This window comes from Hippopotamus amphibius, chromosome 8, assembly GCF_030028045.1.
Source record: "Hippopotamus amphibius kiboko isolate mHipAmp2 chromosome 8, mHipAmp2.hap2, whole genome shotgun sequence".
Classification (NCBI taxonomy): domain Eukaryota; kingdom Metazoa; phylum Chordata; class Mammalia; order Artiodactyla; family Hippopotamidae; genus Hippopotamus; species Hippopotamus amphibius.
The window spans coordinates 46,784,338-46,856,426 of NC_080193.1; the positions used below are offsets into that span (position 1 = coordinate 46,784,338).

The following is a 72,089-nucleotide window of genomic DNA, read 5'->3' on the forward strand; positions in this document are numbered from 1 at the left end:
TTTTTCATACATAGATTTTGCTTACCGAACCAAGTTGGAAAATCCGGTTCTCCTGTTATATTTCCATGGTGGGTAGGCCCTTTCATGACTTGGAGAGAGTTTAGATGGTGATGTTGATAATAATAATATTTGAGCACTGCCTACGGGCCAAACTCTCTTCTAGGTACTTTGTCTTAGGTTATTTAATCCTCACATCAACTCGTAATATCCCCATTTATCAAATTAAAAGACAAATGGAGATAAAATAACTTGTCCAAGTTCAAACTGCTAGTGAATGGCAGAGCCAGGACCCCAACCCTAGTCGCTGTGCTCTGTTGTCTCTTTTAGAGACCAGCTCTTCCGGGGGCTTCATTTTATGGGTGAAGGAATAGACCTAAAGTTGTTGAGTCAGCCAGTAAGCTTCTAGAAGAGTTAAAACTAGACCCCTAATATTTGGACCTACAGCCAGAACCTTCCCACTATACTGCACTACCCCTCACTATGCATAGAAGCAGTGTTTTGTAATAGAAAGAAGTTGTAATTTGCTTGATGATATGAGCTAATCATTATAGCAACCCCTGCCTGCCTCACCTCACAGGGCCATAGGGTAACACCATGGTACATGGAAAGATGTTTTAATCCACGGACTACCTAGAAAGTTTCTGGTTCCTGAACAAATCAATCAGCTATGGAATAAATTCACATTTAATATGATTAGGATACACAAAGTTACAAAAAACTAAACTTCTATAAGAGAGAAATTCTTCTAGGTGGGAATGTATTTTCAATAGGCATCTCCTGTACTCTCCAGCTCCCATGCACATGAGCTTCATTCTTTGTTTACTTAGTGCGGGTGTCAGGCTTAAAAACAGGCACATTCCCAGGACAAGTAGGAACTAGAGATAGCTAATGGAAAAGAATACTAATCAATCCTCAGGGGAGAGTGTGATCATTAAAAACAGCACATAAAGGGGTGAATTTCTTGTATCTAAGTCCAGCCCTCAAAGTCTTTCTCTCTTGCCAAAAGTGATCTAACATCTCCCAACATAGCTTGGCTTCAGATGCCAAGATTTTTTTTTTTTTTCTCCATTCCATACTTATTCCAAAAATGATGAAAAGGAGTTTATGACATTTAGGGAGAAACTGATCCACTGTATCAGCTTTACTAAGAAAGAACATAATGGTTTTGACAAGATAAGAGAATTTCATTCTGAAATTGTAATGATATCCTGTCCCAGCAGAATTATTTGGCTTACCAAAAATCAGAGTTGTCAACCTAGCCAGGGCAGGGCCCTAAGCCAAATGACTAGAGGTGATATCGTGTACAACTCCAAAAACGGAGGCTTTCCAAAGCTCAGGTTAGGGAACCTGCTTCTGTGGCTGGGACTGGTGGTGTTCCAGTTGGATTCATTCGTAATCAGGCAGCAATACAGGGTCAGCTGCAAACCCTGGGAGCTGTCCTCTAGCTGTACAGAATCTCTATGAAGCATGAGAACAGAAACAAAGAACTCTCTCAAATCACAATATCATGAAAAGATTTGTCCAAAGCTAGTCCCACAACATGCCTCCTCTAGGCCCTGCAGCAGAAGCTGAATAAAATGTGTTCCCAACATCTTAAAGAGCAAATTAAAAAATGGAACTACTGTATAACCCAGCAATCCCACTATTGGACATATATCCAGAGAACACGATAATCCCAAAAGAAACATGTACCATAATGTTCATTGCAGCACTATTTACAATAGCCAGGACATGGAAGCAACCTAAATGCACATCAACAGAAGAATGGATAAAGAAGATGTGGCACATATATACAATGGAATATTACTAAGCCATAAAAAGGAATGAAATTGAACTATATGTAATGAGGTGGATAGACCTAGAGACTGTCATATAGGGCGAAGTAAGCCAGAAGGAGAAAAACAAATACCGTATGCTAACTCATATATATGGAATCTAAAAATAATGGTACTGATGAACCCAGTGACAGGACAAGAATAAAGATACAGATGTAGAGAATGGACTTGAGGACATGGGGTTGGGGGGGTGGTGAAGGGGAAGCTGGGACGAAGTGAGAGAGTAGCATTGACATATATACACTACCAAATGTATAATAGATAGCTAGTGGGAAGTTGCTGCATAACACAGGGAGATCAACTCGATGATGGGTGATGCCTTAGAGGGCCAGGATAGGGAGAGTGGGAGGGAGTCACAGGAGGGAGGGTATATGGGGATATATGTGTAAATACAGCTGATTCACTTTGATGTACCTCAAAAACTGGCACAAGAGTGTAAAGCAATTATATTCCAATACAGAGCTTTAAAAAAAAAAAAAAAGAGCAAATTAATCTCCCAAAGCTTCTAACCTAGCATTTGGTAAATGTCAAATGAAGGTGAGAGAAGTTAAAGATTTGGGATGGGTTTCTTGGAGAGTTTCTAGACTCCATTTTCCAATTTTCCTAGTTTTCATTTCAAACAAGAGACTGTGGCCTAGCTCAGACTTAAGGTAATTGCTTCAATAATATCTCTAGCCCCATTGACCTAAATGTTCTTATTTACAAAAGATTTTATTTAAAAGGAAGTATGGCCAAATCATGCTTAACCACATGGTTTATCAGGAGCCCCTTCCATGACACCAAGTGAGATAGTTGAGCAGGGAACTTTCACATGTGGTTCAAATTTAAGTCATAAATGAAAATGTATCTGGCAAAAGTGGGAAAAGAGTTGGAAAAGTGAGTTTTTCGTGAAACTGAGTGTAGGTATTTTCAGAGAACCAGATAACCTAATAAACTCAGGTTTCATGGCCACTTCCAAGATCATTTAGTGCCAGCCATGCATCTAATTGCTCCAAATGATCTTTTCATGATCTGTTTGGTGGGCAGGCTTCTCTTCCCATTGAGGGACACATGTTATCTGTAGGGTGTGTATAACTTACATATGACCCAGAATATTAGTCAGTAAGGGGAATACTAGCACATTAGTTTAGTCATGGTTGGTCAGGTACAAAGAACAGAAAACCACCCAATTTAAATCCTTTTATAAAGAGTTTATTAGAAGGCAAGTATAGGTTTCATGGGAAGTAGAAAGACATGAGATAGTTTTTCTCTCCTTCTTCTTCATCTTCATCACCTACTGTCTGTTTCTCTCTGCAACACAACTTTGTCTTGCTTTTGCAGCTTCCAGTTCATTATGACTTTTGGGCTCTGATATATGACACTTGTCTTTTTAGTTGCCCTTATTTTTGTCATCATATTGAGACAGGCTGGGACCTGGGATCCTTTGCTACAGTGCTGCAGTGCTTGCAGCTGGACAAATGTCTCCTCAAGCAACAACAACAAGAAGAAATTTTAAAAAACCAAAAAAAAAACTATATAGACTAAAAATAACTGTGTGCATATTGGGGCGAATTCTAGACAAGATACAAAAAGACCAAAAACGCAACTGCCACTACTGAATAGCCAGGAGCAAAAACAGGGTGTTGAGAGCAGAAGCAGGGTACTGTGCATGCCCCCTGTACTCCACCAAAGGGGTGGGTAGACCACCTAAGCCACCCCTACCCTGACACCATGTAAGGAACCAGCTTGCACCCCCCTCAGGGAGTGAGCAAGGGAACCTATTACTTGTTTTTGCCCCCCACTGCTGCAGCAGAGGCCGCAGTAAAGCCTTGCCTGAATTTCTTTTCTGGCCTCTTATCAATATCTATTGACTGGGGAAGGCCAAGAACCCTGATTGGTGACAATATTGCATTTTGTCTGTGCAGAACCAATCCACGGAGATTGGTGTGGCAAGAGACATCTAACCTGACCAGAGTCAATAAGGTTCTATGAGACTTTAGCAGAGGCTCCAGAAAGATGCGACATGCATGGGGGAGGACTTGAGGCTGGATCTGCCAACACCATCCAGCCTCATAATGCCCCATCCTAAGGCTAATATGGTAGATACAGAGAAGGATGGAAAGAAGCTGAGCCCTGATGGCAGTTTTTTTTTTTTTTTTCTTTCTTTCTTTTTTAAGAACTTTTATTGAGATATAATTGACATACAATAAACTGCATATATTTAAAGTGTACAATTTGATTTTTTTTCTTATTAGTAATGTATATATGGCAATCCCAATCTCCCAATTCATCCCACTCTAACCCACACCCACCCCGCCCCCACCTTCCCCACTTGGTGTCCATGTTTGTTCTCTATGTTTGTGTCTCTATTTCCTGATAGCAGTTTTTGAAATCTGAATGAAGCTACACATGAAGCCAGGCCTGCCTGCTAGTTTCATGAGCCAATAACTTTCTTTCTTGCTTACGTCATTTCAAACCAGGTATTCTGCCATGCATATCCCCAAAGGTCCCAACTGCTATAGCTGTCAGCCCCGGATTCCACTGAGCCAACCCCATTCTTGACCTGACTTTATGGCTCTGGTTTCCTGATTGGCCCCGCTAGGAAAGGCGAGCTTATGAAGGAGTGGAGTTCACTGAAGCATGTGGGACAACCCTTTTCAGAGCTCAAGGTGGGGTAGAGGGAGAGGAAATCATTAACCCCTTGCATTTATATTTATTGAGTAAAGGCCTTGATCTCATAATTAGCCTAATCTTATTTTTTCTGTCCTGTCTTCATTAAAGTCATGAATGTCAAAATATAAGGAATAATCTACAGAAATCACTTCCAACTTTTTAAATAATGCTTGTGATTTTCTTTTTTTTCACATGCAAGCCTAATGGAAATTTAGAAAATGTCCTTTTCCTTGTTATTCTCCTGTGGACATGCCAACAATATTTTCAATTTTTTTCAGTGTGCCAACTTTAATTTTAAAATCAAAGACACTAGAGTGACATAGAAGTTCAAATTTAAGCCATAAATGAAAATGTGTCTGGTAAAAAAAAAAAATGCTTTACATCCTATTTCTTCATTATGAGAATATTTAACCCAATTCTTTGATTTAAAAATCTCTAAGTCATGATGCAAATAATCTTTCTCCCCACCTCTTCTTTCAAGATATCCAATTTATTTCACCACAAATGAATAAATCTCAGGCTCAGAATCCATTTCTTAGCTAAAAATGATACCACTGAAGTTGTCCATTGCTCCAACTGAAATTTAAAATTGTTTAGGAAGGGTAAAGGCATGACTTTCTCATATATGTTTTAGTCCCACATCTAACATTTCATAGAAATAAATCAGGTTCCACTAACATATTCCCAAGTTGACACCACAGGCAGTAAAGATCTGCATCTTACAGCCTAGGAAGAAGGAGGGCTTGGGATCACCCCCAGCTTAGCATCTACTTGGGTGATGCTGGCAGGTTATGTGTGATCTCTGTAAGCCTTTGTTTCTTCATCTTATATTATAGATAATCACATTTATGTCATAGCTTTAATGGGGTAATTAAATGAGGTGGTATATGTAAAGCATATAATAGATACTCCATGTTGTTATATACCAGCTATTACTTAAGGTAACTAATAATTGTCCTTCAAATAGAAACATTCATAATGCATGAATGTTCCTTTTCTACCAGTTGTCAACAGTGCCATAAATCTTGCAAAGTTATAAAATTAAATCTACATTTTTCATGAATTGAAATGTTAATGCCCTCTTAAAGCTGGTGAAATATCTCATTCTGCCACTAATTAGCTCTGTGACCAGGGACAAGCACTTAACCAATGTGAGTTTTGCCTTTGCATTTGTGCAATGACAAGATTGGGCTGCCCAAGATGAAGTGTAGGGTCTCTTCCAGCTCTGCCATTCTTCTCTGTGAATCTTAGAATTCAGTTAAGTTGCTATGTGATATATACAAATCATCACGGGATAATCACATCTTGATTTTTAAATGAATTCCTATTCCTCTCAGAAGAAGAAAAACTGCTGCCATCGAAAACTAGTCTCCCAAACAAACATCAGGATAAAAGGAAAGAGAGTAAGTGAGAGATGAACGTTAAAATAATTCACACGCTCAGATTCTGTCATTTTGGAAATCTCTGAAAATATTCCTTAAAATTTGAAGATGAATTTTGTGACGCAGTTGTAGTGAAAGAAAAGCGTGTAGCAGGACGTGGTAGACACGTATCCACTGGATTTACAATCTACTGCTCCACATGCAAAGCTCCAAACCCAACATGCCTTGGTTACTGGAAATCCTAATGACTACTGTACTTCTTTTTTGTGAAGCTGCGAAACAGACTTGTCTACTTAACCATTCCTTTAGTATTTATTTTGAAACCAACTGTGCATTTCTTGGCCCCTTCACATACAAACGATGCCAACTCCTACACCACTCCACAGAATTCTTGCACAGTTCTTGCTTGCTCTGCCCAACTTTTTTCTTACTCTACCCTCTATGACCTCATAAATGGTGAACATTTCAGAAATTACGATCCCATTCCAAGGAAATCTCTACACATTTGTCTATATGACATTGGAGGAAAAATTCAAAAGATGCCTCCGCACAGCAGTGGGAAAAAGTGACATAAATTAAATTTTGGATGGACAGAAGAAAGTGCTGTGTATGAAGATCCCAGATTCTCTCTGACAGATGGCACACAGTGCTTGCTGATAGCTGGTCAGTGCTCGGGGCTCGCTCCATTGCCAATACAGAAACAATAAAACTGCTTACTGATTTTAAAGAGATCCGTAATTAAGTATGACATTCTAACAGGTAAAGGTTTACCAAGGCAGAACAGCCAGGATTTAAGGGGTCTTAAAACGGGATACTATTTAATTGATGTAAATGTCATCCCCAGGATGGCAAAAGTTCAACTCCAAATTGTAAGTATGTGTAGGTGTTCACGGCTGTGAGTACACTCACGTGTGCACAATGAGATCTAAAGCTTTAAGTGATGTGTGTCCATTTGAAATTTCCTTGAGCTGAGAAAAGCAAAGGTTGCAACCCTTACCTTCAGTTGCCTTGGGCAAGCAAGAAAAATATCTGTCAAGACCCAGGTCTCACTGTTAAGGCTGGAGTTGAGAAATGCCCTCCAAATGCCTTCAAGTCAACATTAGCTATGACAGAAGCAAGACTATTATTTAACAGTAGCAGCAAATGTCAAAAACAAACTGTGCCTGGCGTTTTGACAAGACACTACTGAAAGAGAACCACTTCTTCAGCACTTGTGTAACCGTGGGGGAGAACTCGACAATTAATATCCTGAGGTCTGGTAATAGGATTTCCAGTCTGCTTGGTGGTTTCCTTCTGATACACATGAAAGGTGTAGGCAAGTGGCGGACATGGGCAAAAATAATCGGAAAAGATGAGGCCGGGAGAAATGGGCTGATAGGTTAGGAATCAGGTGCCGTGTGGCTAATTAAAATGTAACTCCTTCTACGGGGAAGTGCACTCTCACAGTGGTGACACTATAAAGTATGAGGACAGAGCCATCATCCCTAGGCAAAAATAAGATGCTGACAAAACCTATCTTGTTTCCCACATCCTTGCCTCCCTCTGGTGTCCTCATGCCATCCTGCAGCATCTCACCTGAGCTTCCCTCCCTGGATGACACCCCAGCCTAACCTGGCCAAACCTCCAGCCAAACAATTACTCAGTATAACAATGACCAGCCAGGGTTCTGACCTGCTTCCTGAGGAACCTGCTCACTGTTGACTGAGCTGGTGAGGGAAGCTGTGAACAGTGGTCATCGGTGTCTGGATTCCTGCATTCTGCTTCCTTCCATTTTGATAGAAACGTTAGGGAAGTTATCCTGATGCAGCGGGGATGCCAGTGTGCTGGCACAGTACAGTACCCGTACTTTGAAGCGAATAGACAGGAGGGAAAGAAGAACCAATATTTAATTGGACGCCTGTTTATACATTACTGCATTTAATGTTAACGGCCCTCCAAGGAAGGTGGAAGTGTCTCCATTTTATAGATGAAAAACTGAAGTTTCAAGAGCTTGGGGGACTTGCCCAGGGTCCCAGTCTGTAAATAACTCCTCAGATGTTCACGCCTGGGTTCGTTCGATTCCTAAGGCTTTTTCCTGACTCTGTTCAACCTCAGGGATCACACCTTGCTCAGCCACAGGATGTTCCTTTTCAGTAAAAGTCTGATGACGAGAGGAATGCTCTGAGCTGTGCTGGACAGGGCAGCCTCAACTTGCAGGGCTCCCACAAGTTGCAGCAGCTGGAGGCCCTGCCTAACTAGATCATGTCCTGCTGGTAGGCTCTTTGGGAGCCATTTACATCCCCAAAGTGAAGTGAAGCCCTGTTTTGAGTCCTACCTCCCACCACTTCCACTACCTGCAATCTTCACCATGTCCAGACCGAACTTTGGAGTCTTCAGAGTACATCTGCCTGTCTGTCCATGTGGTCTTCCTGTCCATCCCACGCCCAAGAGAACTGTCCTCCCCTCCTTGAACTGCTCTGACCTGTCACTATCTGTGCCCCTGCCTTCCAGATGCCTTTCCCGGCCACTGTGTTAACACCCTGTTCTTACTCTAACAGAATTTACTGTCTATACAACCCATCTGCAGGGATCCCACCAGGCCAGTACTTACATATTAGGGCACATCAAAAACTAGACCAGCCAGAACAATAATTCACACAGACTTCTCTCAGACCAAACTTTTTAAAAGGTCACAAGTCAAAACCTGTTAAAAATTTTCTCTCCTTTCTACGCCGTCACATTTCCACATGGGACTGTGTGTGTGGATGCTGGGGTAGGACGTCTGCTGTCAAGAGAGGCTTCAGGTCCAAGTCCAGGCGTTCCCCGAGTGCTGAAGTCATCAGACTCTCTAAGAATGTTTATGTTAACTTCCTAGAGAACTCGGATCCCAGAGTGAAGCAACAAATTAAACACACGTCTACGAAGTCAAGGTCGCATTCGTGTCAGAGATGCCTCAGTGCCAAGGCACTTAGTGATGTTCTTAGGAATCTGCTGGAAATGCACATGCAAAATGCTTTGTAGGGACTTGCAGGAACAGTACCATGTAGTGGTGTGAGTCCTTGACTGTTGGAGCAAAATTAGACCAGAGTTGGAAATCCTGCTCCGCCATTTAGGAAAACGTGGATGTCGGCAGCTGCAAAATGATCAGTGTCTGCCAGGGGTGGTAGGGACATTTGTAGGAAGCACTAAGGAAAGATTCATTCCTTCCCCCTCACCCCGCCTTTCAGATGATAGGAAAAGACAAAAGTGGACTCCTTTCTTCTTCCCCACAGTTCCAGGACTTGCATACAAAGTTTATGTTTTATGTATTTTAAAAGGCTATAATTTTAATTTTACCACCAAAAAAAATCATTTTCTTATAATTATGTTCACTACGAATCACTTAAGAAGAAAAATATTCTAGTGGGAAGAGTGCTACAAAACGCCTTAAACCGGCTGTGATGGACACTACCAATGACCACCTACATGTGGTTCTCCTGTCCGTCAGGAGAGGGATTGCACATCCCAACCCCCTTGCAGGTAGTCAGGCCCACAGGACCAGAACTAATCATGGCAAAGATTTAAGAATCACTAATTTACTTTCTCTGGGAAAAAAAAAGGTGAATCTGACTCAACTTTATTATGAATTTCACACAGATTCTAGAAAGACTTGCTTCAACACATCCTGAACCACTTTCTCTCTTGGACAGGCATGATATTGACCCACACTAGGTCTGAGGCACAGAAACTTCCACAAAGATTTGTCTTTACAAACATCTTTAAACTTCATCTTCAATTTGTCAGCGCACAGGCTTCCCAAGCCCAGTGTGTGGAGACTGAGCACAGCAGCTGCCTCCAGCTGATCCTAAGATGATGGGGCAGCAGTCTGTCTTCCTGTAATGTCCTGCTGAAAAATCTCAAGCTTTTGTCAAAGCAGAAGGGACTGTTTCAAAACCGAACTGCCACTGTCATAACTTGGTTGAGCAGACATTCCCAGAAGATCTAGGAGTGACATGTGATGACTATAAAAGGAATAGAAATGAGTTTCATTCAATGCCAGAAATTCCCAGGGAATGCATTTTAGAAACTTTTCTTCTAAAACAAACAGATTCAACACTTGGGTTCTTTCTTTCTTTCGTCTACTCAGTTGCTCACCACAATGAATTGGTCTATGATCACATTCTGTACAAGTTACTCAAAACACGTTTCTACGAGAGACAAAATCTTGTGAACCGAACAAACTCGTGGAAGCACAGTAGCACTGAGTGAATGTTTTAGTTTCAGAACAGTAATAAAAGAAAGATTATTTTAAATGGAAATACGTTTCCTAAGTGCTCGTTACTTTTAAAGCTCATCTTTGGGGAAGCCACAGAACAATGAGCAGTTACAAATCCTGCCATGGCAAAGCAGAATAAAACACACTTGCGCCAGCACAGAATTTTGATTTAGAATCAAAACTGTCCCTTGTTCATGAAAATCCTCATAGACACTGCACCCAGGGCAACGGTGAAAGGGAAAAATTGCCCATATATGGCAATCAGTTTCGACACGAGGCTCATCAATAGCCCAGTCTGGCGCAGGCACATCATTATCTATCTGATCTGCCAAAGCTGATCCTTAACAACATTGTCTTCAGAACAGTTGACATACCCTGGAAAAGTCTGCCTTGTAAATCACAAAGAAAGATGACAGGTTTCACAGGTTTCATCAGTGATAAAAAGAAGGGAGGCACAAAGGAACACATACCAGGATACACCTCCTGGCACAATGATCTCAATGGACTAAATGTATTCTGAAAGGGAAAAAAAAAAATCTCCATACCCCAATTTTTATTAAGACCAAGTAAGAAACCACTGACTTAACCTATTTATCTCAACTCCCAACTAAATTGAGTTTTTGAAACATAAAGACAAATGGTCAGGCAGATGGCAAGATTTTATGGTATAAAAAAATGGTGGGGAAGATTGAATCAGGGCGGCAGACTAGTCAAGCTGTAGCTTCTCCTTCCTATCCCAAATCCATAGAAACAACAACAACAACAAAAGATTTTTAAAAGGAAAAGGAATCCACAAGTATCCTGCCAGATAAGGAGAAGTATCCTTCATGGACTAGCCACTACAAGGAAGAAAACAATGGAGAGCAGACAGGTGGAGAGAAACCACAGCTCAAACACTCAAGAAAAATAAATAAAATTAAAAAAAAAAAAAAAAACACTCAAGAAAGGATTTGCTAAAAATGAAACCAGGGATATTCAAAGCTCAGAGGTGGCTAGTGCCTGGAGCCAGAAATACCAAGGGCAAAAAACCTCATGGGTTAGAGCAGGCTCCTGCAGAAGCAGCCATCTGGCCAACCTCTGCACACTACAACTCACTACCTTGGACCGGGCAGAGACAGCACAGTATCTGCCCTCGGACGCAAGCAGTGTGAGCACTAAGTTCAGAGAGGTCTGGGAGTGTGCCCTAGACCGACCAAGGAGCGCTCACATCCAGAGACAGGCTCGCACAGGCTCACCCTGCCCTTCCCTGCCATGGCTCTTTAGAAGAGTTTAGGACTTTAGAGGATTAATTAATATCCTCAAAATACAAGAATGACCACACACTTCCACACAAAACCCCCACCACCACCAAGACAGAAACCTTGGAAACTAAAACCGTAATCTCTGAAATTAAAAATTCAACTGATGGGCTGAACACTGAATGGGTACAGCTGAAGAGCAACTCATTGAGCTGGAATATCCAGTTAAGTAATCCTTCCAGAATGTAGCACAACAGAGAGAAGCTAAGGGATATACAGAAAACAGGAACAAAGGGTCAAAGATCTCCCGAATAGAAGAATTTTAGAACAGAGAAGGTGAATGAAGAAAAATAATAGCAAAGACAGAAAAACAAATTGCCCAGAATTAGAGAGATGATGTCTCTGATTGAACAGGATTAGTGGAAGACCCACTCCTAAACATCGTGTGAATTTTTAGAGCACCTAGGATGACGAAACAACTAAAAATAAGTACATGAAAGGGGGGAAGGGACTCTAATTAGAATTCCAAATCGATCAAGGCATGTGGATAAGTGTTTCACTCAAAAGGTCATGAGGACTACAGAGGACACCTTCCTTTCCACCCGACCCCTAAGATCATTCCAGTACCATCCATACCCTTCCCATGAAACAGGTCTTTGGCCTCCTTAGACTTGCTGTCCTTTCACCTCACACTGTTCTCCCATGCAGTCAGGTTAGCAATGCTGATTCAATTTCCTTCCCCAATTTGCCTGGATCCCACGATAAATCTCTTGATCTTGCATTAGGAGCCTCTATTAATTTTCCACAAAGCCTTGCACCATGTCTACCAATGACCCCCTCACTAGATTCAATCTACTCCACCAAAAATGGCCTAGCCCCAGGGCTACTGAGCCCATTTAAACATGGCACAACCATGTTAATTAGCTCCACTGCAAATATCTGATCACCAGCCTCACCTGGGTCCTTGATGGTCTCAAAACTGTCTGAAAGTTCTTTCTTTGCCTCTAGTCATTTCCTGAGTCCATTCTTCATAGATATGGTCCAAATCGCCACCATTCTTTCAAAGTTCTCTAGCTGCCCCCAGCTCTCCTCACTCGTAATAAATGACAGTACATAATCAGGCTTTTCTCAAATATATTTTGAGTTATTAGTATGCGAGGCTATACTTTCAATGTTAAGATAAAATAGGTTAGAAAGAACATTTTTCAACATAAAACAATCTGATGTCATTCTCCTGTACGTCTAAAATCAATTATTCCTTCCAACTGTACTTCATCCTACCAGTTACCCTCTGCCTGAAACGACCTTCTACTTTGGCTTCCACATCACTCTTCTGTTTTACCTCCTACTTCTGACCATACCCCCTTTATCTCCTTCACCATTTTCTCTGCTAACAGGCCAGATCTCTTCCTTTTCACTGTAACATGCTCCCTTGGTGACATCATCCACTCCCACAGCTGCATTTATTACTGTCATATGCTGATGACTCTCCCATCACACCCAACAACCCAGGCTCAAACATCCAACTGCTTACAGTCATCTTTACCAGATGCCTCCTACACACCTCAATCTCAACACAGCAAATCAAACTCTTTATCTATTCACCTACCTCTCTGCATTCCTCTTTTGGTTTACAGAAATATCATCCACTTAGTTTTCCAAGAAAGAAAAATTAAGTCACCTTTCACATCTCCTCTTCCTTAACCTTTATGTCCAAGTCACCAGGTTCAGATGGTTTAATGCAAAATATACCTCAATGTGTCCCTCACTCTTCATTTCCAAAGTCACTACATCTCTCTCACCTGGACCCTCCACCTTATATTACATGTATCTACACCTGTGAGAGGCAACCTGGGCTGCACATTAGAATCACCTGGGGAACTTATGAAACTCCTAATGCTCAGAGCACACCTCGGGTCAATTATATTAGAGTCTCTGAGAGTGGGATCGAGGCACCTGCTTATTTTTACAAGACTCCATAGGACTCCAATATGCAGCCAGATTTTAAAATTTTCCAGACATGAGCCCACAGACTGAAAGTGCATACTGAATACTAAGCAAGAAAAAGGGAAACTATTTTATTTTATTTTATTAAATTTAGTTTAAATTTTAAAACTAAACAAGTAAAAGTGAAACTAAATAACCTCAAGGATAAAGGGAAAATCATGAAAAAGTTCCTGGAGAGAAAAGAAAAATTACCTACAAAGGAAAGAAAATTACACTAATAGAAGACTTGTCACCTGCAACATTAGATGACAGAAGACAAGTTTAAAAAGTCTTCAAAGTGGTGGGATTAGGGGGGAAACTGTGAACCTAGAATTCTATGGCCTACTAAACTGTTCTTCAAGAATGAAAGATATGTGTATAAAAACAGATGATTGAACTTGGTGTACCCCCAAAAAAATAAAAAAATAAAAAAAAAAAAAAGAATGAAAGAGACTTTTTCAGACACACAAAGCTAAGACTCTACTATTCACAGACCATCACTGGAAGAATTACCTTACAAAGAATATATGTCATGATGCAGGTAAGTGAGCCAAAAGATTAAAGAAGCAATTAATGATATTGACCAAGTCTGGATTCCACCTAGAAAACAGCTGTGTGAAGTAGATGCACCATTGGGAGGTTCCAATGACCTTAATGAAGTTCAGTGCAAACAAAAAAAGATTATAGCAGAAGTATTACCAGGGTTCTTACTGGTTAATTTTAATTATTTGCTTGTGCTTTCACAGAATTTAAGTTTCAGTTTTCAACTATTCAATTTTTAAAACTTTAAATAATAAAAGCCAGGAAGCATGGCCAATATAGCAGTATTAAAAGATGTTTACCAATTTCTTTCATTACAAAAAAAAAAAAAGATGTAATATATTTATACACTTATTTAAATATCAAAACAATTTTATTTTTGTCATAAATATCTTTCCTTGTTTTCTAGGTGATATGAAAATAATTTAAGAAACCAAAGTGATAATCATTCAATTCTTGTAATACTAAACTGTTTCCTTCATTATCTCTTAATAAATTCAACCATACATGTTAATTTTATTAAATTAATCCTCAGTAATATAATTCTAAGATTAACCACAAGGAAGAAAGAAAGACTCTTAACCAAGCTGATAATTATATATTTAATACACCTTGCTTTAAACAGCAATTTTCAAAGTAAACACATCATAGGCCCTATAACTTATTAAAGATTTACAGTGTTTACAAAGTTGATTCTAAAAATATACCTTATTTGTTCTAAATGAATAACATTATCTAGAATATAGAATAATAAATTATAGCAATATGTTTATCACCACTATAGTTAAGATTGTATACATATATTCAATATGAAATCCTCTTATGATTTTCACACTTTCAGCCTTAAAACATAAGAGCAGGTTAAAGTTTGGCATACAAGATCTCAGTCAGACAGCAATGGTTTTAAAATTGAAAGTGAAAAAAATATCTAGTTGACATATTAAGAGAGCATGAGCACATACACATATATATATATACACACACATACATTCTCTCCCTCATCCAGTCCAACACATACACACATGCACACACAAACATGCACACCTCCAGAGTAAGCAGAAGATTTCACCCTTGTGTATCAGACAGTTGCCATCAATTTCATAAATAAAAATTGGGGAAAAAAGGTTAACTAAGACTATGTTTAAATCATATTTAAAAGGATTTAGGTGTTGGAAAGATATGCACAAAACTGTTATCAGGATCTCTAACATGCACAATATGCCATCCCAACACACTCCTAAACAATACAGTCTTGAACTATTCACTAATGGGCCCATGAGTGAATACATAAGAAACTATGTGCCCATTTACTCCCCAGATGGCAATCCACTGACAGTCAATCACATGATGCAGCCCAGCTCACAGAACTCAACAGATTATAGAACCCAAGAGAATGAGAAATTCATTTTGACCTGTTTGGGGTTTCTTATGTGTTCTATGTGCAAAAGCAGTGGAATACTGTATTGCAAATGACAGTATTACTTAACACTTTGTGGCACTGCAGAAGGTCATTTTTTATTTCTAAAACATATTTATTTCAATTTCTCAATGGTCCTTACTTTTAATTATAGGTATTCTTCCAGATTTAGACTCAAAACAACTTAATGCTGATAAACTCTCCTGCTCATCACTTCCACCTCCAGTAAAATCTGTTAAAACAAAAAATTACTCTTTGGACTCTCTCCAGTAATGCAGGTTTGAAAACGTTCCCTGGAAGTTCTTTTTCATCATACATTAAAATAACCAAGGCTCTCTGAGACAACATTAAAATAGAAACTAACCACACATTAGGGCACCCATAACTCATACTGCTGTAATTAGAAAAATAAAAAGGCACAACAGTAAGCAAAAGAGAATATACCAGCTTTCCATTTGCTTTTTTTTTTTTTTTTTTTTTTGGCTTTCCTCATATTTTATTTCAGTAAGTTTATAAATTGTTCAAAGCGTTCTTATACTCTGCATGACGATAACAGAATAGTTTGGCACATCAACACTGTGATACAATATATGGTATGTCTAAAAAATTAATTTAGAAATTTCATCTATTAATCAACATGTTTTTTAATGTAGTGCATATATATTTTACAGTTATTTAAGTCAAATACATAAAGGTCTGTACTTGATTTACAGATGAAGCAATCACAGATTGCAGTAACATATGTATGTGTGTATATATATGTATATGCATGTATGTATATATATATACCAATTAAGGGAAAAACTGCATCCTGGCAATTTTATAGTCCAAAGTTTTGTTGATATAGCTATCATTTACATGCCCTTTTCATCTTGTTTTTCTGTACAAAAGATATATTTGCCTTCTTCATTCTTGATGAGATTTTTCTGCAATAACTTTACATTCATACTGTAAAAATTAAAAGGTTAAAAGGTTAACAGGTTAATGTTTATTTTAAATAGCAATTTCCATATAAACTAACAAGGTCTAAACTTAACAGCTTATTAACATATGCCCACTTTATTCCTCAAAGAATCTGAGAGTTACACAACCATTAGGATTAAATGACAATTATAATAGGAAAAAAGAAAATTCACATTTTAGAACTGAAAGGTATAGCCAAAAGAAGGAAAAAGATGAGATTTCTGCATTACAAGCAAATGATAACAGTACATGATTTAGATCAATCCTAGAATATGAAAGGAAGTAAAATAAATTTTTTTGTATGCTCACTAAGGCATATTAGCAAAGGAAAGGTCATGAAATAAAGGGCAGGACCAATATTGTGAACTGGGTAATATTTTCTCAAATAACTTTAAAATTGAAAGGAAAAAATCTACTATATTAGCAAAAGCTTCTGGTCAAAACAATATTTTAAAAGGAAAGGTATAAAACTGTATACTCATAACTCAAAATAAAGTATCCTAAATGGACTTAGGATAATTGGCTGGCTAGACTACCAAAAAGACAGCAACGTAAACCACTCAATCCTCTCAGCTGGCTAACATGGCAATAGTGACAGCACTTACTCACGAAATTGCTGTGGCATCTGAATGCTATGCCCTGACCCTTGTCATCTCTCACTGGGCTTATCAACAATGTCCTTTTCCTTCTTAACTAAAATGATCAAACATCTTGACTTGCTGGAGATAGTCCTAATTTATATTTATTGTAGCAACGTAGTTATAAGCAGTGCCTGTTCTCGGTTTTAAAACTGTCCCTTTTGCAAGGAGTAAAAACATATAGATTAGTAAAATTAATTAATTAATTAATTAAAATTGGAGGATAAATCATATCACCCTAATGTATAACACATTTTAGCTTTTCTATCCCACGGTTCTTTCCATTTTTAATACACTTGTGATTAAATTCTTCCAAATGATTTATTCCATTGCCGTTTGGAGAAAACATCTTACGTCTCAATACGAAAAAGGTGAGTAAATAAGCATGAGCTTACCATTGCCAGTTGTCGACCAATGTTTCCCATTGTTATGCCTCCAGCAAAAAATATACATGGTAACCAAGAACGAACGTAGAGAAAATCTGGAGATGTGTATCTAGAATAACAAATATTTTTAACAACTCACAAAGGAAGTACAATGACACTTGATAATTACAATAGAAATGTTACTCTGTAGATTAAAGTGGCTAATGCAATTTTAAAATCTCAATTCTGAATTCATTGATCATTTACTTGTTTTAGGAAACAAAAACCAAAAAGAATACTTACTGATAAACACCATTATAGACTAGCAGTTGAGTGACCAAGGTTGCCAAGAAAGCAATTCCTACTCCAAGGCCAAAACCACTTCTAGATCTATCAAAAGTCCACCACAGTCCAATGGATAGTGCAGCCAGTGTGAGAGACAACTGTATGTTGTTATCAAAATCCACTTTCTGAGATCAGTGTTAAAGAGCCATCTTAAAACGTGTAACCAATATCACCTATTCATTTTTCTAAAAGAGATGTTAATGTTGACAAGGGAATAAACTGCGTAGTCTAGAGTACATTCAGTTTTTTAATACAATGTATGAGACTAGGGAGGATTCAAACTCTCTCTGGTATTTACTAAAGACAGAGGGTATGATACTTCCCTAATAGATCTCACCCATGTGCAATCTCTCCAAAAAATGGCACAATATATACATTTCCAATTATCAGATCAGATTTGTTATTTAAGAAATGCTTTCTCTGCAAAAAATGTAACTGGAAGCCTCAGAACTCGGGTATTGCTAAAGGAACACACTTTTGCTAAAAAGGAAACCAATATTACTTCTCAAACAGGTTTAGAATTACTTGAGAATCACACAGGAACTTGAAAATAGAAGAGTTGACAGCTATTTAACAGGGTACCACATTCTCTATATGATTTACTGACAGACACATTTTATAATAATGCAGTTCAGAAACAAGAGTACCAAGGACACACTATCCCTTTCTATTATGTCAACTGTTCTAGTTTTAATTTGTTGAGGATAAAGCCTTGAAGTGAACATTATCTTGCAACCTGCCAAGCTATTTTGGTGCCTGAGACTTTCTGGTATAGGACAGTTTGCTCAAATGATATTTTATTTCCGTCACCTACTTAAGCACCTATTCACAAATGTACAGCCCTTTTCTACTTCAAAATCTCTGGGCAAAACGAAGCTTTATAAATTCAATTTTCTCATTTCTTTGCTAGAGGATTACACTAAAGGAATTAATTTCAAGTATCATTAAAAGGGCATTATCTATGTCTCAAAGGCCACATCTTGGCTCTATATCCAGCTCCCCAGGGGAGACTACATATCTTGCCAAACTAGCTGGCCATGCTGCAACTACAGAGAAGAGAGAAGTTCCAAAAATGCATATAAAACCATTTTCCACCTCCTTTAACACTCTGCTGTTTACCACCATTCCCCCCCACCTTCTACCCAACCAGCAGGTATCCTGAACACCCAGCCTGCCACTCAAGGTCAGTCCTTGTCAAGGCTTGATTTATCAAGAAACCTATAGTCTTTGGGTATGCTTTCTGAAAAAGCTTTTATTCTTTAGTGGGTATTATGCCTCAAATTCCAAAGAAACGTTTGTGCACTCTGATTTCTCTATGCAATAAACATTCTTATAAAGAGTGGAATTTGACATTAACTGGGTTCTATCTTTGCTAACTAAATTAACTCTGTTAAAAGTCAAAGCAAAAGAGGAGGCTTCTTGGGTACAGGTAAAACATCAATCTTAAAAACAGTACAATGTGATATTCTGAAGTCTAAGTAACCTAATATTAAGTTTGTGTTATAAATTTTGCAAACATTTTGGATTTTGTTTAAAGGATGAACAGAATAGCTAAGATGGCTATATTTAAGGATTTCATTGAGAGAAGAATGACCAAAGTAAATAATTTAAATCAGATATATTAAATCTTTTAAATTCCAGAGAAGGTTATTTAAATTTCTCAACTTAAAAAGAATTGAACAGATAGTCTAGGATAGAAAGGTCTAATCCACCAGACAGAGATGAATTTACACACCTGTGGAGCCCCTGGGTAGGAGAAGGTACATTCCTAGACTCGAGTCAGGACCTCCAGGGTCTGGTCTCAGCTCTGGCACAGCCTTGTAGTACAAATGACTTAGCAAAGTACCAAGTCTCTCTAGCTTTCATTTCTCTTATTATCTTTATAAAGAAAATGTGGAACTAGGGGATTTCTAAGTTTTCTTCTAGATATAATATTCTATGAGTCTATCTTTTTGAAGTCCTCCTAACCACTTGATTTGTTATAAAATCCTAATTCTCAAAGATTTCACCAAACGAAATATGTTGGGAAACTCTTTAAGACAAAAGGAAAGGGGAAAAAAAAAACAAAATAATAAGAGCCACTGAGGGATTTCCAAATTCACAGATCTCCAAGAGCCAGTGCAACCAGGAACAGAAAGGTTGGTGTGTTTTCAGAATCTAGGACCCTGTTTCTTTCCTCGGTTCCTCTTCTCCAGCTTCTCCAAAACACCTCAGTACTTTCTGTTAGACACTGGAATCTCCTCGCCCCATGACCCACCCTCTCTCCAGGCAACTGCCAGCCCTGAGCCCAGCGCAGAGTTACCAGAGGAAGCCTCGAGCAGCCTGAGTCACATGTCTTCTCTTCCCCAAAGGAAAGGCTCCTGCCACCTCCATTCTCTAAGCCATATCTTCTAGAAAAGGAAAGACGGAACTAGCATATCCCAGATCCTCTTCTACAAAGGGAAGTTAGGAGGTCAGGGGGGCAGGGAGGAAGTAGGGAGGATGATAGGATAAAAATCTTATGAGGGCAGAAATTTTTGTGCTGGGGGTGGACATATTTTTCCAGGGGATAGAACGCAGAGGAGAAATGGGAAAAGAGGCTCCTTTATCCTTCTAGCCAGGACACTATGAAAACACTCATTAATCACTAAATTAAAATATCAGAATTCTTAAAATGATCAAACTTTAAAAATATGTAACTTAGGAAGAAAAGTTCTTTTTGGCCACGGTCTAAGTTGGCTATTTCTACTTCTGCCACTTTTAGGAACATTTATGTGGTTTGTTGGTAAGGATTAAAACCTACAAATGACAGTCTTTAAAAAATATATATATATAAAGAATATATATGTGAAGATATATATATATATATATATTCTTCAAATCAAAAACAAAACAAAACAAAAAAACCAACCAGCACCTGAAGCCACTGTATGTCCTTACTGGCAAATCTTAAATGACAAGACAGAAAAGAAATTCCTTTGAAAATGTACCTATTTCAAAGTTAGTGACAAAAACTAGATGGAGGTAACCAAGTAACCTAATTTAAGAAAAACGTAAATTTTTTGATGTGCAAAGTTTCTGAGTGATATCGAAAAACAGGGATTGAAATGAAAGGCTACACTGCACACTGTAATTGCACAGCTGCTCCCACGTTGCTTCAAGACCGTGGCATGCGTTCTTTTTACAACTAAGTGGACATATCACAGTTTGACAACAGTGAAGTTGCAAGGGGCTGTTTAACCTTTGGTTTGTCGAAAGCTGCTTTGTTATTACGCATTTCATTACAGCAGAAAGGATACAGCGCTGGCATGATTTATACCAACAAAGACGGCTACGCACCGCATTACACTGGACCACTCTCTTTTAAATTTATGTGGTTCTCCGAGATGCCTGTCAATGCAGGGGTATAATAACCCAATCACGGCTGTGGGGGAAGAAAAGGGAAAAAATTAAGTCATCTCCAATGGTATAGAGGCAAAACTTAAGCTAAGAGTCACAACCACCATCACAAGCATTTGAAAGATTCTTTAGAAAAGCTTTTCAACTTACTAATATTAATTGTTGATATTTAAACTTACCTTCCAAAAGAAAAAAAAAGTGAGGATAACACCATCAAAGACAGCACTGTAAATGATTACAATGGTATTCTCAATTACAATGGCAAAACACTATTTCAGTGTATGATTCAGAATTTAGCAGATTGGACTAGATGATTCACACTACTTTTCTACTAATAACTCTGAGACTTGGAAAGCATCAAAGCAGTTGGCAGTTAAGCAATGTTCTCTCTAAGCTATACAACCATGAAACATGCTATGAAATGCCACACATCTAAAGAGAAGCTCGAAGCGTAAACACGTACAAGCTCATCCTACACGTCCTGCTGGGAGGCTATGGCTGTCCTGCTATACAGACGATCCTTGTCCCCCAGTTTCTTGTCTCAGTCTCTTGTGTCTAGTGCCTTGTCCTGACAACTCCCTTCCCTTCCGACCTGACCCTCTAATGAGACTCTAGGTCAGACTGTCAAAGCGCAGAAACTTGCAACAGAAATCTATTCGTAAGACATACTGCAGAGGAAAAATGGAGGAAACGTGGTCTACAGAATTACATATTTTCAGTTAAAATTTAAATTCACTGTTAAAAGATCAGAAGAATCATTTTAGTATATTTCTTCACTTTGGAAAGAACATTTTGAATACTAACGGCGCAATTAATTATGAATAACTCAGTTTTTAACTTTACTTTTCAAACCTCAACATTTTATTCATTTGGTGGGAGAGGATTTTAAATGCTAAGTTAGTATTTAAAAAAAGAGTATTTCATGAGCCAAAACATTCTTCAACAAGTTATAAGGAAAATATACTTCTACAGATTAAATTTAACAGGAACTAGCTGGGCAGTTTTAATTTGCTAATTTTCCTAAAAACAGAATGTGTGTGCTGCCATTTGGCAATAAAAAATACAACTGTCAGCATCAGTAGAAAACATACGTTTAAAATGTCCAATATTACCTACGATGTATCATGAAATTATTGTACCCTAACCTAAGTACCTGAGGGGTTAGAAGCCCCTGCCTGGACTGGTATTGGCTAGCTCCATCTCACAAACAATTCAATCTTCAAGGAAAAATGAAAATCAATTAACATCAAAAATCGCAGGCTAGCAGACCAACGGAACAGCATGAAAAACAGGCCGAATGGCCACCCTTCCGTCTGGAGTGGAGATGCTGCAATGACGTAGACATCTTCTAATCCACAAAACTGAAAGTGCTCTTCTGATTAGGCTTTTGCTGAGGGTAGATGGTTCACAGACCATCAGACATTAACAAATTTCAGCAACGCAGAGCTCTAACAGCTATTAGTAAATTTTAAAGTTTCAAATTATAGTCCTATTTAAAAGGTTCTGCTCTAAAATCTTGTGAGATTAACGGACAGCATTTCCAAATTTCTACAAAATTAGAGTGGCAACAAGCATGCCTAACAGTTGAAATGTATCTAAATGAATTATCACCTCTCTTTTTTGTTTGAATTATCACCTCTCTTTTTTTCGTTCTCAAGGGGTCATGAAACTAGCAGCTCATGTGTCATTCCTCACGCTCTCTCTCTTTTCTCCCTTTGCCTGTTGCTGAGGAAATCAACTAAGATCAGGCATTCCAAGTCAATTTTCCTCAGCAGCTGATGCCATAGGTAAAGAATTATCACACAGAGAGTACTGACATGCGTGTGCAAAGACATAAATAAGTAGAATTGACTATATTTTTATGCATGTGATGTCAGACTCGCAAGTGAGAGACAACTGAGGAGAGAAAGCAAAAACACAAAAAGAAATCTAAACTGCCACGCTGCCAACCCTGGGATTTGCCAATAAAAATCAAACCTATTGAGTATGCATGGTTCTCGGATGCTCACTGAGAGGGAGAATTCGAGGGAGCTTGTCACTTCCCATTAAATGTCTTCTTTCTTTCCTTTAAATAAAGGCCTGGTGGAGTCTGAGAGCAACATCTACAGCACAGTGTAGAGATCAGCAGAAGTGTGTCTGGCCTTCTTTGTCCTCCTCTTCCACTTTCTTATTTTAACAAGAGAGACCGTTAAAATCACGCCTGTGTAAAATCATATGCAAACACAGTCCTGCTTAATCAGATGATGTTCTCTGATGCAAAAAGCGCATTTCCTGGGATATATTTCAGTCATTTCCCAGTGACAAGTTGCAGGCTACCAAGACCAAAAACAAGAGAAGTTTGTAAAACTCAATATTAAGTCATCATTTTTCATGGTAATGTGTTTAATGCAGTGCTGCACTGAAAGAGTTAAATCAAACATTTTCCAAGGAAAAGGGGCTGAAAAAGCACAACCACTGAATGAGATACACTTTCATGGAAAACTAGGACAGGGTAAGCAATGCGTTCATCCAACAAATACTTAAACCCCCACAATGTGTCTGCTTCTTGGTATTTGCTGGGGATTTAAAAAGGGAAAATGAGTAAGACATGACCCCCATCCCAAGGTGACCACAGAAACAAGTAGAGTAATGTGTTGGGGCAGCACGGACAGGGCCCAGGGGTCCAGTCTTTTCCTGGCGTGAGCCAAGGGGAAGCAGGGTGCTAGTGTGTCAGGAAAGCCACACAGAAGAGGTGACCCTTTGAGGGAGCATTCAGCAGGTGAGTGTTCTGGAAAGGGCTTTCTAACCAAAGGGAAGCATTTGAGGAAAAAGGCAGACAACAGAAAATACCTGGTATCATCTGGAAACTGGAAACTTTAGGCAGAAAGGGAGTTTTGGGGTCCAGATAGGCTCTGAAAAGGATACTGGCTGGCGAGGGCCATATCACTGAGACTTGCCCCACAGTCGCTGGGAAAATAACACCACCACACTTGTGCCAGAGAGAGGGCCAATTGCTCTTCCAGCAGTGAGTGTACAACACAGGACAGAAGAGGAGGAACTTGGGGGTGGGGGGACAAAATCAGAGGCAGAAAAAGAAAAGACTGAAAATTCCAAGCAGAGTGGTTGAGGGCCTAGACCAAGAAAGGGACAAAGGAGAGATGTAAAACTTGGAAACCATATGTGAGCGATGAGAGAGGAAATAAGGCTCTCCAGGAATTGGGTGACTGCATGGCTTAACAGAAAAGATCTGTTTGTTTTTCATTTTCAAATTAGATATTAATTTCATAGGTATGGACACAGTCTGGTTACTCATGGTTTGTCAGTCAACTTCTCCAATTATTTTAGCCATACAATCTTTTTTCTCCTATTTACTCTTCAGAAAGATTCCTTTGTAGCTCTCAATCACATTCAAAAGGTTCTTACTTAACTCCAATTCTAACACACTGCACACGTAAAGAAGTTAACCAACTTGTAAAACCACCCATTGTTAAACTAAAAACAGAGAACCAGGAAAAGGAAAATGGGATCAAAAGGAGTTTACTTGAGTTCTCTACTACTTGTCCCTCCAGAAGCAACACTAGCAAATTTTCTAGCACTAGGTTTACATGTAGGAAATGGTAATTTTGGAGCCCCTCCAGAAGGTAGCTGCTTAGTCTACAAATATTAATTGGACAGGAAAATCAAAGAACAATTATCAGTTTTTCTGATTTAAGATGATAAGAGCCAGGAGACCTTTGAAAATACACACCAACACATATACACAAAAACATATACACACGGCAAACTGTACACACTGTTTCTTAAAGCATTTACTTTTTTTTTCTTAATATTTTCCCTAAAATTGAAGCGGGGGCAGCAATTATGCAAGAATCCATTTTCCATCTTCGGCAACTTCCACAAACCTGATATCCTCACCCCACCTACTAAACACTGTGACTGACCCAACAACATCAATAGCAGAGTTAACTGAAATCTTGATTTCCCAAAGCCTCTCTCCTTTCATTTGCCCAGGCACCTCATGGAAAACACTGCTTTCAGAAGAAACACTTAAGCAAAAAACGTGAATGCGAATCCTCCACATGAAATGATATAAAGTTAAGTTTGTAAGTGCGACAAGCCTAGTGGCTGGGAAAAGGTAGGAAAGTAGGGACAAAATGACTGAAATGTAGCATTAAAATTAGAAATTTTCCTTCCTAAATGTAAGTTTGTGACAAAAGTGCCCACATAACAGGAGAGATGTAACCCCTATTCCTTTTCAAAATGGAGGTACCATGAAACTTCAGTTGAGTTCTCCTGCCCTAGCCTAGCATGTGTAGCACAGGCTGGCGTACTCCATCCAAGCTTGGCACTTAGTCTGGAAGATTCAAAAGAAGCACCCAGTAGAGGGAAGGATGAGTGGCTTCCTCTGTCCCCTTCCCCAGCATGTGACGTTTCACCCAGCCACACCACTCCTTGGCTCTGGAACCCTGGGCTCACTGATATCTTCTCCTTATCTGTTTCCTCATCCCCCCATAGTAAGCACATTGCAAACATCTCTTTCCCAAGGTTGCCCTACAGATCCCTGGGGTTAAGGGATATGCCCAAAACATTAGTAGACATTTAATAAGCAATAGTTTCACTCCCCTGACCTTCCTTTTGTCTATTCTGAAAAGACATGCTCTTCCAAGTCCTGAAAAACTTCTATTAGTAGCGAGAAAGGGGCTTTATCGTAGGAGAAAAAAACAAAGAAGTAAAAAAGTTGTTGGGAAAACTGTTTTTCCTCTGAACTTAAATGAAAGAAAGGAAAATGCATGAGAACTGGTAGATACAACAGAGAATAATAAAATATAATTTATACTTTCTTCTCTTTGACTGTTTGGATTATGTTGCCTGTTCTCTCAAAGAGTAAAGACAGTCCTGGGGAAACTAAGAACCATCGTCTTTACAAGTCCTCTTTTAATGTGAATATTGTAATAATGAGACATCAATTTACAAACCATACTGAAACCTTACCACAAAAATGCCCTTCCATCCACACAATGGGATTATGTAATTGTCCAATAGGTTTCACAAGGTCATTTTAAAATGTCTCACATCTAACTTCTCACCCATGGCCCCCAAGCTCAAGGAGGTAAACCAAAGTGGATCTACATTATATTGCAAGGTAGTTATGTATATTAAGTGTGAGACACCAAATGGACATTCATAAAAGCAATTTTCTGTCTCATTCGGAATGCTCTTTTACCACATGATTATAGCTTCCTCCTATTACTTTATTATATAAAATAGTATTAATCTATTGGTCTCATTAGAAAAAGCTGAAGAGCTATCCACTATGGAAGCTCAGCATCAGTACAGCATTCTGAAATGCTCCACTTTATCCAATATACACTGTCCACCAAAAAACTAATAATAATGACTTTAAGCAAAGAGAATCTACCTTACTGATCTCTTTAAGCATTTATTATTCTGAAGGTATATCTAAAAACAACATACCAAGAAAAAAAGCACAGGCAAAAATCTAAAAAATAACAACATGAGGCTTTAAACTTGAATAAAAATGTAGTCAACCCTTGAATAACATGAGGATTATGGGCACCAACCCTCCGTACAATAAAAAATCTGAGTATGACTTCACAGTCAGCCCTCCGTATCCACAGTTGCACACCTGCAGATGCAACCAATCTTGGATTGTGTAGTATGTATTTACTGGAAAAAACCCACACATAAAACTTGTATTGTTCAAGGGTCAACTCTTTTCCATCTTTCAAGTTTTTATCTGCTTCAAAAACCAGACGATAACACACATCAAAATCCTAAAACTAAACGCTGATGATGGTCAACAAAGTAACTTAAAGTAAGTTCGTATGAGACAGGCTGAGAAGGAACAAAATTAGGAGCTTAAAAGCCTCACCCCTAAGAGAATCAAGATTGTCTTTAGGATTGAATTTTTAAAGGTCATGTGGATCAGGCAGAGAGAAATCAGACACAAAAGAGTATGAACTCTATGATTCCATTTATATTACACTCTGGAACAGACCAAAACAATCCAGGGACAAGCTGAGGCTGGGGGTAGGCTGCAGAAGAGCAGAGGAGAATTGAGGGGGTGATAGAAATGTTCTTTAGCCGGACCGTGGTGGTAGCTGCATGACTTGTATGCATTTGTCTAAACTCATCAAACTGCTCATTTATAACAGGTCCATTGTACTGTATTTAAATTATACCTCAACAAAGCTGTTTTTTTTTAAGTATTGCCCAGACAATATTCACGCTCCTTTACCCTAATTCCTTTCTAAGCAGTACAGAAACAGCCTTCACATACCTGAAGCTGTGCCACAGCACGGCGGTACCCACCATGCTGAAGAAAAGATGCTTGCAATTACATCGGGTGGAAAGAGCGTCACATTTCTCTGAATCTGAAGTAAATTTAATACTAATGCAAGAAACACTCCAATAAAAAAAAGTACTACTCCTCGAATCATCAAGTTCACACTCCGGCTAGTGACAGATGAAATATAGGGACCACACTTTTTGGGCCCAGGTGATTCTGTCTCTCCTTCTGCCATGGTTTCATAAGTTCAGTAAGTTGACAAAAAAAAAAAAAAAAAAGAGGAAGAAGAAATGGCTTCCCAGCTGAAAAGCCAACTGTCTGAACCAAAGCAGACTGGCGTTTCAACAGTATTGCATCTTGTCCTAAAATAGGACCTACCAGAAATCCTGCAAGAGATAAGAAAAAAGAAATCAATATGTGTCTAATAAAAGAATATACAATTTTCCTGATTTCAATATTAACTCATTTAAAGAACAAATAATGAAATGACAAACATATTTATTTAAATTATTTACTGAATAAGAAGATATTTTAAAAGCATTTTTATATGCATGATGTAATAAAAAATAAAGTGCTAAATCTGTATTTACTAGGACAGAATTAGTGGCCTAAGATACTAAAAGGTCAGAATAATAGTAGAAACAGCTTGCTCCACATCAGTGAGAAAAGCAGGACAGATTATCTGAGACACTTCTACTAGAAACTGGAATATTAAAATCCATGTTTTTGTGTCCTCCACCCAAATCTCCAAGCCCGAGAAACTGATGGGCTTGGAGATTTAGGTAGATATTGTTACACTTTTTCAGAAAATAAATTTATACTCTATAGGAAATCAATATATTCTGACTGAAAATGTTGTATTGTTCTCAGTAATATGTGACTTGCACTACTGAGCCCACGTGCCGCAACTACTGAAGCCTGCACACCTAGAGCCCGTGCTCCACAACAAGAGAAGCCACTGCAACGGGAAGCCCACACACCACAATGAAGAGTAGTCCCTGCTCTCCACAACTAGAGAAAGCCCACGCGCAGCAAAGAAGACCCAATGCAGCCAATAAATAAATAAATAAATAAATAAATAAATTCCAAAAAATAAAAATACGTGACTTCCTCATGAGAACAAGCTCCATAAGGGAATAAAATGGCCTCTTTTAATGTTTAATGCTTATATATGTGCATTTCTGCACAAGAGTATCTTACAAAAAGCAGACCACGACCTACTCGCTCACACATATATGAAGCACAGAAACCAGACCTGACCCGCTGTTACCAGGGCCCACCGAGCTGTATCCCACCCCTGCCTTGATGCAGCCCGCCCTTGTGGCAGTCATGGGAGCTACTGTGAGAAAGCTGGAGAAGGAAGCAGAAGAAAGGAAGCTAAGAAAATAAAGAGTAACCTCTTGGCTAGATTCTAAGGAGTTTGATCCACATGCCCCTGATTCCTAAAACCCGGAACTTTGCAAGTACAATCACTCTAGGTATTCACTCACCCCTCGAAACCAAAGTGATCTTACCTTTGCATATGTTTGTTTAGGACAAATAACATTTGAGGCTATCTAGGAGCTGTTCTAAGCACCTGACATACGGTAACTCATTTAACTTTCACAGTAACCCTAACAGCTAAGTGCAATTATGTCCATTTTACAGGGGAGGCAAAAAAGCAAAGAAAGGTTAAGTCACTCAACCAAGTTTCCACCCTCAGTAAGAGGGCAAGCTGGGATTTAAAGCCACACAGTCTGTATGGCTCCAAAGCCCTTCTGCATACCATTCATGTTCAGCCTCCCAAATTGTTACATATTCCCTCAAGTTTTTTTCTATGAATACTAACTTTTTTTCAGTGGGAAAGTACTGTACAGACCACTTTTGTGACTTACTATTATCCCACACAACAACGTCTCTTAGGCATTGTCACAGTCAGTACATGAACGAGATTTCCTTTGAATCTCAAAGTACTTTATTTAAAACTTTAGTACGGCACTTCTAATAGCTATCTTATGACGATATGTACAGTTGCTTTATGGATTATAAACTTTTTACATAGGTCTTATTCACTATCAAATTTTCACTGTGCCTATGTAACCCAGAAAGGTGCCTGCCTAGCCATAGTGGGAGCTCTACATATTCATATCTGTTTAATTAAATTGGGTTAATTCTTTTTGAATCAAACTATATTGGGTTAAGCAGACTTTTTGGAAGGTAAACCTAACCTAGCACTTAATCATTTAAAATATATTTCCTCTGCTTCCAAGTTTCAAGCTACCTCACAAATGAATTTTGGAACAAAACCCATGTGTAAACTGAGGGGGGCAGAGGGGTGGAGGAGTTAACTTTAGAAACAATCAGTATGAAAATGAGAACATCTGTAAGTACTAGTAACTTTCACAGCCTATCAGTTTCACGTGATAAACATAGACAACAGACTGTTTTTACTGTGCCTCTGCCATACTCAAAGCTCTGTGACCAACACCCAAGGGGGGAATTCAATCCTCAAGCACACAAACCTACTGAGTCTACAGCATCACTGAGCTCTACAGCTTAGCAGCCGAATAGTACATACTACAGCTGATTCATGGGAAACTATATTCTAAACACCTACTGGAAATAACAGAAAACATAGAAAGCATCTCCCCCTGACCTGGTCTTGCAGACTATCCCTGCTGTGGTCCCCAGCGGGGCAGCATGGCACATTCTCTGGTGTTCAGTAGCTGCGCAATCCATCGTCATCATCATCCCATTATCATCATGACACAGCGCCCATTTATGGAGAACCTACTCCATGCCAGGCATATAGTAATATTCAAAATAATACGAAAGGTAGGTATTATTATCCATATTTTACAAATGAAGATATAAAGTCAAAGAGACTTAGCAACTTGTTTATGGTCACGTGACATGCAGTATTAACAATGGAATCGTTCCTTACATAGGACTCATGCCAAAACCCATCCTCTTCCCTCTAAACTTGAGTCTCATTCCAGCCCAACTCCTTAGACTTCTTTTTTGGCACATCCCCTATAGAAGGGGATCTGGTTACTGAAAAGATGGATGGACATTAGAAAACAATTTCAACTGTAAACATTCTCAAGGTACTAATGTCAATTAACGTCCAAGCAGAAAGACCAGAAGAATAAATGTACAAACACCTTGAAGTTTTCTTTAAGAGTACTAGATCAAGGAGCAAAAAGATGTATTAAAGAAAAAAAAATCACATGGCCAACTTACATACAGTATGAGAACAAGAGTTGACTCCTCATTTCGCAAACGTCAATAGACACAGCAATACCCCCCACCTTCTGCTTTTAAAACAGCTACTAGAGGACAAAGAGTAACCACACATTTTAAGTAACCCAAATTACTCTAGTAAATCTAGTAAATTGTCTCTGTCTGTGAATTTTTCCCAAAGGGAATTTTATGTCGGATAATATTTTTAAAAGAACAAAATAGCTTCAGTTTTAAAAAGCTATTTCTGGTGTGGTAGGCCCCATCTCACATCATTCACCAGTCTTTGTCAAAGGGCACTGGCATCTGGGGCAGGATGATTTTTGTTGTTTGGAACTGCCCTACGCATTGCAAAACATTTAGCAGCCCTGGCTCGTGCCCACTAAATGCCAGTGCACACCCCCTCCCTGCTTTGAGATAACCAAATGGCCCTACATATTTCCAAATGCCCGCAGAGAGGCAATGCTCTCCCACTGGGAGCCACTGATTGCTAGACTCCTTCCTCATTCGAGGCTGCTAGACACTTTCTACACTGTTTGTTTGTTATTCTGCCGCAGCTGTTTATTCAGCCTTTTCTGAAAGTGCTTATTTATAGTTTCCTACTTCACCCCAAAAGTTGTCTTTACAAATAACACAACACTTTGATGTTTATTTCAGTAAGATTTTTATGCTATTTTTTAAGTCCAAAAAGCTAATTTTGTGACTACATAATAATACAATAGTATATAATTACTGGGAATGGAAATAAAAGTTAAAATGCTTTGGAATCACAGTATCCTAAAACATAAGAGATGGAAGGGAATAGGAGTTCATTTCTTCCAGGGGGTACAGGAGTCTTCTGCAAAACAAAACCAAAAAAGTTGTGCAAGTGTGCATTTTTCTGGGAAGAGAGTTGGATGTTTTTATATCAAATACTCTCATACTCCATGATCCAAAAGAAGTTAAGAACCAGTGATCTAACAGTTTCCTCGCAAAGCAAATGAGACCCAAAGTGATTAAGTGAAGTGACAAAATTAAGAATGTATACTACTGGGTCTTGCCCTGACCTGCAATTTCTATAAAGTACGTTACTGAACAAAAAGAAAAATAGTTCAAATAGTTTAGATAGATAATAACAAATCATCAAAACTGGAAAAACATTATTCCCACTCTATGGCTTCCTGTCAATGGATTATTATTACCTTTAGATAAATAAAATAGGTGATTCTCAGCTTTGTGGTTGAAAATCAAAGTCTACCTTTGCCACTGAAACAGCTTCAAGGCAATAGGCATTTGAAAACAAACACACAAACAAAATCTCCTTAAGAACCAGTTGTATTTTAACAATTGCAACACCCCCAAAACCAAACAAGATCATTCGTCTTCAAAGGAACAGCAGTCACAGAAGTAATGTTTACTCCCTCAGATTACCTGTCTCTTCACTTGCTTAGGTCAGAAAGGCTACTAAATAATAAAATTAAATTACTACCTCACATCTTTTTTATCATATGCCCTTGCAATTAGAATGGCATTCTCCAAATACAATAAGCATTACAATTAGGAAAAACACACTTAAATCAATGAAACTCTCCTTAAATAAAAGCACACAAATGTGAATCATAAGCTATGGACACTAAAAAACTTTGGGAAGAAAAACGTGTTTGCCTTGAAGACCATGCAACTCATCTTTCCTGTCAACATTAAAACCCAAACACAGAAACTATTAAGCAAGCAACATTTGCATCCCATTACTGCTTTTAAACGACAAATCTCAGTCCCTAAAAACGTTACTCCATCGTTTGAGAATAATTTTGTTTGATAACAACGAAAACAAGCTCTGTCTTTACTGAATTGCATTTTATCCTTTCCTTTTCAGTTCACCATAGATAAAAGCAACAGTTGTCAGTTTAAAAAGAATCAACCTCTTCCCCCAAACAAACGTACATGACTCACATCTTGGTCACTTTATATCAGATATGTACTGAGAACTAAAACAAAACACACTACTCAATATAACGTCCAGAGAAAGAATGAAAAGAGGAAATAGGAAGAGTATGTGGCTATTCTGTGGCAGCCACGGCCAGGCTGCCTTCATTCCGCCTGCACCCACGACTGGAGCTTGTCTTCCCCTGCAATCCTCAGCTTCATTGCAATACTGATTCCGGCCAGTCTCGGTGACCCAGCTGTCAAGACTATTCATTCCTTCTTGAAGCATTTTCTCAATAATCCTACAAAATAGTCAGCTCCCTCTGGTATATTTCCCTAGACTATCTAGCTAACGCCATACTTTACTTTTTGCCAGTGCTAACTGGACATGGGCCATTATCACTTAAGTTTCAGCACCCTTCCCCTCCTCGCCCATCATACCACACTGCTTTCCTTTTCTAGACTGCCAGTCCCCACTGACCGACCCTAAAATCCCGGAAACTATCACCTACCGACTTCCAGGTCCTGGCAAGAGTTCTCTTTGGCTTTACCACACACCTGCTCCAGAGGTTTCTAAATCCAATCCAAAATGCCAAAGTCCCACTCCTCAACCCAATATCAACATACCTTTCGGCGGAGTCTAAGCTTACTACAATACCAACCTTTTCGGATCCTTCCCCCTCCCAAGCCTGAGTTTGGTCTCCCAGGCTACGAGCCTGCCAAGTCCTGACAGCTCTATGCTTGACAGCCCGCCGACCTCCCTCCATCCCGTCAAATCTCCAGCGTCGCCCTTCCTGCCTTCTTTCCGCTCGGACACTCTGCCACTGTCCGGGGAGCCACGGCCTCTCCTAGGCCCTCTCCCCGACCCAAGTGTCCCCTTCCGGATCTCGCCGACCCTTCTCCAGGTAAGCAGAGCCCCTCTGCCTTCAGGCCCCATCTGTGGTCCTGGCTCCCCGCACTTGCCAGAGGGTTCTCTGGCTGAGAAAACGCAAGCAGTTCCTCTTCCCGAGGGCCACCGGCCTCCTCAGGCCCCTTGCCTCAGCAACCAAGTCACCCGCGCTTCCCCGGGGGACCCCAACTCACCCCCGCCTCCGCCATCTTCTGGGACCGGCCCCGCCCCCCTCCGCCGCTTCCTCCTCCCCTCCCACAACTCCGCCCGAGCTCCACTGCGCCTGTGCGGCCGACGCGGATACTCTCGGACGATCGGGGCAGAACAACTTCCGGTTCCCACCGGCGCCAGGCGGTGGGCCTACGAGCCGGGGCAAAAGGACTTCCGGTCTCCGCAAGAGTAGTGGCAGGCTGTAGGCGTGGACGGTGGAGTGGTGAGAGGCTGCCAGATCAGCTGTTGTTTGCTGACCGGGCAGTTGAGGGTTGTGAAGGTTGCCCAGACAGTGTGGGCGGTGTCAGAGAATCGCGCAGAGACTCACGCACACCCTCTGGAGCGTAGGCCGCCGGTCTTCCCGCAAAGGATGCTGACTCAGTATCTTTGTGGTTTTGCCGACCTTTACCCTTTACCTTTTTCCTTCCCATCTAAGTCATAACTTCTTTGGGGAGAGAGCGTAATTGATGTTTCTCTCCTCTCCATCCCACGGCACTTTATGCGGCTTTCGTTAATAATCATTCCCCAAGATTGACCAGGTAAAACGGTTTGGGGACAGTTGTTTTCATAGGAAGAGCTTTAGAGGTTTACAGCGAAGCAGGGAAAATAAAAAGTACAACACAGAATGCAAAGAGGAAAATACAAAGGAGAGAAAATTATAACCCCTTATTTGTCAGAAGTAGTACCATAATATGGATGTGGTCAGGTTACAGTGTTCTTGAGGAACGTTTTAGATGAAATATGGGCGTAGAATCGTTGTTTAAGTGCTATCTATGCAAAGGAGTGTTAATTGGTGAAATTCCTTTGTATTTTTTTACTTTGAACTGATTAACGATAAGATGTGTTTTTATGTTTCTGACCTTTTTATTGGTGCATTTTTCTGAAAATTGAAGGGGAAATTAAATTTGCAGCAAAATGCCTTTCTTGTTTTCTCTGATGTTTCCTGAAAGTCTTAAATTTCTCTCCTGTAGGTTTTCACACTATCAGTAAAAAAAAGGATGTGGGTGGATTATACTGAATGGATGAAGAATTTTTAAAAGAAAGGAGAAAAGTACCCAGAAAAGAGATAATAACTTCAAAATGTGCTGACATCATGGCTGTCTTTAAAGCAACATGAGCACTATTCATCCAGGTCATGCATCCTCTAACCCAGCTTTTTCAAACACTTCAATATTGCCTTCAAGAAAATCCTTATGGAAAATTTTAGCCTGGAAAGACCTTTGTTTTAGTTTAAATATTTTTTGATTGCAAGAAGGGACAAGACCTAAAAAGCAAGAACCATGTGGCCCCAGTTCCTAAAGTTCTTCCCTCCAATGCAGTCATTCCTACTGCAGTATAAGACAGAACACAGTCTTCAGCAGAAATACAGAGAGCCACTGTCTTCAGATTAAGCTTGGGAACGGTTTTCATGGATGATAAAGAGGCAGATATGTTGAGGCTGTGCATTCTGGTGGGAGCTCAGAGATGGAAAAACATGAAATAGATGGTGGCGTGTGGACAGATGTATTGAGACATGAGATCTGAATTTGGACTACATATTTGTTACTATCATGCAAACATGAAAATCACAAACTACTTGGTGCCAGAATATAAATTGATTAAGACTGCTGAGAAATCAGAATAGCTTTGGGTTAGTTTGAAGCTAGTGTAATATGGCTGAGAGAACACTGGTGAAGGAGTCTCCAAACTTGGTGCTGTGACCGCACATGTATAAGCGTGTCCAATAAATTCATTTTTTTCTCGTTTGTAAAATGAGAGATTGTTCTAGATTATTTCTAAGGTCCTTTTCATAGGCAAAAGCATCAATGATTTGACAATTCTGTGACAGGAGAAAAGTTTTTGCCATTAACCTCACATGTTGTTTGGTTTCCCAAGTGAATGGGACAAAAGGTAAACTAGAAAACGAACACCTTTTTGCTTAGCTGACAAAAACACCCACAAAAGTATTTGCCTCTCTGAAGTGAGATATTGTTAGACTAACATTAATTATTGCCCAAGGGTTGATGACTAAGCTTCTAAGAACCTTGGACTTGGAAGCCTTACCCAAGTTAAAACCATCCTCCTCAAAAAAAGTGCTGCAGTTTTTCTAGTCAGTAGCTAGAACCCAAAACACTAGAGACTCTAGTACTAGTTTTGGTGGTGTTTTGATGTAAGAATATATGTAGTTGTGGGACACAAAAAGTCATTTTGCCTTCTTTGAGATTACAGGATGGATCAGTGATTGATGCATTCATCCCTTAACAACTATCACCTGAATGTCACGCATATCGCAGGCACTTGGCACTGGACCTCAGGAGGAAAACAAAACCTTTTCTGTCTTATGAAGTTTGCAGTATGGTTGGGGAAACACACAGTATATAGTTAATATATAACTTCAAATTGAGACAACTGCTACAAAGATGATGAACATCTGCATACTGTGATAGAGAATAAAGGGGAATGCCTGGAGTCTAGGTATGACTTCAGGTGTGGCTGAAGCTATGGAGGGGTCTTCTAAGAGCAGGGCGAAGAGCAAGTGTGAAGGCACTAGAGCTGCAAAATCTTGGTACAGTCCAGGAATTGAAAGGAAGGCAAAGCAGCTAGTGGCTAGCAATTGAGAAGAAGGTTACAAACGGAGGTCGTTTATTAACTTCATGGCTTACTATGTACCAGGCCCTATGCTAAATTCCATTTCATTTCATGTGCTCAAAACCCCTTCAAAGCAGTTACTATATAGTAGATGAGAACTTAAGGCCAAGAGCAGCGATTCTCAACTATGGCTGCATATTAAGATCACCTGTGGGATGAATGGATAAAGAAGATGTGGCACATATATACAATGGAATATTACTCAGCCATAAAAAGGAATGAAATGGAGCTATATGTAATGAGGTGGATAGACCTAGAGACTGTCATACAGAGCGAAGTAAGCCAGAAAGAGAAAAAACAAATACCATATGCTAATTCATATATACGGAATCTGAAAAAAAAAAAAATGGTACTGATAAACCCAGTAACAGGGCAAGAATAAGGATGCAGATGCAGAGAATGGACTGGAGGACACGGCAGTGGGGGTGGGGGGCGAAGGGAAAGCTGGGACGAAGTGAGAGAGTAGCATAGACATATATATACTACCAACTGTAAAATAGAAAGCTAGTGGGAAGTTGCTGTATAACAAAGGGAGATCAACTCAATGATGGGTGATGCCTTAGAGGGCCAGGACAGGGAGGGTGGGAGGGAGTTGTGGGAGGGAGGGGATGTGGGGATATACTATAAATACAGCTGATTCACTTTGGTGTACCTCAGAAACTGGTACAAGAGTGTAAAGCAATTATACTCCAATAAAAAGCTTAAAAAGAATGCCTAGAAGGAAAGGTTAACAACAACAACAAAAAAGATCACCTGTGGATCTATTAAAATTCCTACTGCCTGAACCTCACCCTCCATATATTCTGATTTAATTGGGCTGAAGAGGGGACCTGGGCCCTTTTAATAAATCCCTTGTGTAAACCTAACGTGAAGCCAGAGTTGAGATTCACTGTCTTAAAGTTAATTTGCCCAGGGTCACTAGGAAACTAAGTGGCAGAGGCGGCAGAAATTAAACCCAAATCTGGCTGATTCTAAAACATGTGCTCGTAGCCACTCACTAGTGCCCTGTCAGCGTTCAACTACATGTAACACCAGTTGCATGCTAAAGACTTTGTAAAACGCTGAGAAGTAAAAATGAACAAGGCAGCCCTTGCCTGCAAGAAATTCACAGCCTTTTAAGGCAGAAGTCTCAGTACGTGAAGCTAGGCCAGCTCACAAAGGTAGACTCAAGTCAGCTGAGGACTCTCAGATATATTCTTCCTATTTTAAGCTAGATTGGTATTGCAGATAACTGGTGTGTCAGGGAATCTATGTAGGCAACTGTTGCAATCCTCGTCTGAGAGATAGTACAAGCCTGAACTAAGGCAATGGTGAGGGGAGGAAGAGAACTGGCAGGACTTGCTGATCACTGATGTGAGGATGAGGACAAGAAAGAAGTGGAAGATGACTTCAGAGTTTTGAGTTTGATAGACTGAGGGGAAGTGAACACCGCTGATCTAGAACAAGAGAACAGGTATTGAATCTGGGGTTGAACACGTTTTGAAATAGTTGTTGAACATTTAGGTGAAAATGTCTAATAGAGCACTGGAAATGTGCATCTGGAATTCCAGCGAGCAAACGGGTAAAAGCAGAGATTGGAATCGTTGACCTCCAGGTGGTAGTTGAAGGCATGCTTTGCATAGTGTGTATGCTGTGTATGGAATTTTTTTAAAGACTATAGAGATCAAGAGGAAAAAAATCCTCAAACCCTGACACTGCTGTATTTGAATAGTTCAATAAAGCTGTTTTTATCTGCAGTGATATTAGACACAGTCAACTCATAATTATCCATGATGAGATTTTAATACTTTCCAGACCTTCCCTGGCCACGTAGCAAATTTAACAGATGATGCATAGTCATGGAATGCAAACCAATTTTAAATATTGGCTAAATATTTAAGAATGCTATATGATGCATTCAGAACTGTAATAGAAATATCCTACAACAGCCTCCACACATAAATAATTTGCATGAAACCCTAGTTTTGACTCAATTATTTTGATCATAATATTACTTAAACCTACAAAAATTATAATGTTCTAAACATAAAATAGAAAATTCTTAGGCTTAACTCCTATAAAGCAAAACATTTTCAAAATAAATATGAACAAAAACATAAAATAAGTAAGCTTTAAATTACAGTAATGTGAAAGTTTTTTTTTTGAAACTGAAGCATTCCAATAAATTCTGAAGTAGTTGCTGCAGAACGAATTATTTTGAAATAGAACATTGTCTTATTACTGTTTATCATGTGATAGCCCAATTCTTTCACTACTACTCTTTATTAAACCTTTATTTGTACAATCAACCCTACCGTTATTTGGCCTTCATGTAGAGCAAATGATAATTTAAATCCATCTCTGTTGTTTTTTAATCAATGGAAGACAGAAGCCAATCTTAAGAGATATCATGTAGCAATGCTCTGTTAGAATGTGTTTATCAACATGATTCAAAATATGCTTATATTAATATTTGAATGTTATCATGTAATTAAAATCACATCGTTTCAAAATTCACCAGTAAAATTATGGGCCACTGAGAATGTGTTCATGTCCTCTAAAGATCTGAAAACACTACTTTGAAAAAAAATTATCAAAGGTTATCCAGTGTTTTTGCTTATTTATGCCTTGTAAAATTCCTTAGCATAAATCTCCAATTCCCAAAATGTATTCCATAGAATTAATATTAACAGGAGTTTGTGGGGTAACACAGAATTCTGTGCTCATATTTGCTAAGCATTGGATTAGAAAAAATTAAACAGATACTGTCAATATGGGAATTCTAAGACCCTGTAATATTCCAGGACACAATTTATCCCATGAAACATTTGGTTCTTCCCCTCTTCAGAGCATCTCACAGAGCTAGTAGTTGGCTATGTTTATATACTATCAAGTAAACATCCCTCTCTAATATGTTTAGGGGAAGTTGAAGTAATCAAGTTGTATTTTACAGTAAAAGCTCTTTATAAAATCCTCTGTCATCAATCAGTCCATTATCATCTACATGGAAAGCAGGATCATCGGGCATACGGCACACTTTCCATTGCCTAGGGTGGTGCCTGGTTCACAACAGGAGCTCAATAAATATTTGCTGGGTTAATTAAAATTTTATTGTGTTTGTTATTTGTTGTATGTAAATAGAGGTTGCTGCTATTTTGGTTTCATGAACTACATAGCTTCGGGAGAGAAGACTATGATCAGGAAACTGTTTTTATGTAGCCTTCTTATATAACAAGTGTTTATCCTGAAGGAGCAGGAAGAAATTTGTCTTAGTCTGTACTATCTTATACAACAGGCACTAGACACACGCATCTATTTAAGTTAATTAAAGTAAAATAAACATTCAGGTCCTCTGTTGCACTAGCCACATCTCAAGAATGCAATAACCCCATGTAGAGGGACAGTGCAGATTATAGAACATTTCTATCATTACATGAAGTTTTACTGGAAAGCTCTGTATTCGATGTTTTATGTAAATTTAGCTTCCTCAAAATACTGACAAGGTAAGAAAAAAAATCAAGAAATAGAGGCAAAATCATCAACTACCACCAATTTGTCCAGCTAAAATGTACTGGTTCTTTTAGCATGTTGGAGACAGAATTATGTAATGCAGAGGAGCGCAGTGGTTTTAGTTTTACTTTAGAGAAAAGTTTGAGTTATGGCATTTTAAGCTTTCAAACTTGGCACCAGCCTCTTCCAGAGGGACGTGCCAATTTCAGAAGGCAGTTTGGTTTCTCGGCAAGAATCATGAATAGGTGACCTGTAGAAATTCTATAGCATGTTCATGTGGGCCATGTTATAAAGAAAAAGCCTCCCGCTGGAAACAGTGTTTGTTGGAATATATTTTAAGTAGTAACTTAAAACCATCAAACATCTGAAAAGATAAAGAGGGATTAGCAGGCTAAAATCTAAGGGGAAATGGGACCCAGGAAAGTAAGCAGGGCAAGGAAGCCGCTGTTGCCCTGAAATTATTTGCTGATTGGGAAAAATTGAAATTCTGTTTTGACAGATTTTTCAGACAAGAGACAATGTAACATCTTGACCACTAAATTTTGGAGTCAGAGATCTGAGATATAAAAGGCAGGACCCCAAAGAACAGCACCTTTGACTATGTGAAGTAATACCCCTGCACATCCACAGGAGGAAAAGAGAGGACCAGTGGGAAATACAAAGGTCAAAATAAATACCTGTGGAAATGTAGCCACAAGCTGGCCTTCAGGCAAATTTGCATTCCAAATTCACTCCATCCTAGTAAGTACAAAACCTTCGCGTCTTTAATTTTGTTTAAAGTGGTCTTAGAATGGTAGGGTCCAAAATGCCTGTGAACTGAACCCTTCTAAATGTTTTTCCAGTCTTTTCCAAATATCAAGCCCACATCTAATACATCTAGAAGTTTCTTTAGTAGCACTCACCTTAACCAAGTATCCAGAACTTTTAACTTTTTGTCATAGGAACAAAAACCACCCTTTGCATATTTTCATTTCATCAGATTACAAATTTTGTGTTACTTTATGTAATTCAACAATGCAACTGGTAACAATCACAGTAAAATCTTGGTGGACCTACAACCTCATTGCTGGGTCTTCAAGAGCCTGGGGCAGCTAGTCACAGGACTGGAGTAGGTTCCACCAGGGAAAGCAGGCTTTTATTTTACTCTGAGTGCAGGATCTTTTTTTTTTATTGATGTATAGTTGGTTGACAATGTTGTGTTAATTTCTTCTATACAGCAAAGCAACTCAGTTATGTACATGTGTATGTATGTATATATGTATAAATATACACACACATATATATATCTATATGTACATATATATTTTCTTTTTCCTATTCTTTTCCATTATGGTTTGTCACAGGATATTGAATATAGTCCCCTGCTCTACAGGAGGACCTTGTTCCTATATGGAATAGTTCGCCTCTGCTAATCCCAAACTCCCATTCCTTTCCTCCCCTACACTCCTCCCCACCACCCCCGCTGCAACCACGAGTCTGTTCTCTTTGTCTGTGGGTCTGTTTCAGGATCTTCTACATCCTTTGTTAGTGCTGGGAGGAGCCAGGGAGGCTCACAGAGGGAAAGGACTTTCCCAAGGTTTACCATTCGTTGGGTCAGAAGAGCAATCAGATCTGATTTCTAATCCAGTGCTTTTTTTTTTTTTTTTTAATAGAATTCATCTTGATCTCAGGACCACACTTTACATCTTTTAGATTGTGTAAAAGAAATTTTTTCTACTGTATTAGCTTAACAGACTCTGAGACAATAATAGATAATTCTTGGTCTACTTGTAGGTAAAGCTTTTCTATGTTTTCTTAATAATATGCCCAGGATATTCAATATAAGTTATTTCTCATTTTATAACTCTGTATATACACTGAGGTCATCCACTATTCAGTAATAGTTACAAATGTGAGGTGAATTCATAACAGTATGCTTGTCTTCCTGGATGTAAACTCATTAAATGTCTACTGCAATTACTGACCTTAGCTTGATTCTAATTTTTTTAATTGGTGGTGAGCTCTATACCACATTCAAACAAACTGGAAGAAAAGAGGAATGACAGAGGTGTTTATAAGTCAATCTAGTCACAAGCCAGCCAACTAACCTGAATTCTCACGGTTGCATTGCTTCAATCTGTGATGATTAGTAAGATCAATGCTGGCTACAGAAAAAAAAAATGTGGTCAAAGAGGGGGACAGCATGGGGAACAAGACAGGTTGAACCTCCAATCTTCTGAAAGAAGAGGGCAGTGAGAAGGGCATTCACCATTTAGTATTGGCCTTGGTGTAACCTTTCAGGGAGCTTTTTGGGTCTGTTAGGAAGCAGTGATGACTAAAGTCAATAAATTGAATGTATATAAAGTCAAATGGTCCCTGTAAGGCTTGGTATGTATCATCAGGCAACAAATAAACTAAACAAAGCCCAAACAAGGTCACCATGGATGAGCAAGCAAATGCAAAACACAGCTCTGAGACAAAGTCACTGAGGTATAAAACATCAGGGCGAGAAGACAACTGGAAAGATTATAGACTATAAACTATTTGTCAGAGAGGCAATGATAGAGACCAAGAATAAAGAGTCGACACTAGCTATTAATTATTACAAGGGCCCATACAATTTGAGGTCAAAAAACATAACAAGGTGCTCTCTAAGAGATTTCTCTCCTGCTAATTCACCACACTGTCGTTCCAGCTCTGCAACAATCTTTCATTCAAATTGAATTCACACATGAGGGGCTTATGCAGCTTTCAGTCTCCCAAAGGCAATGTGTGTATTCTAAGCTCTAATTGAACTTAAGCTAGACTCACAGTTGTCTAAAAGTATATACTGCTTTTATAAGGGACTGGAAAAAGTAGCAGAGAATTTCCTCTGACTTGCCAATTATACATATTATATATTCATATATATATTATATATACTTTATATATGTAATGTATATAATATACACACACGCAAGCAGAGGATTTTATCTGATAACAGATGGAGGACATAAGTGATTAAATATTGGGTTGGCCAAAAGGTTCATTTGAGTTTTTCCGTAACATCATATGGAAAAACCCAAACAAACTTTTTGGCCAACCCAATAGTTTAAAATTTCCCAAAAGAAGTATGTATAAGGCTAGGTGATATAATAGACAAAAAACACACCTATAGAAATTCAAGGGTGTGAATTTAGACTTCTTCTGGGAATTAGATTTCCCCATAACTATCAAAATAATTTTCCATACAAATAAATTATTTGAAATTATTTGAAATTCAAAGGGAAAGGGGAGGGGAGGGATAAATTAGGAGTATGGGATTAACAGATACAAAATACTATACATAAAACAGGTGAGATTTCCCTGGTGGTGCAGTGGATAAGACTCTGTGCTCCCAATTCAGGGATCCTGGGTTCAATCCTTGGTCAGGGAACTAGATCCCACATGCATGCCTCAACTAAGGAACCCATCTGCTGCAACTAAGACCCAATGCAACAGATAAATAAATAAAAATAAATATTTTTTTTAAAAAGTAATGATTCAATGAAAAACCTTTAAAAAAACAGATAAGCAACAAAGATTTACTGTATAGCGCAAGGAACAAAATTCACTATTTTGTAATAACCTATAATGGAAAATAATCTGGAAAAAAATACATGTATATATCTGAATCACTTTGCTGTACACCTGAAACTAACACAACATGGTAAATCAACTATACTTCGATAATTCTTTTAATTAAAAAGAATTTAATTTCTTTGAAATTTGAGAAGTATTGCTTTCTTAAAAAATAAAGAGGCTAGGAATTAATGCTTTAATAATGATTACAGAGAAAAGAACTTAAGACTTTTCAGAAACAGATCTTAGATTCACAAAATTAACTTTAATATTGAAGTATGACAGAACCATCAATAGAAAAGACATTCCAAGCTGAGAAATAGTATACGTTGCTCAGTAATGGCCCAGAGAGTCCTGGAGAAGCTCAATATTCTCAGAGCGTTTATCAGACACCTTAGCTCCCATAGATCTCATAGCTCCTTGCCATTTTAAAGATTGATCCTCTCCTGGAGCTCAGTTTCCTTTGAGGAAGCCTGGGCTAGTGGAAAAGAATGAGCACTGCTTATAAGGAGGCAGAGCTACGTTCTGGTCTCTGCTCGCTATTACAAGCTGGGTATTCTTGGGCAAGTTCCTTGACTTCTCTGATCCTCCATTTCCTCATCATTAAAGTACTTCCTGTTGTAAGGAATACATCTGATAAAGTCATAAAAGATCATAGTTCTGTGGGTATTATTATTAATGACTTTGATATACTTCTTGACATATTACCTCCCTATCTCTGTTGAATGTCTCCAGGACTTGGACTTTCTCACCTCCTCATCTTTGCGCACAGAGCTCCAGTTATGAGAGAGTTCCTCCCAGGGTTCAACTGGACTTGACTTCCTTATGACTCTCACCTCTTGACTCCATTCTGTTTGACAATTTTTAAACTGTTCAACTTTCCTCCCACTCCACAGTCCCCACAGATTCTTGTCCTGGTTAAATACACTGTTTCTCCAGTCATTTTCCATAGCACAGGTTCTCTGTCCCCTTACCATAACTGTTACTTTCTTCTGGATATACTTTTAGTCTGTCAATATACCCTCCATAGGGCTACTTCCAGAACAAACACCAGAGCTGCATCATCACATCCTTTGTTTTGGATACTTCTAACATAATGTCCTATCACAGTAGCATTTTTGGCAGTTACAGCCTACAATTAAGTTGTATTGAGTTGTTAAATTTAAACAACTCTTAAAATCCTTTCCATGTGCGCAAACCACATTTTCTCTATCCTGTTCTTTTATAGCTGTGGGTAGAACTTGGGGCTGTTTTGGGTGTTTCCACGTTGTCCATTGAGGGTGAGAGGTGGATGCCTAAACAGAAGGGTTTAAATTTCCCTGTTAAATTTCTTCTTCTTAAACCATGTTCATAGTTACTACCTATAAAGATCTCTGAGGTACAAATTCCACCATTTAACATAAGGATGAGCCCTTTCAGCTGTGTGTTACCTGCAGCCCGTATCTGCATGCCATCGTGCTATCATAATTTTATTCCAAGTCCTTAATAAACATTTTGGGAAGTACAGCACCAAGCCCAGAGGCCTGTGGTGGGCTCTAGAGAGAGCCCTGCCTTTTACTTGACATAAGTCCATTCATCAAAAAGAACGCTGCCTACTATGACGCCCAGCTCACATTCAGAGTACTATCATTAGAGGCTGGCAAATTCATGTAGAAATTCAAGCTAATGACTTCATCTTCACTAACTTACACTAATTTCTTTGCCAAAGGCTTACAAATCATCTCCTTAATCATTGGTCTCAGATGTCAAGCCCATCTCCGGAGTTCACAGAATTCAACTCTGTTTTGAGAAGACATTGTCCATTTTCAGTCTTCCCTAATTCTCAGGATTCTTCGGAAATTATTGACAGCAATTCCTCTGTTTTATCCCGAAGTTCAGTGTCCAAGAAATGCACCTCATCATGCATGTCGTGAAATGTCTATACATTCTGAATAGCCAGCACTTACAGGTTCTTACTGATTCCTCCCCTCCCTTATTTTTAAAAATGAAATAGTGCTCCCCTTCCCTGACAATCAAAGCTGGAGAAAACATAGGAATTAAAGCAGATAAGCGGTTCTACTTTCTTCCTTTTCTCTTTTAATACTGTAAATGTCTGGGTCTACAGGCTCCTTAAATAGTGGGGACCTTTCTGGGCCAACTGTGACTCACCACATCAGTCCCAAACCACTAACATTTGTATCGCTCATAACTTCACCCTGAGTGCTTGCACTCTAGTTGGACCTGTTTCCAGTCTGACTGTGACTTATTTTTACCTTTCACTTCTACCGGCCTCCTTAGACCTGATAGTTCTCATACCTTGACTTTTCTCTTTGCTCCTAATCCTTTGGCTATACCACTTTGGTATCCCAAGGGGAAATTCTCCTTAGTCAATGGATTCTTTCCTTAGGGTGATACACTTGGGTCTGACATCCTCAGCAGGTATTTCAGCTATTCATCTCTGTGTATCCAACCAGGTAGCAGCTGCATCATCTTTAAGTCACACGGCATCACTTTGCCATACTCAGTTGGTCAACGGATCACTAGGATTGGCCCAGATTCAGAGAGAGGAGACAGAGACTCTATCTCTCAATGAGAGCAGTGTCAGAACACTTGCAGACAAGATTTTTAAAACATTATATCAGATTAGCAGAGCCCAGCGAACAGAGCCCAGGCACCATGCAGCAAGGCATCTGTCACTTGCTCTTCCTCCCCCACATGAGTGGATAAGTCCTTTTTGATGACCTCAAACGTTTCACCTGGCTCCCTTCATTCTGGACATAAGCACATAACATTCTTACAGGCTTACATTGCTGTTTAGTCTTTGAACATGATTGCTTGTCTATTTTCTGTTTGGATTCATCAGAGAAGACCCTCTGAACCCAGGTCAGTTTGCTAGGAGCACTTCCGTTGCTCCCACCTCACTCTATCACCAAAACTTAAACTTTGAAAATACTTAATTCCTTTCCTTAGCGTTTCTATAAATGGAATGCTATCGATCCTTTCTTTCTTCTGTCTGCATAATGCGCTTCCACATACACACATATACACACTAGATATTTGCCTCTTGTGAATGTTCCTCATCTCACTCTTAGGGTGGGGAAGGTTTAACACTATGGTCAGAATCAGACCAGAGTGAAATTCCCGCTCTCCCTTACCAGCTCTCCAGGTAATCTGGGGAATATGATTTTACTTACTAAAATTTAGTAAATTTTATGTGATACATGGGGATGACAGTGGGATTAAATGAAAGAATACATGTGAAGAATTCAGCACAGGGTAGGCACTCGTTAAATAGTAGCTCTTAATATCATTCATCTCCTATCCTTTTAACTGAAATCTGTAACAATCTCCTCCATCCTGCACTCCAGTTCTGCATAAAATAGCACCTGTATATCTGTACCAAACACCCTGGTGGGTGACTTTATCATACCATGTATCGTTTGTGAGTTGCTGCATGTGTTTTTGCCTGGTTTCATCAGCAATTTTTGTTAAGATCCGCTAGGGTCACAGTCACCCATTTTTTCTTTTCTTTTGTAACCCTTCTAGGCCCTAGCTCAGCCCTGAGCTGCACTCAGTCCAGAGTGCATTGTAGATTATGTAAACTCCTCTACGTTGAACAATTGAACATAGGATCCAAGACTGTTGCCCCATATTTCTCTCTGCAAATAACTCTCAGACACTTTCCTACAGGGAACCTAATGTAGAGGAATGCTGCTTGTCTAGAATGATTGCAGTGCTTGCAGGTGTATAATTAGTCACTAGTCAGTGTGTAAATACTCTGTAAATTGCTTTATTTGTGAATGTGAAAAGCTCTGCAGAAATACAGGGTATCATAGGAACCAAGGCTGAACACAGGAGATAAGATATTGTGGTGGGAGAACAAGTGAGTGAGGTATCAGTGTGTGTCATGTATCCCTCTGAGGGGACGAAGCTTCTGGGTTCTCCCCCCTCGCTTTCTAAGAACATGGACTTCCCTGGGTGAATAATTTAAAGGACAAATTACCACTCTTCTGGGTACCAAAGCCAGCCATAAGCTGAAATTAAATTAAATCATAAAGCCCTACAAGAAACTGAGGGAAGAGTCAGAAATATAAAACCAAGGGAATCCAGAGCTAAGCATGAAATATTAGAGTCAGTGCAATGTCCTTGCCTTCCTGTGCTGATGAAGGGAAAAACTGAAAACCACCCTGGTACAGACTTAAAGGACCACCATCAAATATCCATTGTTAAGTACTTGGCAGTGGCTATTGCAATGATTTCAATTCCAATGGGGTATTGGAGGGAGGTATGAGAGAGCACTAGATCAACTTCAAGTCCTTGTACCTCAGCTAAGTAGCTGGGTGACCTTGAGCTAGTCACTACCTAATCTGGGCCTTAGTTTCCTTCATCTTTGAATTGAGAAACATGAAATCAGAGTTTGTGTTTCTAAGATCTTTTTGCCTCGTAACAGCTCAAAGATCACAGTGAGCTGATAAAAACGCATATAAAATTTGCCATCTATTAAACACATAATAAAATATAAATATTAAAATATATAGCAAAACATCTTTTAAAATATAAAAAGTTCACTAACTTCTTTTATAGCTCCAGCCATAGGATTACCATTAAATTTTCCTTATATGTGCTCCTTAGTGAGGGGCCAGGAGACATGGGGGCATCTATGGAAACGGAAAACCATAGTTTTGTACTGAAACACTGAATCCCCACATATGTTTCCTCCAGAGGGAGATGAGTGTTTACATGGTGGCTTAGAGGGGTGGTCCCACCCTGTATGTTGGAATCAAGGGGTATTCTAAATACCCAAAAGTGGCTTCTGAGGAAGGAATTCTGCAAGCCTGTTTTAAAGTAAAAATCCAATAATTAGGCGTTCTCCATCAAAGGAATGAGAAAGGATTGTGAAAGAGTTCTTTTATTTAATCAATACAAAGCAGGGACTTTGGTAAACAGGCTGGCAGCTCTTCTGCTGCCAATGTGGCATGGAGCTCTAAAATAAAGTAAAAGTCAACAAAGCAGCTGGTGTTTTCTAGGGTGCTATGTCATTGAAAAACCTGGGACACGTCCTAGGTCCAGCATAGCAAGCTTAACTCTATCAACATCATGGCCAAGCCTGCTCAGCATTTACTGCCGCTACAACATCACAGGAACAGGGAAATAAAATCCTAAAACACAATGGTGCTTACCTTTGCTGGAAGGCTGTCCTTAACCTCTTGGCTTACATGGGGGAGGGCTATGGTAAAGGCCGTATGTCAGGAAATGCTCACCTAACTGGTGGTGCCCAGATCTTTGGATTTCATGGGCTAGTAAAATTTCAAAGGGAAAGAGAGAGACCATCACATGGAGGCTGAATTTGACGCCATTACTTCACAAAACAAAAACATCCACATCCATATCATTTTACAAAAGGTTATGTTAACACGAAAACGAAGGAAGGACACTGTCTCAAAATGAGTCCTCTAAATTGCTTACATTTAGTTTCCAGACATACTCACTACATCTTCCTTGAATTCTTTAGTAGTCATGATTGGTGAAAACTTCATCTTGTACCAAATTGGTCCTTAGACCTGCATTTAGAAGTCTCGCTCTTTGTAAGATAGTCTTCTGACTGGAAAGCCTCTTTCTCCAACAATTCCAGCCTTAAATGTCCTCAAGGCCAAACTTTCAGCCCCATTTCTACTTTGACGCTTTCCCTGATTACCTACAACCATTGTGATCTTTCTACTCTCTGAATTCTTTTAGCACTTATAATTTTAATATATAATTTAGCACATTTACTTTGTGGGAAAAGTTTTGGAAATTTAGAATGTTTTGTAGGTAACAATTTTATTTTATTTTATTTTTATGTCACCTTTTTCTTTTTTTTTATTTTATTTTCTTTATTATTTTTTTGGGGGGTACACCAAGTTCAATCATCTGTTTTTATACACATATCCCTGTATTCCCTCCCTCCCTCGACTCCCCCCTGCCTCGAGTCCCCCCACCCTCCCTGCCCCAGTCTTCTAAGGCATCTTCCATCCTCGAGTTGGACTCCCTTTGTTATACAACAACTTCCCACTGACTATCTATTTTACAGTTGGTAGTATATATATGCCTGTGCTACTCTCTCGCTTCGTCTCAGCTTCTCCTTCACCCCCCGCCCCCTCCCAAACCTCGAGTTCTCCAGTCCATTCTCTGTATCTGCGTCCTCGTTCTTGTCACTGAGTTCATCAGTACCATTTTTAGATTCCATATATGTGAGTTAGCGTACAATATTTGTCTTTCTCTTTCTGACTTACTTCACTCTGTATGACAGACTGTAGTTCTATCCACCTCATTACATATAGCTCCATCTCATCCCTTTTTATAGCTGAGTAATATTCCATTGTGTATATATGTCACATCTTCTTTATCCATTCATTTGTTGATGGGCATTTAGGTTGCTTCCATGTCCTGGCTATTGTAAATAGTGCTGCAATAAACATCATTACCCTACAATTTTATTTTTAACTAAAACAATTTTTAATTTTTGTTGCTAACTGAGAGAACCACAAGTTAGACATCCCTGAAGAAGATTCCAGCTCAGAAAAGAAAAAAAAAAAAATACAGAAACCTAGAACAGAGATAAATCATCCATTATTCTAAATGCATCTGAAGTTGAATAAGTTCTGTAAGGTTGATAGTATAGAATCCAATATATTTTGATCAGGAGACTGAGGTGTTGAACAAGCTGTAGTAGTATATTGAGAAAAGGTCACTAGACCTGTGATTTTAACATTATCCCGTCTTTCATCAAGCTCACTAAGCATTAGGACAATCGTTCCCCTACTTCTTGTTCTAAATGGTCCCATATCCTCATTTATGTAGAAAAACAGAATTCTATATATAGAAAATTATCTTAGAGATCATTTAGTCTATCCCCTTGTTTAACAGATGGAATATCTAAGACCCAGCTAAGTGAAACAACTTGCCCCAAATCCCAAGGAGATCAGTATTAGAGGTGGAATTTCTACTGTGATGTATGATCTTGCAGGTATTTTAAATACAATAATCTGGGACTTCGCTGGTGGCACAGTGCTTAAGAGTCTGCCTGCCAATGCAGGGAACATGGGTTCGATCCCTGGTCCAGGAAGATAACACATGCCACAGAGCAATCAAACCCGTGCGCCGCAACTACTGAGACTGTGCTCTAGAGCCTGAGAGCCACAACTACCGAAGCCCACAGGTCTAGAGCCCGTGCTCCACAGAGAAGCCACCGTGCTAAGAAGCCCACACACTGCAACGAAGACCCAATGCAGCCAATTAAATAAATAAATACATTAGTCTTATATCCCCATGTCTCCATATATGCTGTACACTATACATCAGTGCAGTCCCTGGGAGAGAGTATGAGGAGGACCAGGTTTTCCCAGTCCCATAGGCTATCTTTTCTGCTTTCTTTTCACTCTTGACTATTTCTTCTTTCCGTCTTTGGTACCCCCATTAATCCTACTCTCCCTGCTCACCACCCTCTCCCTCTTCAAACTCATTAAAACCTAAGTTTTCAGGAAAAGCTATGATAATTTTATCCCCACGAGGTAAATTCCTCATAACCCTTTTGGAGTGATCGTCATGTGCCAAACACTGTGCTGGGCATGGCTTCATGGGTCATTTCTCCTGGAGGAACTTGCACTTTTACGAAGTAGCAAGCCAAGCCAACAAATTGAGAAATGAGGTTCCCTGTTTTCTTGAAACCATCATGTATAGGCAATAGTTTACTTCCAAAGTCAGCCAAGCTCTTCAGAGTTGGAATCCTGCCTTTCTTTTGTCCCCTCAAAGCAATTATCACAGTCCTAAATATTTAATAATATTTATAATCTATGTTGACAACATAAGAGACCCTTCTTCATGTTCCTCTTTTGGTGCTGGTCTTTTCTTCTTTAAGTAAGATCCAAGCCTTAACCTTTCCACTTAAATACAAACTTTGAAATATTTCAAACATTTTTAGATGTTATTATCAAAACTATTTACATCCAAACCTGGAAATAAGGATTACCACTTCTGGAAAAATATACCATATGATCTCTGCCAATTCTCTAAACTTCTCTGGCCTCAAGTTTTCACATTTGTTAAATGGAAAAATTGTTTTTAATAGAGACTGAGGTATTGGAGGGTTGGGACCACACCTTTTAATCCTCCGTATGTTACCAAACAGAGCCTTGTCTTGGGCTCTGCCCACGCAGATGCTCAGGAAATGCTTGCTAACTGAAGATTTTTATGATCACTGATAGAAAGACACATAAATGCAAAACACGATTTTTCCCTTGCCCCGAGTTACCCAGGAGCACCATTCTCATTCAGAGATGACCACATTTCAGAAAGTGGGTCTCATAAAACATACAGTTTAATGAAGCCATCTGGGAAGATGATCATCGTATAAATGCAAGGTATTGATATTATCTGGCTACTTGGGGAAATTCCATGTAAATGAAGGTACAACCCAGCTCCATAATTCAAATCAAGTATTGATGTACAAGGTCTTTGGATAATGGACTTTGAAGATTGATATTTCTCGCAAATCTGAGGTTACTTTTCTTCCCTCCTTTGCAATTTTGCTACTTTACAATAAGATTTTATTTTTCAGAAAACATCTTTTTTGTTTAATAGGAATCTATCAGTGTCAACTGGAGTCCTGAAACAGAAATTTTACATCTGACTTTATCAGGGTTTTGTTTTGTTTTGTTTTGTTTTTAGCTTCTCTTCTTTTGAAGCAAGAAATAATACAAACAGCACAGGCGTTTCTGTCCTGCTCCAATAATTATGCAGAATGTTGTTCAGTAATTCAGCATCCCAATTGACTCAACTGCTTGCTTGCTTGCTTGCTTGCTTGCTTTCTTTCTTTCTTTCTTTCTTTCTTTCTTTCTTTCTTTTTTAATTCTTCTAACAGGGAGGTGTGTTCTACTCCTGATATTATCCTGAGGGCTGCTCTGGATGGAGGCACCCAAAGATCGGTACTCCTTTTTAACTAATGTTACCTCCTTTTTCTGAAATACAATTACTTAAACAATAGCAAGCTCAGTCATGCCAGTAATCACAAAATGAACATTCAACCAGCTTCGGCACTCAATCTTTTGTATGGTCGGGGAAAGGGATAGAGCATTTACTCTACATGTTAAGACTCTGCCTTGCTATGTCTGCCGAAGGAATTCCTTTTTGCATTGGGGCAGCAGCTGCCCCCACTCTATAAACCAAAGTTCCTCTGGGCTTCTCACAGTCTCTGCAGGAAAAATGGGATGCAGTGTTTGTGCCTGCTTTCCAGAAAACCTGAGTCCATTTTACCCTAGCTATCCTCAACCTTCCCTCTTAACACATAGTCACCAAATACAGTCAATCACAACATGGCTCCCAGAGGTTGGTGGGGCTCATGGACATGGTCTGGGTATGTCTGTGATGGGTTTGCTGGTCCCGGGGACAACACACAGTGTCCTTCTAAAGAATATGCAGGGGTGGGGACATCGAAGCAGAGAGGTTGTTCTACATGCTTTGCCTGGTTGATGACTTGGGTGGGATGGATAGGGAACTGGTGTTATATCTTTGATCTTTAATCCTTTCCATATCCACTGAAGAAACTCCTTCTCCCATTGTTCATCTTCTTGAATCTCTAAATCATAGCGTACAAGCAAGTACACCCAGAGCTGAGGGTTAAGACATGGTCTATGTCCCAGGAACAAATTTACATCCTCAGAAGTAGGGTTAGGAGAATCTGCTGGCCTTTTTTCTCCTCGGGCTCTCCCAGGCAAAGTCATTGCCCATCCCTGATGGAAAAAGAATATTCTGAGTTTCAGCCTAATGAGGCTGATGGGAAGTCTAAACTCTTGGAAGCCATATAAGCAAGCTCATTTAGTGAGTGTTTTGGGCCAGACTGGGTACAAGCATGGGGGGTATAAAAAGAAGAAAGCCCAGTTTGTGCCCTCAGAGGGTTCTCAGCCTGGTAGGGACCTCAGTAAATTTGACTATGTTGATCTGTTAATATTCTCAACACTGTTCTCAATTTTAAGAGCCTCCCAAAGTATTTTTCATGTTGCAAAACATGAAACTCAATTGCAAAGGTGATGACAAAAATCGTCTGAACATCCCAAGGAATTGGAACTCTGACTGCAGAAATAGCAAGTAGAGAAACAAGCCCACCCAAATTATCTGACGGTAATGTGTCAGCAACTAGTATGTTGAGAGAAGCAGTAGATTTGCCAAGAAACAAAACAGGTATACTGGGAAAAGCATTTCAATTTCTTATAAAACATTAGGCAATTTTGGGAACATTTATTTTAAAAAGTGTCTTTATATAAAGAAATTAGCCTTTCAGATAACCACCTGTTTTCTTAGCTTCTGTGCATTCAGAGATAGGCAACCACAATATGAGAAGACAAAGAATTGTGACACGATCTTTTCTTTTTTTAATAAATTTAATTAATTTATTTATTGGCTGCATTGGGTCTTTGTTGCTGTGCGCAGGCTTTCTCTAGTTGCGGCCAGCAGGGGCTACTCTTCGTTGCAGTACACGGACTTCTCATTGCTGTGGCTTCTCTTGTTGTGGAGCACGGACTCTAGGTGCATGGGCTTCAGTAGTTGTGGCACGTGGTCTCAATAGTTGTGGCTTAAGGGCTTAGTTGCTCCGCAGCATGTGAAACCTTCCCAGACCAGGGCTCGAACCCATGTCCCCTAACTTGGCAGGCAGATTCTTAGCCACTGCACCACCAGGGAAGCCCACGATTTTTTCTTTGAGTTACAGCGTTGGTGGGAAGATGAGGTTTTGCACATGGAAAAATTAAAAGGATATTGATTCACACTGTAAAAGACTTTTAAAACCCTTTGCCTAACATCTGAAGACTCTGTGGATGAAAAAGATGTGTGGCTATAACCAAGAGGTAAAAAATTGGCTTTAGAAGATTTTTGTAGTCAATACTATGGGGTGGGGGTGGGGATGACAAAGGACTCGAGGTTAGGAACACAGGAAGAGCTGATAAAATGTTTTTCTGTGCAAACAAAAAGCAAAATCCTTTCTAATGATTTCCCTCCAAGTGATTTTCTATAAGCATCAAAAGTATTAGACCAATAGGGTTTCATACTCTTATCTTTAAAGTGCTTGGGAATTTTTGAGTCAAATAATAGATTTATTCTAAAAAATTAGAAATTGTTTTTCTGATTATTTTTCTTCATAGCAAAACATTCAGACTGTATGGAAAATGATAGAAAAGCAAAAATCACCCATAATCCTACTATACAGAGATAATCAATATTAACATTTTGGTGGACACTCTTCTACACATGTTTCTAGGTATGTATACACACATTAGCGTATACTTTTTTTATACTAATGAAATCATACTAGGCATGCTGCAATTTTATGGGTTTCTTCTTACTTAATATATCATTTTGTATTTCAATAAATACAGGTTTAAATTCGTATAGTGAGTTGACTAGTGTCCCCCCAAATTAATGTCCCCCAGAACCTCAAAATGTGACCTTACTGGGAAATGGTGTCTTTGCAAATTTAATTACTTAAGGATCTAAAGGTGAAATCATCCTTTAGGATGGGCCCTAAATCCAATGACTGATATCCTTCTCAGGAAAAGGAGAGGGAGATGTGGACACAGAGGACACAGGGAGAGGGCCTTATGAAGATGAGATAAAGACTGGATGGAAGCTGCTACAAGCCAAGCAACACCTGGGGCCACCAGGAGCTGGAAGAGGAAGGATTCTCTCCCAGAGGCTTCAGAGGGAGCCAGACTCTGATGATACCTTGATTTTGGACTTCTGTCCTCCAGAACAGCGAGACAGTAAATTCCTACTGGTTAAGTCACCAAGTATGTGGTAATTTGTTATGGCGGCTTCAAGAAACCAATTCTGTACAGTTAGTATCTTTATTGGCTGCATAGTATTTACCGCATTCCATTCCACATGGATTACCCCAGGGAATGGAATACGATGATGGGCAGTGTGGATGGCTATTGAGGTTGCTCTCAGTTTTTCACTATTGTGAAAAACACTGCAATGAACATTCTTGTTGAGGCAACTTTATGCCCTTTTATGGGGAAGGAACACAGCCTGATGGTTAACAGCAATGGTTCCAAACCCAAAGATACTTCCTGGGTTAGAATTTTGGCTTCATCACCTGCTAGCTATTACTCTAAGTAATTACTTAACTGGAGACTCGCTGTTGTGGGAAAATGTTTTTTACAGTGTCTGATATATACTGAGTACTAAATAAATATTTTCTATTTATGATAAATGACTAGAGATGGATAATTCTTTCTATGTCAAAGAAGAGATACATTTTCAAAAATCAAATGTAAGAATAAAAGCCTGAATAATCTAATAAGTGTCAAAGTTCACTTTTGTTCACAGGAATACACATTTTCATAGAAAAATTATAGATGCAAAAGGCTATAAATACTTAATTTCTACCATCTCCAACAAAACAAAGAAAGCGTATTACTAATTTATTTTTATTGACATTGAAAGGGCAATTGTTAATTGTTCAACATGTTGGCATTTAAGTCAGACTGCACATAATTTCAACCCTGGTTCTGCCACCTTCCGATCTGGAGGAAATTACTAAACTTCTATGCTCCTCACTTTTTCAATCACAAACTGGGATAGTTTTCCCAGTCTCATTAGAACTGTTATAAAAGTTAGCTGAGGTACTTCATGCAAAGTACCCTGTTCAGAACTTAGAGAATAGTAGAGGCACTAAATAGTGTGTTACTATCAGTAAAAGAAGAAAAAAATTAATGTCTAAGAAGACACTGAGGAATAGTCCACTGAACAAACAAGACAGAATCTAAGATATTTGCAACCACTTCATAGATGAGTAACAAATACAGATGGTCTATAAACTTTTGGATCCTGCACTTAATTAGTAAAAAATTTGCACCAGGCACCCCAATATATGTGTATTTACTTATAAATTACAAACATATACAATGACATTCATATGCACATCATAAAACACAAAAATAGAAATTTCCAAGGGATGAGATCAATATTTTAAAGTTCTGCCATTTCTTTTCCACACCCTAGTGAATCATCTGGAATATCCCTCACCCTGGGTTCACATGCTCCACTTTAAAGATCTTTGATGGTACAATATCCTCAACTACAAGATAATATAGGGATGAGATGGGCTTAAGGATTTGCTGATCATCCAACAGCACATGGAACTAACCAGCAACAGATATCTGGAGGATGTGAATACCCATCTGCTTGATAAACACCCTACTTGCTCATTTTTCAAGATTTGGTTCTAAGACCATCCCTTGCATGAAACTTCTGGGATTTCCTAGTAGGACTGACAAATGCTTCCCTTGGATTCCGTTATACAGATATCGGGTATGCATCTAAACACTTGATTGCATTTATTAGCTTCCGTGTCTCTCTCCACATATTGAGTATCAGCCTCTCAATGGTGGGGATCATGTCAAATTCTTCATTGATTTGCTAGTACTTGTATAGTAGATCCTTAATAGATACATACCAAGTGAAAGAGCTGACAAAACTAAATAGCAATACAGTGCGTAAAATTAGGACGTTTCAGAAGCACACAGGATAAAAAAAAGAAAATGCTTTGAAATGAAATGCTAACTAGAGCTTCTTCAACATTGGGTTATGTTTAATTAGATTGTAATGTCTGACTTGTTTGCAGCAAATTGCACAGAGTTTCCCACTGAATCCTCCAGATACTTCAATGAAATTCTTGGTTGCCTCGCTCCTCTGCACAGCTCTTCCTCTGCTCTACAGAGGAGGGAGTTAGGCTTGGATGGGGGTGTTTATGAACTTGCTAATCATACGTTTGTTTTCCCTCTAAGCTCAGCTCTGCTTGCCATGAATAGTTCCAGATGACAATCATTTTCATGCTTTCAAACAAAGGCTCCAGAAGGACAACGAAGAAGGAAACAAAGCCAGAAGTTTAAATCAACAACAACAAAAAGAAAAAAAGAAGAAAATAAATTTAAATATTCTGCTCCCTATTTTTCGCTTCTTATTCTCAGCATTTTGGTACTCCTGTTCACCTGAAATTAGAACATTGTGGGTAGGTTGGGACAAGAATTCAAATGGCTACGATAAATAAGTAGGCTCAATCCCACCCCATGCTTGCATCCTTCAGGAGTCATCTGAGATTTTAAAATTCTCTCTTTCTCATCCTCCACCTTGTCTTTCATGTTAACTTGAAGCCAAAACTAGTAACAATTAGCAATATTTATTTCCACATTTGTTTCCCCAAAGTGTTGTTTTCCAAAATGGTTTCCATGAGATGTTCATAGACGCTCTATGGAAAAAGGTCCTGTGGTCAAATATTTGGGAAATTTATGTTTATTACAAGTTAAATAGATTTCTTTGCAACAGGTCTTCTTGTGCCCTTTAATATACCAGTGGACCTGGTCAATCTCCTAAAGGAAGCATAGTCTGTACCACAGAACCCTATTTTTCTGGAATCACCTAGCCAGACTAGTGTTCTGACTAATACAGTGGAAGAAATGCCACCCTTTGATGTAAGGGTTTGCCTTACACTGGGTGCTCTTGTCATCAGAGACATTAGACATTGAGAACTACCTCAGTCACTTAGATTAGTGTGCACCTCTTGACCACATAGAGAAAACATCACCAAGGGACTCTCCAAATACTCATACAACAGATTTCATTCTTCCTGTAGGCTGACATCCCTGTACCCTGGGGCCTGAAATACTAATTCTGTAGAAAGGGGTAAGCTAGAAATGTAGCCTGGTGGAAGGGCAAAAGGACCTGAACAGGCACCGTGGCTTTAGGAATGTGTATCTCAGGACCTATATCGTGCATTTAATGTTTCAGCAGTTGCTTGCCAGAAGGGAAAATGCCCTTTCTTCTTGGGGTGCTTTCACAGAGAAGCCCATTTTTGTAATTTTTATTCCCACACACCCCAACACAAAGTCTTTTTATTACACACAGCTTTTGTTTACACTGTGTTCCCACTATGAATACCACCTCTCTACCCAATTCCTATTTAGTCTTCAATCTCCTGCTACTGCATGAAGACTGTTAAATTCTCTCAGTTCTCTGAATACCCACACTACTTAATGTTTATACCAGAGGTCAACAAAGCATGGTCCTCCTTCCAAATTCAGCCTGCCATCTATTTTGGTAGATATAATTTTATTGGTACACAGACACACTCATTCATTTATGATTGTCTACAGCAGCTTTTTCTCTGTAAGGGCAGACTTGAGTAGTTGACCCAGAGACCATATGAAATGCAAGACTAATACAATTACTATCTGTTCTTTACAGAAAAATTTTACCAAATTCTGGTCTATACCATTTCTTTAGCACTTATCAAATGCTTCATGTTGGGATCATACTTTGATGTTTCTGCATGTCTTCTCAATGAGTGTTAAGCCCCTGAGGACAGGATCTATGATTTGTACATATTTTGAATACTTTGTAACACTTAGCTCAGAATAGGTTATTAATAGACATTAATCAGTCAATTTCTTCTCGATTTGCTTTGAAAGCACAATTTACCCAAATTCTCTGTAAGATGTTCCCGGTTCCAAAAAGGAAAGAGTAAATGATATCTTGTTACTTTCACACCATTTCAGTCTAGTTGTTTGTGATGGGAAGTGGACATAGGCAATTTAGATTGGTAGCTTTCAATTTTCTCTGAGTAAAGTAAACCTCAAAGGTATAGCTATGTATTTCTTCCTGGTAGTCCAGAAAATATTATCCTTGCTATATACAAATTACGTATCTGTAATACTTTCCCCATCTACTATATACTGATTCCAACAACCCAAAAATAGCTGCAAAACACACACATGCGAGCGCGTGCATACACACACACACTCTAAGTACTAGCAGACATAATTTGGATTGGCAGAAATTAAAAAGAGACAAAAGACCCAAAATGGAGTCACTTTTGCTATGCCCCACATCATTAAACCAAGACTTAATACCTAACTTAATGACAGTTTCAGCTTCTCCCAGGTATGGAATCTTAAACCAGTCAATCAGCAGTTACCTAGGCAGCTAGTGAGGTAATCCATCTAATAGACCCTGCTGTCCCCTAGAGGAAGGTGACCTTGCCGCAACCAATCACTTTTTGCTAATATAAATTTCTTGTCCTGCTCCTTTCTGCCTATAAAAATCTTTAATTTTGTACAGTTCCTTGGAGCTCCTTTCTGTCTGCTAGATGGGATGCTGCCTGATACGTAAATCATTGACTAAAGCCAACAACATCTTTAAAATTCACTCAATTGAATTTCATTTTAACAGTACTGGTGGCAGCAGTGGGATTTGAAGGAAACTTCTGATGGCTTCAGGGATGATCAGAAACACAGGTCCTGGTCCCCATGAATGTTTTGAGTCCTCTGTCTTCCTCATCATCTTCAAGAGCTGTAGGTAAGTTCCTCTCAGTTTTGAGCCCCTCTGTCTTTGTGGAGCTCCTGATCTAATTGGCTTTCTGGTCCAGGGCAGCTTAGCTTAAGCTAGCAGACCAGTTTCACCCAGAACCCAAGCCCCTAGTCCTTGGTTCAGTCTACAACTTCCCATTTGATTCGAGTCCCAGCCCTTGGTTCAGTCCGCAAGTTCCACATTGGAAACTGCTGGTGGTTCGGTCAGCAGTTACACATTTGATTGGAATCCCAGCTGCAGTCCCTTTTTGTTGGGGTCTGTTGGTTCAGTCCTTTCCCCATTGCCAAGTTGGGAATTGCTGGAGTTCCACACAAAGCCTTCTACTGACCAGTTCACAGTAACATCTCTTTGATTATTGCTGGTGTGTTAAAGTGCACATGAGGTAAAGCTATTGCTAATGGGAATCTTGAAAGCTAAAAGCTGAAAATTTGATAGGCGCCAAGCACTTAGAAGCTGTTAGAGCACTTGCCACCTAACTCTAAGACTCCTGTGTCGGGATAACTTGGTCACAGAAAGGGTTAGATTGACACTAGGTCACCTGCAACCTCAAGAAAGTTTCCGTGCAATGAGGCACACTGTAAAACTTCACTCAATCCCCAACCCAGCAGAACAGCCCTCTTAGGTAATAGGTTGGCTGTGAGAGACCCAATACTTAGCTAAAGAAATGGGATCCTTACGTTCCAATGAGTTGAGCTTGCTACCTTCCAGCACACTTGCTTATTTTATATCTAAGAGCTATGGTCCCAGAAGCTGTAGATATCTACAAAAATGTCAAAATATTATGAAGACAACCTAGAATTACATTGGCCATTAAGAGGAGCATTCCAATTAGAAAAGATTATTTAAGAAGTTCACTTGAAAGCAAGGACTACCAAATCAAACAAACAGAATGGGACACCTATTTTAATTGACATGCAGAAGCTTCTAAAGGCTTCAAAATTCCAAAACAGCTTTATTGAAAGATTCATTACAAACAGCTAGTGAAAAATTGAAGACAAAATAGGTACCTAAATCAAAAGACTGACACAATTCCTACTACTCCCTTCTCTTTTTTTACTTGAGTACTCATTGTACTAATCCTTTTTCTGAATTGCGTTTCCACCCTGAAGAGACTATTACATGACTATAAACAAAAATCTGCCAAATTAGCGGCCTTACAGTTACTCCCATAACTACCCTCAAAGGAAGGTCCCCACGAGGAAGGAAATAGTTGTGCCCCAGGCTGAGCAGCTGGAATGTGTCCTGTGTGGACAGATACTCCAAGATAAAGATAATGGCAGGAGGAAGGAGGAGCTGAGTTCTGCTTGAATAGAAGATAAAGAGACCACATAGTTCTCATTCTTGAGGTCGAGACCCCCAAACTACACATGCACAGAAAGGTTCCTCAAGGTCAGAGGAGGAAGAAAGTGCCAGACCATAATATGTTCTTCTTCCTAGAAACACTTGCGCTGGAATCCATCTTGGTTAAAAGATGAAAGTGCACATAGGGGAGGGCCCTGAGTTAGACCAATTACAGACTCAGAGCCAGGCAAAGCAAGATGACTGGCCAGAGGAAATTCGGAAGAACTGCCGCACATAAGTGATTTGAACTACACCAAGGATGCGACTCTTTCTCCAAGTCCTCCTATGTGTGTCTATCCACATGTGCTTTTTTCCTCCTAATAAACACATTACTTGTTTCACTACTTTCCATCTCTGTTGAAATTTCTTTCTCCAAAGCAGATGAGCCAGGGCCTTGTCACTAGCCACTGGCCCTCGTGTTCTAGTGGTTAGGATTCAGTGTTCTCACCGCCACGGCCTGGCTTTGATCTCTGGTAAGGGAACTGAGATGCTGCTTCAGACCGTTGCATTGACTTTTCCCAGGGTTAACAGAACTATGCAAGAATTGGTGGTAAACTGCTACATTTTTCCTTTAAGCAGCCAAGGGGAAGCTAAAATTAAAATTAATGGAAATCTTTACCAAATTCTGGGAGATGCCACAGCCTGAAATGGGATCTTGGGAAAACTGGTAAAAGCCAGAGAAGAGTAAGAATTCTTACCAGGGTCAGCATTCCTGAATCTCTGTAGTGGCCCACTGAAAGAGAAAAATAAAATTTCATGTTGTCCCTTTATTTCTAAAATCAAACCCATTGATTATTGATCCTTTTCTCCCAGTGACAGCTGCTATCTTCTTGTTTGTCCTGTTTTGTGTCCTGAGAATTCAGCTTGGTAACGATTAGAAATGTGGATTGAACTCCATTTGCAGCTAGAGTCTATTGCCAGCATTCAGAGAAATTTTCTATTTGGCTATCTTTGGCAGTGGCTCTGGATCTTAGGAGGGTAATATTTTTGCACTGTCTTTGGAAACACCTTTTGGTGCCATAGGGTTGTAAATGAAAAATATTGCCTGCCATGGAAGTAAACAAAGGAAGTTGCAGCCATCAAGCCACTACAGCTGCCCCCAGTGGTGCACCCAGAGGGGACTCAGGATGAGAAAGAATGGGATACTGGCCCTAGATAGCTAAGGCACTTGTCAAAGGAATGATTTTGATGAGCCCAGAATCCTGTCTTCCCACACATGGAAATGTGTTAAATTCATTAACTTGAGATGTCTGGTTTTCTTTAATTAACAGTAATCTTTTGATGTTCTGACTGATTTTTGTTGCAAAACTCCTATATATCCTGGCTCTTCCCTTACCTCTTCAGAGCAGTCTTTCAAAGCTACCTGAGAGGCTGCCTCCCAGACTTGAAGTCCTCAGAAAGTCCACCGAATAAAATATAATTCTCAACTTTTAGGTTGTGCCTTTTTTTTTTTTTCAATTGACAGAATTGTTCAGTGCTGCCAGAAATATTTTTGGCCTCTTCCCCTAAACTAAACCAAAATTATGTTCCCAGAGGGACAGAGAAAACTTCTGAAGCCTTTGTGAAAGAATTTACTAAAACATTCCAAAGACAAACAGCCCTAAATTCAGAACATAAAATCTTTTGATTTCCATCTAGTTGGAAATCTCCTCCCTGGTATAAAAAAGCTAATTAAAGATAATGTGATTGGATGGAAGGATCAGTCCTTTGATATCATTTAGGCTGCAAACCAATTCTTTGAGAAATTAAAAACAACTGTTCTTATTTTACAGATCTTCGCAAGACCAGAAATGTGGCTCCAGAAAAAACTAAAAATTTACCTATCCTTTTTACCAAACCCCAACCCTCCCCTAATTTATCTCAAAAGGCTTGTAAGTATTGTAAAAATTCTGAGCTTAGAAAAAAAAAAGGTCCTTCTTGGAGAAACTTGCATACTTTCCCTGTTCCTTTAAGATGTAAATGTTCTACCTGGTCTTCTCCAGGAAAAAGTCCATCTCTTTGGAATACAAACTTTAGGAAAATAATTCTTATCAGAAGTAAAGGGAGAAAATTATCTGAAATTTAGGTAACTGACAAATCTTAAGTGTATTCTTCATAACTATTAGTAAAAAACTTTACCATATGAGCAGGTAACCTTAACTTATTTCGTTTGCCAAAACACAGTTTGAATCCTACTTCTTTTATAAACTAGTTGAGTTTTGTATTATTGTAACCATCTGATGACTACAATTTTAAAAGAAAAATCATAAGATCTCTCTTTGTGTCTTTGTTATGTATGTCTATAAATGCATGTTAAAGATGTGCCTTGCTAAAATTAATTTGTAAAGAGCTCTACTTAATTGACCTAAAAGCAAACAAGCACTGTATAAATTAAGCAAACTCTCAGAAATATAAAAACTGTCCCAAATATTTTTCAATTTCATGTGATCTAGAATAATCTTCAGTAAAGAAAAGTTACTTTGTTTATTGATTTAATTAAAATAGACATGTCTTTAGAGTTATCAACATTGATATTGTTGAAAGTAATGCAGGCATGAAACTCTTACTTTACCTGGGTTTATTATTCAAATAAGTTTATGTTATCTCTGTTACAAAATTTTTCAGCAAGAAAAACTGCTTAGGGTGACAGCTGACTTTGTCTAATGTCTCATGAAGTTTTTGTGAGTAGTCTAAGTGTAATTGTTGGGAGTAAGTAAATCAAATAGGTGTGAGCGGGATAAGAATTTTTAGGTGAATTTTGCAGCAATAATTGTTTTTTATGGTACATCTACTTAGTTTCCCCAAATCTTTTTGGTAACTTGAAACCTTAGAGTGTTACAAAATTAAGTTAAATTATAGATAGTCATTAAACATCTGGATCATTTCCAAATAAAATAAAATCTTGAAACACATTAATCACTGAACATAGTTTTATCTACTTTTGGCTTCTTATTACCAAAAAATTTAAGATATCTGGTTCTATTGGTAAACATATTTTGTGCCACATTGAAAAATTGTGCTATGAGGAAGCATGTTTCTAGAAATTATGAAATGTCTTTATAAGTCTGCCAATTCACAAAAAGCTAGTATAACAGACAGCCCACTATTGCTTACTTACATCTTAGCTTTCACTAGGAATTAAGGATTCTAGGGTTATGAATTTTAATTAATATGTGTAATTAAAGCTACTTAGAAGTAATAAGGGTGAAAGGGAACAACTGTATGAAAAATAGGTAAGGAAAGTAAAATTATTGATTGCCATAGAATGAAAAAGAGGAAAAACATATGACAAAATCCGAAGAAATATTTTAAAAGTTGTAGAAGGTTTGTGGAAAAGAGTCTTTGAAAAGGACTTTTGTGTATGGTCAAGCTGGCCAAGATTGTAAAAAATTTATTTAAGTTAAAAAATGAATCTTAGTATTAAAAGTATGCTAGTGCAAAATTAGAATTTAGTGTTCTCTCTGTTAAAAGGACAAAGTTTTTACTGGACTTTCGGTCTGTTTGGATAAGAAACTTGTGAAAGTTTGTTTACCTTTTAAGTAATCTACCTAGACAGCAAAGATTTACTGTCTATCAAAATAACTTACTGTGTTCCATACTGTATCAGCTCTTTGATTACTTAAGAAAATTCAATCTTCTCAATATTAAAAGAGCTAAGTTTTGTTCATACCTATGTGGCATTCTGTATTTGCTTTTAACATCTTCTATTGTTACTTTGATTAAATGGATAATTTAGTATTGTTTCATAATTATCTGTGTTCTTTTTAGTCAAGTATCCAAAATTTTTTATATTTTTGACACACTTCCCAAAATCAAATTCTAAATGAGTTCCTTTTGACTTGAAACTAACTTTGGGATTTTCCAGAGAGTTCCTGGAATATCTCAAAAGAATTGTTCTCTCTTATAAAAAGAGAGAGAGAGAAAGAGAGACAGAGACAGATACAGAGAGACAGAGAGAGAGGTTAAATTAATTAGGCTTATTTGATATGTTAAACTACATGGGAAGCATTGTCAAATAAGAAGTAATACTAAGCCTTCTTTAAGTTATATTTTTCCACATATATATTATAAGTTCTAGAAATTATATGAAATTTCTGGAAATCTGATATCTCCTAGTATAATATTATCAGTCATAATTCCAGTTATTATCTTAAAATGTATATCACAGAAATAACTACATTTACTTAAATGAACTCTCATCAGATGTTTAACAATGGGAGTTTTTAACTCTTTTGTCATTTATAGATAGTTTTTGTTTTACTCTGATGTTTTTGCAAAAGTGATACTCATGGAAAGAGCCTTACCAATTGCTCCTGACCACTGACACCACTGTGAAACTGGAAGGCTTTGAACCTTGGGTACACATCTCACAGCTGAGGAAGGCTCCACCAGATATCTGGTCCTGTGCAAATACTGGAGACCTCTGAATCCAACTGACTAGGAAGAGAAGTATCTGACATTAAGGTAGACTGCATCCACCCGATACCAGATCAAGATGTCATACTTTACCTTAACATAAAATCTTTTCTTCTCCTCTTTCTTTTCTTTACTCTGGCATTGGCCTGAAAAGATAACACTATCATCTGTGTCTCCCAGGCCATTACTAAGGAGAGTAACCTCAGACTGCTGGATTTGTCATCAAAAATTCTGTCCATATATATATACCATGTTCTTGGAATAGAAGAATCAACAATGTGAAAATGACTATTCTAACCAAAGCAATTTACAGATTCAATGCAATCCCTATCAAATTACCACCGGCATTTTTCACAGAACTAGAACAAGAAATCTTACAATTTTTATGGAATTGCAAAAGACCCCAAATAGCAAAAACAATCTTGAGAAGGAAAGATGGAGTTGGTGGAATCAGGCTTCCTGAGTCCAAACTATACTACAAGGCCACAGTGATCAAGACAGTATGGTACTGGCACAAAAATAGAAAGGAAGATCAATGGAACAGAATAGAGAGCTCAGAGATAAACCCAGGCACATATGGGCACCTTATCTTTGACAAAGGAGGCAAGAATATACAATGGAAAAAAGACAGCCTCTTCAATAAGTGGTGCTGGGAAAATTGGACAGCTACAAGTAAAAGAATGAAATTAGAACACTTCCTAACACCATACACAAAAATAAACCCAAAATGGATTAAAGACCTACATGTAAGGCCAGACACTATAAAACTCCTAGAGGAAAACATAGGCAGAACACTCTATGACATCCATCAAAGCAAGATCCTTTTTGACCCACCTCCTACAATAATGGAAATAAAATCAAGAATAAACAAATGGGACCCAATGAAACTTGAAAGCTTTTGCACAGCGAAAGAAACCATAAACAAGACAAGAAGGCAGCCCTCAGAATGGGAGAAAATACTTGCCGACGAAGCAACAGACAAAGGATTAATCTCCAAAATATATAAGCAGCTCATGCAGCTTAATACCAAAAAAACAAATAACCCATTCCACAAATGGGCAGAAGACCTAAACAGACATTTCTCTAAAGAAGACATACAGATGGCCAACAAACACATGAAAAGATGCTCAGCATCACTAATCATTAGAGAAATGCAAGTCAAAGCCACAATGAGGTATCATCTCACACCGGTCAGAATGGTCATCATCATAACATCTAGAAACAATAAATGTTGGGGAGGGTGTGGAGAAAAGGGAACTCTCCTGCACTGTTGGTGGGAATGTAAGCTGGTACAGCCACTATGGAAAACAGTTTGGAGGTTCCTCAAAAAACTAAAAATAGAAGTACCATATGATCCAGTAATCCCACTACTGGGCATATACTCAGAGAAAACCATAATCCAAAAAGAAACACATACCATAATGTTCATAGCAGCACTATTTACAATAGCTAGGACATGGAAGCAACCTAAATGCCCATCAACAGATGAATGGATAAAGAAGATGTGGCACATATATACAATGGAATATTACTCAGCCATAAAAAGGAATGAAATGGAACTATGTGTAATGAGGTGGATAGACCTAAGGTCTGTCATACAGAGTGAAGTAAGCCAGAAAGAGAAAAACAAATACCATATGCTAACTCATATATACAGAATCTAAAAAAATGGTACTGATGAACCCAGTGACAGGGCAAAAATCAGGATGCAGATGCTGAGAATGGACTTGAGGACACAGGAGTGGGGGTGGGGGGGCAAAGGGGAAGCTAGGACGAAGTGAGAGAGTAGCATAGACATATATATACTACCAACTGTAAAATAGAAAGCTAGTGGGAAGTTGCTGTATAACAAAGGGAGATCAACTCAATGATGGGTGATGCCTTAGAGGGCCAGGACAGGGATGGTGGGAGGGGGTCATGGGAAGGAGGGGGTATGGGGATATATGTATAAATACAGCTGATTCACTTTGGTGTACCTCAAAAGCTTGTACAAGAGTGTAAAGCAATTATATTCCAATAAAGAGCTTAAAAAACAAAAGACAAAAACAAAAGAAAACAACAAAAAAAACTCTGTCCGTGAGGCTGAAGATTCCCTGGTCCTTCCTGTGACCAATTTTTCTTTGATTCCCAATGTCACCATAAACTATAATTGTTCCCCTTTAGAAGTCAGTTACAGAGTCTGACTTTTATAGCCAGAATATTCAATGCCTTGTTTTGACTTTTCCTTTATTATAACTGTACTTGCCCAGTTAGACACAAATATCTAGGCAAATCATGGTATTTTTGCATATCCACATTCTTACGTTATCTGGTATTCTTATATAATCTGATTTAGGTTTGCCTTCAGTCATGAAAAGATCTCACCAGCAGCACCAATCGTTGCAAGGAATTAAGAACAACTTTTTGTTTCAGGCTAGGAGATTTACTTCCCACATGCACTGAAAGAGATTAACCCCTGGCTTGATTGGGCAAACACAACAATTCCTGCCAATGAATCCATTAACAGTGTCATCTTAGGAGTGGTTTGTGCCCCAACAGGATTTCTTTGTCTGTGGTGGTTGTCTATCATTCTCCTTGAACCTATGAATGCCTAGATGGCTGGTGCATAACCAAACAGTGCCCATAGGTCATCTAACTGTGTCCCCAACTGTCCACAATCAAACTGAGACACCTCATTGGTCAACACCCCTGAATTTACATTGTCAAGTTGGAAAGGACCTATCAGGAGGTGTTCCTGATTCAGAATTCACTTCCTTCGGCAGGTCCCTACTTTCCTGTTTAGGAGTGAGTATGAATGAAGCTATGATCAGGAATCTCTCCTTAACTCTTGAAGATATTGCAGAATCTACTGCTAAAGCAATAGCTGTGCAACAAAAATCCTTAGACTTTCTGGCCAAAGTTGTTCTTGATAATAAAATAGTACTTTATCTTTTAGGTGAGTAAGGAGGTGTCTGTGTTGTGGCCAACACCATTTGCCACACCTGGATTAACACTTCTGGGAAAGTTGAGACTCAGCTGCATAAGATCACTGAACAAGCCACTTGTTCAACAAGCCAGTGACTTCAATGGGGTCTTTCTCTGACTTATTTGATCTCAATTAGTTTGGCAATTACCTTGTTTATAAATAATCATAGTAATCTCCCTGGTGTGCTGTATCCTATCAAAAGCTTCAGAAGCATGTTCACAGCCTCTACAAAGCAAGTAAATGATCTCGCTAAAACTAGAATGTCAGAAAGGGAAAGAAGAGAATGATCAGCTTAAAAAATGTCGACCTGGGGCTTCCTAGGTGGTGCAGTGGTTAAGAATCTGCCTGCCAATGCAGAGGACATGGGTTCGATCCCTGCTCTAGGAAGATCCCACATGCTGCGGAGCAACTAAGCCCATGCACCAAAAAAAAAAAAAAAAAAAAAAAAAATGTCGACCTGAAGTTGTGACCTGTAAACACTACGGAGATTCAACAAAAGGACATCAAGACCTGTAAATATCACAGAGTATCAGCAAAAGCTGCAAGAAATTCAGAGCAGTATCTGAAGTGCAGCTAATGTCTTAAATTTTGATTACATCTCTCAGGTTGAGAGTCAGATCAACAGGGGAGAATTGTTAAAAAAAGATAAAACAGGCCCCAAACGGAGTCACCTATGCTAAGTCCATCACCACCAAACCAAGACTTAATACCTAACTTACAATTTCAGCCTCTTCCAGGAATGGAATCTTAAACCAGTCAAACTGGTATCACCTGGTCTGCGCTAGTGAGATAATCACCTGATAGACTCTGTTGTCCCTGAAAAGAAGGTGACCTTGCCATAACCAATCTTTGCCAATATAACTTCCTTGTACTATTCCTTTCCGCCTACAGAAGTCTTTCATTTTGTGCGGCTCTTTGGAGATCCTTTCTATCTGCTAGAAAGGATGCTGCCCAATTCATGAATCATTAAATAAAGCCAATAAGTACTTCAAAATTGACTCTGTTACATATATATATTTAAAAAATAATAATACAGTTCTCTGATGGTCATCACTCTGGGCTTTCTAATGATGATTTGGTGGACTGAGCGGCCTGAGACCTATGATCACAGTCAGGATGGCCCTGCAATGGCCTGTCATGTTAATTCTGGAGGTAGCCTACATAATGAGCCTCTGCTGGATCAGAATAGAGGAGACAGGAAGCTCTTTGCATAGTGATGTTATCTATTTTGAAGATTTCTCCAGCAAACATTTGTCAGGGCAAGTGAAAATCCTAAGCTAAAAGTGGTGAAAGAAGCTCTTTTCAAAAGCCAATAAGGAAATACTCCTCATTATTAGCAGCTTTTATACCCTCAGATGGAGTTAAATCAGCCACTCAAAAATGCTCATTTAGTTCATTCAGTGCCAAGAAGTGGGTCCCAATGGTGTGTATGTGGTTGACACGCATAATTGCATTCTCATGGCTGCATGTGGTTAAATATGCTGGGGCTGAGTTATCCATTTGTTAAATCCACCTACAATTTGTTCTCTACCCATGAATACAATTGCCTGAAAAAAGAAAAGGAAACATTCTCAGAGTTCCCCAGCTCCATCACCTCCATTCAGTCTGACTCATCTTCGTTCCTGGAGAAATGTGAAGACTGGCTTGGGATTAGATGTGATGTGATCCTCCTCAGGTCTGGCCCTGCTTGGGGGCCCAAGCAGAAAGAGTTTGATTTTTCTATCATGGAATTACAGCAGCAGATATGTTTGAATCTATAGAAAGTAGCCCTTTTATAATACTAACAATTTTCTGTGGTTATAATTTTCATGATGTCTACTGGTTGAGAGGTGATAGGACTTATTCGTAGAATTTACACTCTAGTGGTTTGATAAATATATAACATGTTGAAAAGGAGTTTCGAGGAAAAGTAAACATTATTTATCAGGGTTTTAGCTTCTCTTACATTTGCCTTAAGCTGAGCAGTATTATAAGTTGTTTGTTTGATTTTTACTTATTTTTTATTTATTTGGCTTTCTTTCTAGATCCTTTACCTAATCGAATCCAAATAAAAACAGCACTGAAGCACCCCTGAATATGGCATAGGGGGAAATATGTATATCCTTGTCTTTATATTATCTTTTGTTCACATACTGAGGGCGTTGCAAGGCAAAATGTGGTGAGGTGCTATTTTATAGCATGTTTAATGCTTATCAGTAATTTTTTCCCTCTGACCTTCTGCCTCAGACAATTAATTTTCTTGAACTGCTCACACACTAGGAGAACATTAGAGGGGAAAAATAATGTTAGTACTACTGAATATAATCTTGGAAGAAAAGCTGTGCAATTATTCAAAGACCTAATCTTATCTCTTGTTTCATTTTTATATCACAAGTCTACATTTAAAAGTATTAGATATACTGTTCTGCTGTCCCACACCTTCAAACCCCAGTAAATAAATGCTGCTAAGTGCCACCAGGAGTGAAAGAGCTTGTAATGAGAAGTGTGAGGAGATATGTGCTCCATTCATCATTCTGTTCAGTCCAATATTGAGGCTCTTGTTATCAGCAGGATTCGTGGCGGTGTCATCACAGCTGGCATAAATCTTCTGTCAGTGTGGGTCGGACTGATGCCCTATTAAAAGTCTGCTTTCACCTAATCACAGAATGACCTTTCAATGTCTTTAATTAACCTCTGACCTGAACCATGCCAATGTCTTGTTGGTAGGTAAATCTATGGCATGACATTTGCTTATGACACTACATTTGTCTTGGTTTAATCATCGTACCTTTCATATGATGGCTTGAATGAAATACAGTGGGGATCCCTGCTAATAGTTGGATTAATTTTTAAAAGGTTAGAACATAATATTTTCTTCTGAGCTCCCAGTGATATCTTTGCAGACATTTCCCCCTGAGGAGTTGGGGGTCTCCCATTAAAACAAACTCAAGTGAGCCTTCAATTTCACCAATAATGTCATCTTTTCTACTCAAAGCTATTCCTTTTGAATGGCATGGGGAGCCAAAAGTATTCTAGATCCTGTGAATGACCAGAGGACAAATGCTTTAAAATACAATCCATCCTTACTTGTTCAAGACAAGAGAATACAGCAGTGGCATGGGATTAAAAGAAAAAAAAGAAAGGAGGGAGAGAGGGAGGGAGGGAGGAAGGGAGGAAGGATGACTTATCTCTCTTCCGGGAATGTGCTTTTCTACTCTGGAATATGTGTGTGCCTCAGGTCCTGAGATGTCTTTGGATAATAAAATTTCATTCCTCCACTAAGAGGAACCCTGTTGATGACCTCTTATTTGAATTAGTAACTATTACCAATATAAAATATTTATAAAGATATACATACAAATGTAGTTATAAATTGGTTGACGTGGTTACTAATTCATTTAAATTGAGTAGGTCATTTAAAATGGCATGTTGTGATTGGCCTATAAATCATAACGTTATCTGAATAAAGTAAAAGTTTTCAGCTAACTGAGATTTATCTAGTTTTATATTCAATCAGAAGCCTCATGAAGGGCTGGAACTAGATGATCTCTCAGATCTTTTTCAGTTATAAAAGTCTATGATTCAGTGCCTCAATAGTACAAATTCTAGGTTTATTGTGGCTGAATTCAAAGCTTTTCCTGCCTTTAAAATATAATTTGGACGTTACATTAAAGGCTATAGAAACTGGAAAGTTTTCAAGTGTCCCACCTGCCTTTGCTTTCTTCCCTGCCCCTTCTTCCGACCTGGGCCTTTGTTGACTCACCTGTAAAGGGAAGATAATAATGCCTACCAGTAGAATTCCTTTAAAGATTAGATACAATGTGCATATAGCACCTAAAACAGTGTCTGGCATG

General features: G+C 38.9%; 1 protein-coding gene across 4 annotated transcripts; it reads right to left on the reverse strand.

The window, feature by feature from the left end:
• Window positions 1-9,509: 9,509 nt before the first annotated feature.
• INSIG2 (insulin induced gene 2) lies at window positions 9,510-33,507 on the reverse strand. Of its 4 annotated transcripts, XR_009055164.1 has the most exons (7): window positions 29,898-30,085; window positions 27,254-27,648; window positions 20,874-20,998; window positions 17,554-17,720; window positions 17,281-17,380; window positions 15,427-16,232; window positions 9,510-9,849 (listed from the first exon to the last, which is right to left on the reverse strand). XR_009055164.1 is itself a non-coding variant. In XM_057746357.1 (6 exons), the coding sequence occupies exons 2-6, from the start codon at window positions 27,495-27,497 to the stop codon at window positions 9,796-9,798; spliced, it is 690 nt and encodes a 229-aa protein (XP_057602340.1). In that variant the 5' UTR covers window positions 27,498-27,648; window positions 33,470-33,507; the 3' UTR covers window positions 9,510-9,795. The 4 variants fall into 4 exon arrangements, 3 of the variants coding, with proteins under 3 accessions (XP_057602340.1, XP_057602339.1, XP_057602341.1); XM_057746357.1 differs by lacking the exons at window positions 15,427-16,232; window positions 29,898-30,085 and adding an exon at window positions 33,470-33,507; XM_057746356.1 differs by lacking the exon at window positions 15,427-16,232 and having other exon boundaries at window positions 29,898-30,115.
• Between the last annotated feature and the right edge of the window lie 38,582 nt (window positions 33,508-72,089).

Excerpts from the sequence above, each read along its gene's own strand:
- INSIG2 (XM_057746357.1), bottom strand. The coding sequence starts at position 27,497 with ATGGCAGAAGGAGAGACAGAATCACCTGGGCCCAAAAAGTGTGGTCCC. Across the intron at positions 20,999-27,253 it reads GTGCTGTGGCACAGCTTCAG|CCGTGATTGGGTTATTATAC; the intron begins GTATGTGAAGGC and ends CTTCCCCCACAG. Across the intron at positions 17,381-17,553 it reads GTCTATAATGGTGTTTATCA|ATACACATCTCCAGATTTTC; the intron begins GTAAGTATTCTT and ends TTGTTATTCTAG.